The 72089-nt window shown below is 41.3% G+C and overlaps 3 protein-coding genes across 4 annotated transcripts in view; 1 reads left to right on the top strand and 2 right to left on the bottom strand.

Moving 5' to 3' along the window:
* gnrhr4 (gonadotropin releasing hormone receptor 4) overlaps positions 1-4877 on the bottom strand; it is a 10852-nt gene extending 5975 nt beyond the window's left edge. The window contains exon 1 of the mRNA XM_076272595.1: positions 4374-4877. Coding sequence (XP_076128710.1) covers positions 4374-4877 — 504 coding nt within the window. The remainder of the gene's footprint in view (positions 1-4373) is intronic.
* Positions 4878-37406: 32529 nt separating this feature from the next.
* On the top strand, positions 37407-62473 carry plin1 (perilipin 1). 2 transcript variants are annotated; one of them, XM_076299903.1, is made up of 8 exons: positions 37407-37467; positions 37653-37851; positions 41124-41206; positions 41375-41654; positions 45063-45253; positions 47241-47372; positions 50814-51008; positions 60910-62473. In XM_076299903.1, exons 1-8 carry the CDS (start codon positions 37423-37425, stop codon positions 61225-61227), a joined length of 1443 nt encoding a protein of 480 aa, XP_076156018.1. In that variant the 5' UTR covers positions 37407-37422; the 3' UTR covers positions 61228-62473. The 2 variants fall into 2 exon arrangements, with proteins under 2 accessions (XP_076156018.1, XP_076156026.1); XM_076299911.1 differs by lacking the exon at positions 47241-47372.
* A 173-nt stretch (positions 62474-62646) lies between these two features.
* LOC143139288 (ras-related and estrogen-regulated growth inhibitor-like protein) lies at positions 62647-65090 on the bottom strand. The gene is made up of 4 exons (XM_076299896.1): positions 65009-65090; positions 64852-64905; positions 64683-64759; positions 62647-63930 (listed from the first exon to the last, which is right to left on the bottom strand). Exons 1-4 carry the CDS (start codon positions 65079-65081, stop codon positions 63505-63507), a joined length of 630 nt encoding a protein of 209 aa, XP_076156011.1. The 5' UTR covers positions 65082-65090; the 3' UTR covers positions 62647-63504.
* Positions 65091-72089: the final 6999 nt, after the last annotated feature.

Raw genomic sequence — 72089 nt, 5'->3', positions numbered from 1 at the left:
TTTATTTGCATGGCTAGCCCGATGCCGAAGCACCACAATTGAAAAAGCTGTTGGTAGCATCGGCTAACTAGCGCCAGATTTTGGAGTGCAGGGGACAAGCCGAGATGGGCTATGAGACATACGTTCACACTCGGCATCATGTTTCAATACACTTTAGGTCAATATCACACCGGAATTCTCCTTTAACATGTAGAATTAGAAGATGAATGCAAGAATATGTTTGAAAACAATACTAAACATAGTATACTCTATCTCAGTGTTTCTCAAAGTGTGGTCCGGGGACCACTAGTGGTCCGCAAGCTATCCCAAGTGGTCCGCGAGCAGATGTGGTAAAATATAATATCTAGATGAGTTGTTTGCAATATTGAACCAACTTGTATGTAAATTCAAACAGTTCTGCAACATGCCTATGTAAGCTACGCCAGTATAAATCATATGAATCCTCTGACACAATAAGCAAGGTGAGTAGGCCTATTATAATATACTGTTGAAGTACGTCTACTCTTTTTTTTTTTAGCTAGGTGGTCCGTGAGGTTTTTTTTATGGGTAAGGCTATTTGCACCCCTGGTACAATTAGCAGTGTATGCTATTCGTACCCTGGTGCAATTATAAGTGAATTCTATTCGTACCCCGGTGCACACAGCAATGTGTCCTATTAGTACCCCGTCTGATACAAATATCAATGTATGCTATTCGTACCCCGGTGCACACAGTAATGTGTTCTATTAGTACCCCATCTTTTACAAATATCAGTGTATGCTATTCGTACCCCGGTGCACACAGCAATCTAGTAATACCCTGTCTGGTACAAATATCAGTGTATGCTATTTGCACCCCTGTGATTTATTCTGGAATAGAATTCGTAACAGGGTGTGAATAACTCAACTGTGTAATAGACACTCTAAATAAGGTATGCTGTTTGCATCAGTGTATAGATAGAAGGGGATGCTATTCGCACCCTAGTGTATATAGTACTGTATGCTATTTACACCCTGATGCATGAACTAGCTAATCGTTGCAATCAAAACTTCTGTTTGAGAACCGATTTCTTCTTCAAATTGCCGCCTTCTCTCCAGAGACGTTGGTACACATGCACATTTCACTCTGCCAAAACGCATCACACAGGAATCGAACCCGTCTCTCATATGTTATCCCATGTCTGTGACCACTGCACTATCCTCTTCCACAAGTACATGGAATATATTGTAACGATTTGATAGCGACCCACACAGTTGTCCAATCAAAAGGTTTATTTGCTGAGAACGAGAGCAGGTACACAGACACAACACAATGCACACAGGGCAGGTCAAGAAGACACACACACTACACCAACAGGGGAGGTCGCAGCCCCCCACACAAAAAGGATCACACACGAGGGAAAACTAAAAGGGAAACATGTTACAATAAAGACGCTAACATTACACTCAAAACTAAGGAGAAATAACGACATAAACCCCCCAAATGTTCGCTCTTGTATCCCAGGATCCCCTGCGCAGGAGAACGCGAACACTGTCTTTTGCGCCGACGTTACACAGCTCCCCCAACAAGCCATTGCCGTCCTCGGCAATGCCCACGAGGTAGCCACATGCTAACGTCGGCGCGCGTCGCCCGCCACTCAGTTCAGTTCGGGTTCGAGGGGGGTCAGATGAAGCTGCACCAACGCCACTCCGCTCCGTCGAGTCGCCGACCAGGACAGACAGGCACCGACTCCGCAGCAACCGGACTGCGCTGAGCTCTCCTGCTGCAGCTACCGTCTTCGGCGTCCCTCCTCGTGTTGCCATCTCGCAGAGCCGTCCTGCTCTGCTCCCGGCCCGTTCCACTCCTTCGCGGCCTCGGCGAAGGCACGACCCCCGAGATGGCCGTGCTATCGAACTCCACACAAAAACTTTTTTCAAAAGGCGCCGGCCAATAGGCCAACTAGAACGGGCGCCCACACAGCACGGTGCCTCTCACACGCACCCAAAAGTTTTAAAGTTCAGATGGCCTTTCTGTCGAAGCTGCCCCACCGTCGTGAGTTCGCTGCCCTCACTGGCTCCGCCAACTGTCCATCGTCTAGGAACCTCTGCCTCGTCGCACTCCCTCGGCTCTGCTCACGCGTCGCGGCTCGCCGTGGAGTCAGCGCCCAGGCCAGCGTCGTCTTCTCCGCGACCGCTTCTTCCGGCCAGATCTCCTCCCATGGCAGTAGGCAGGTCCTGGCGACAGCTCCTCTCCTCCGGCGGCAGTAACGATAGAAGGCCTCAAGCTCCTTAGCAACCCTTACAAGGGGATCTCTCTGGATCCTCTTGCGTGGGCCTCCACCCAGTGGTGAGGTCTCCCGCTCCCAGCTTCTCTCGCTGAGTGGAGGCCATGTCCGAAAGTCGCTTCTGACACCAATGTAACGATTTGATAGCGACCCACACAGTTGTCCAATCAAAAGGTTTAATTGCTGAGAACGAGAGCAGGTACACAGACACAACACAATGCACACAGGGCAGGTCAAGAAGACACACACACTACACCAACAGGGGAGGTCGCAGCCCCCCACACAAAAAGGATCACACACGAGGGAAAACTAAAAGGGAAACATGTTACAATAAAGACGCTAACATTACACTCAAAACTAAGGAGAAATAACGACATAAACCCCCCAAATGTTCGCTCTCGTATCCCAGGATCCCCTGCGCGGGATAACGCGAACACTGTCTTTTGCGCCGACGTTACAATATGTTATAGTTATAGCCTTATAGTTTATAGGCCTCATCATATTCATGAAATTTCTGTTAACTAACAAACTGACGGTTGTATGTGTTCACTGAACCAAGAGTATGAAAATAAAACACAACTTTTCAATCTAAAACTTAATCTGAACAGATAGTAGTGCCAAAACCTTTCAGAATTCTTCACTTTCTGCTGACGAAAAAACGAATGTCCGCCATGTTTTTTGTGCACGTGAGCAACATCTTTTTGTTGTTATGTCACAGGTGTGAATAGCTCAGCTATGTGGCCAAGGCTATTCGTACCAGGGGTGTAAACAGACACTCCGTTTTTTCAAGTGGTCCTTGGTCTGAAAAAGTTTGAGAAACACTGCTCTATCCTAACAATAAGTGTAAATACATCCACAAACAGCGATAATGCATGGGGTCCAAGCAACTACTGATTTGTGTCAGCTGCAAAGCCCCCTATGGACAGAATTTCATTTGGTGTCCATCCATAGCCATTTACTGCTTCTCATATGTCAATTGAGAGTGAGTCTGTAAAGGTTTCATTGACTTACGACTTCCAGGGCATTACCAGCAGTGAAATTAAACTGCATTAAACTCTTACCAAATCATTTCAGAATTGTAGCAAACATGTCTTTCTTAAATGCAGTTGTTTACACGTACATATCTGATTAACCAGGTCACCATCAGCGCAGCCATTGGTGGTGCACAGCTCTATCTGTCATCGTATAAAACCCTCCCCATGTCGGATAAACAACTGTGATTGGATCCTGGGTTTTGGGCGTCAATGGGATCCTATCCTTTCCAGACGGACTTTCAGAGCCATTTCTAATTTGCTAACAGGTTTGTCTGGGTTCACCCATGCTTGTGCGTCCAAAGACTGTAATTCAGCATGTCAAATTTAAACTTAAAAAATGTATATATCTTTAGTATAGGCTATTTATCAGATGATATTGGAACAAACAAGAGTGAGATGGTGAAATATGTCAGTTGTACATGTAGTGTCCAACAAAGAACAGAATTGGATGTGTGTCTAAATAATGTGCTAGTGATGTAGCAAGTAAAATATAATGAACCTTGTGGAAATTTGTGTGCCACTGGTTTACAACTGACTTACTGGAACTGCTGACCAAAAAATAAAAAGAGAAGGGGAAAAGGACAAAAAACTTTGACAAATCCTATATGACTACGCTGTGCGTATCAGCGGCCATGATAAAAAAACAGTGGTAATGCATAATATCTCCATAAATCTCCATAGCCTTTAACATTCAGATGTGAATATGTGTAATCTCTGCATACATTTCATATCCCTGCTCAATTATCTCCACAGGAATCTTAAAACACCCTTGAGTACACTATACTTATATCAGACATTTATAATCAATTACAGGAAATATCTGCTATGAATTAAAGAGATTTGAGAGTTGAGATTCAAGCAAAAATGTTAGCAAAGAAGTAAATCATCAGTGCCTGTATCAGATAGCTGTTTGATTGACATAAATAAGAAAAAATGCCTTTTTTACAAGTGCCTAATACAGTTCTCTCTGGACATAATTATAGTTTATTCTCCGTGACCCAACTTGAAACAAGGATTGGAGTGTTTTCAATGTGAAATCAAAAGTCCACATGCCCATGGTAGTGAGGAGAAGAACACGAATCTTTATTCTCCCTTACCTGTGGGATAGACAGAATCACACTCATGGTCCACGCAATGATCAACATGATTTTGTTCTTCCTCTTGGCCTCACTGATAGCCAGTGGGTTCAGGATGGCAGATTGTCGGTCGAGGCTGATGACAACAGTGACAAAGGCGCAGGAGTACATCGCGACAAGTTTCATGAACATGAGGAACCGACAGGCCACGTCCCCAGCCAGCCACTGGACAGTGATGTTCCACACTGCGTCGACAGGCATCACGATGAATGTCACCAGCAGATCCGCCACAGTAAGATTTATAATGAGGATTCGGACATGAGACCTCCGCTTGTTGTTGGTACTAGCCTCCCACAGCACGGCGAGATTACAGACTGCCGACACCGCGCACAAAGTAAAGGTAGTTATCACTCTGATTTTGGCTGCAGTGGAAAAAGTAGGCAACCGGAGAAAGTGATCTGCCACTGCGCTTCTGTTGCACAGCGGGGATTCGCAGCTTGTGTTCTGCACAAGCTGGTCAAACATGACTGTGGAGATGTTAGTACAATTGTCATTCATATCTGATGTGAAGGTGACAGAAGTGTTGGAAGATCCGTCTCCATTCGAGCAAGAGCTCGTTTATTCGACTAAAAATGAATGTCACTTTTTGAAGACATATTTTCCGACATCTGTGAGGGGTTATAAACCATCTATAGAAATAGAAAATGAGAATGAGCACAGATATTGAATATTTATATGGAATTTGTATTTGTTTGACTTTTAAGATGAAGCCTTGATAATGTATCAATCGACGTTCACAATACTGACTAGGCTAAAATCACACTAGACGCATACTAAATTATACCCCATACCCCATCATATAATATTTTTGCCTATTACATTGCAACTCCATGAGACATACGATTCAAATAGCATAAGAGCTAGATCTCACGCTGGATATTTCCGAGAACAACACTCTTTCCTGCCAGTCCGGAAAACATTGACTGTAAATGGGCAATTCAATCGACGATACAGCATGATGGCATGTGAAACTGATTGAGATGCGAGACAAGTCCATCACTACACAAAATCTCAACATGCTATAGCTGAATTCATGTAGGCTAAACTGAGATGCTTGTAGGCAACTCATCTCTGAAGTATACTTGTTAAAATAGTTTAGCAAACTATACGGAAAATATAAGATACCTAGTTGAAACTTGCCAAATAGATCAAACAGTCTATAGCCTACCATTGTCGTGTGTCCTGTAGAGTGTAGACAATTTCATGTTTATGTAATAATCCGTGTTAAAGTAGGCTATCCAATCGATCAACAAGAACAACAACAAAAGTAAAAGAAACGAAAATCTTCAAAACGCAGTTGCATATTCGATTCGATCACTGTGCCACTACAGGTAAAGCAAGGTGCAGCAAGGATGTAGCCTAACTCTTTCAGCTCAAATATCCGATCCCTCATCTAAGTAGTCTACCCTTGAACGTCAGAGAACGTCACACGCCCCCCTACACAACCCACGACTGACTGCTCTCTCTTTCTCATCCCTCTTAGCATGATGTGGTCATGATGTGGCCTTAGCCCGTAATGATGAATGAAGGCGTAATGACCCCTTGTCAATTGATAATCAGAGTTAATAGCTAAAATGAGTAGCCTAATGTGGAGTGGGCTTCAACATGATAACGTAGGCTAATTGGCTTAGGCAGAGTGACCTGATGTCTAAGAAGACACTGCAGAGATGAGTTGCAAGCATCTCAGTTTTAGCCTTATGATTATCTTCTCTTTCTTGTTTGCTCTGCTTCATTTACTGTAACTCACTTTATGTTGGTGTTAGCCAGGTCTCTCTCGCTCTTAATAATAATAATAACTAGATGTACCGCAGATCGGTACAAAATATGACCACCGCCCAGTCCAGCACATTTTTTCCACAAAAATAAATCACGCTGAAAGGCCTATATGATTCTAACTGTCTCACTAAATTGCATTATCCACACTCAATTCTCACTGGTATCTGCTAGACAACAAGTACCAAAACATGATTAGTTCATAGATTTCACATGTAAAATTCATTTTATACAACCCCACCTCCATCTTGCCTGTTCATAATTCTGAGAAATTCTTGATTGTTTGTGTTATGTTTATGTTATGTGTGTGGGTGTGTGTGTGTGTGTGTGTGTGTGTGTGTGTGCGTGCTTGTGTGTGTGCCTGCGTATGTGCCTGTGCATTAGGGGTGTAACGGTTCATGTATTCGTATTGAACCAAAACGGTACGGGCGTCACGGTTCGGTGCATGAATTTACACGGAGAATACACGGTATAAAAATACATAAAACTCGTGTGCGGATTAATTAATGTCATGCGCAATTACTGTTACGTAGCGAGAGTTACGGGAGTTCTTTAGCGACACCTAACGCTAATCTGTAGCCTCGCTTTAGCTCTGAAGCTCTGATTGGCGCCTATGTTTTTTTTTGTCAGGTCGTCGGTCGAGTCCGTCAGTCATTAGCAGCACTAAGGTTAGACCTACAAGAGTTAGAGGATCCGCTGGTCTCTTTAAGATCGCAAGTTTGAGAACTTCAGTTACAGTAACGTTAGTACAGGCGAAAGAGTGGTGGATAAGATGAAATTGTGTGTCGGCGTTGTTCAGCATTGGGTATGTGAGTGGAAAAAATGCTACACATATTCGAAGCCATCACCCAGATGATGTAGGCTACCAATCACTGAAACGAGGGGAAAGAAACTTCCCGTGCGCTTCAGCAGCCTTTGGATACACATACAAATAGGGCCAAAACCTATGGCTTAAATTAAATGATTTCGTAATGACAGAAAGCTATGTAAATCGCGTGGTAATTACCTTTATGTTGGGGTAACTTGTAACTTCTCACATGAGGAGCTGGTAGTGTAAGTGCAGACAGTAAAATAAAGTGACAACGCTAACCAGGCTAATAAACAAACCATGCTACGGTGAATTAACGTCAAAGGGCAAAGTCACGTGACTTCTAGTTGTAGTCTGTTTATGAAATGAAAGGAGCAATTTCGTTTTTTAAAAAAAGGCAAAATAGTGTGATATTTTCACAGTTAGTAGGCTAGATTATTACTTTACACACAATGAAAAATATTGAGGCAAATTGTAGACCCTTCCATATACAACTAAACACAGATGTTGAAGGTCTTGCTTAAGTGGATTTTTAAAAATCATTTTCTATGTAATTTGCACTTTCAGAAATAAGAGATGCTGTAGGCCTATTTTCAGTTTTATAGCTGATTGTCTTATTTTGTTTACAAGTTACAGATTGAGTCTGGGCACTTATTGTACTGTTTAGCCTACATCTTACACACTTCAGGCTGTTGCAGATAGCTCAGGGAAGAGACTGTATGACTAGGTGGTACAGCCTGAGACATGTACAAAAAAAAAATGCTTTCTGCATTTTTGTTTTGGTTTTCCCTCCATTGTACCGAACTCGTACCGAACCGTGATGTCCGAACCGAGGTATGAACCGAACCGTGACTTCTGTGTACCGTTACACCCCTACTGTGCATGCAAGCGTACATATGTCTACTGTGTGAGTATGTGTCATACGTATGATTAGGCCTGTCGCGATATTCAATAAATCAATTAATCGCATGATAATTAAAATTAGCTCGATAATTTTTCTGGCCGCGATAAATGCCATTTGCATGCTTGTTTGTTTTCCTCGTCTCTCTCTCTCCCTCTCTCTCTCCGGTCCTTAGAGTAACGATGAGTAAACCCTCATGTCAGTCACTTGTCAGTCGCATGGTGTGTGGGGAGGCGGGACTACTGGCGTAGCCTACCACAGAGTGCAGCTAAAGAGCCGCGTGAGAAGTATACCGGTAGGCACTAGGCAGAGAGAAAGCTAGTTGCGAGTTCGAGTAGGATACGCCTAATAAAGACAAAAAAGATGGAATTGGTTTCTAAGCCAAACGCGACAGCTGCAGTGTGGGAGCATTTCGGATTTAAACCGAATGCCCGTGGTGAACCACTGAACGTGCGCGAGTCGGTGTGTCGCATTTGTTGGAAAACAGTCGCAATTAAAAGCGACAACACAACAAACATGCATATGCATCTAAAACACAATCATCCGCTGCAGTTTTCCCAGTTGGGGAAAAAAACACAACAAGTGGGCCGTCTTCCTCTTCCCGAGGAAAATTCTCAGAACGACAATATTATCGCTTATCGCAATAATTTCTGAGACAATTTATCGTACAGCAAAATTTGTTATCGTGACAGGCCTACGTATGATTACTGTGAATGTATGTGTGTGTGTGTGTGTGTATCTGTTTGTGCACATGTGTGCACATGAAATGGGTTAACATGACCCCTGGAGGCAAACATACGGAAAAAAATGGTCATCCTAGGCCCTACAGTTCTCAAGATATTCACAGAGAACTGTGTCTGCCCTACCCTCCTTTCGGGGGGTCCAGTCCAGCGGGGGGGCTACAGATCAAAACGAAAAATGACGGTTCCATGCTATCCATGTGGGGGTACATGCCCACCAAGTTTTGTGTACCCCGGTCTTTCAGTGTCCAGGGAATCCTTGTTGGTGTACGTCACTAAATGTACACATAAATTATTTTATTGTAAGGCCCCCCATGAACGAAAGTACACAAAACTTGGCATGCATTCGGAGGGTGTCATAATGATCCTACACTTTTAATTTCGTGCAGTTTTGACCTTGTCAGCCAGAGATATTGTGACCTAATTTTTTGCTTTTTAATTTTTAACTAGGTGGCGCAATACATAAAATAAGTGGTAATGGGATGGGTTGACATGCCCCCTTAAGACCAACATACATAAAAAAGGTGGACCTCCTAGGCCCTACGGTTCTCGAGATATTCACAGAAAACTGTCTCCGGCCACCTACAGGCCAGTTGGTGTATAGTAACATAAATTAATTTATTGTGTGGCCCCCCATGAACGGAATTCCACCTAACTTGGCGTGCATACAGAGGGTGTCATAATGATCCTACACTTCCAATTTCGTGCAGTTTTGACTATGTTAGGTCACAGATACCTGCGATTACAACACCTCATTTTTACTTTTTTGTGTTAAACTAGGTGGCGCTATACATGAAATGAGTGGTTTTGGAATGGGTTGACATGGCCCCTTGAGATCAACATACAAAAAAAAAATGGTCCTCCTAAACCCTACGGTTTTCAAGATATTCACAGAAAACTGTGTCTGCCCTACCCTCCTTTCGGGGGGCCAGTCCAGCGAGGGGGCTACAGATCAAACCGAAAAACGATGGTTCCATGCTATCCATGTGGGGTTACATGCCCACCAAGTTTCGTGTACCCCGGTCTTTCAGTGTCCCGGGAATCATTGACGGAAATTTGGGCATGCGAAAAAGAAAAAAAAAAAAAAGAAAAAATCTTCGGCGCGGCGGTCATAATAATAATAATAATAATAATAATAATAATAATATGTTTATTTTATATAGCGCCTTTCTCAAACCCAAGGTCGCTTTACATAGTAGGAAGGCAGGGAAACACAATAACAAACAAACAAAACAATACAACAAAGACAAGTTATCTGTATGGAACTATGTGTTGGGTGCGGAGGAGAAGTGATCATTAAACAGAAAGGTCTTGAGATGTGCTTTGAAGAAAGGAAGAGAAGGACAGGCACGAAGAGGTTGGGGGAGGGAGTTCCAGAGTTTGGGGGCCAAAGCACTGATAGTCCATATGAGCCACAGGCCCAAAAAGGGGCGTGTCACTACCACTTGGGGGGGCAAATTCTCACTATATTTTTCTGAAAGCTACATATCTCTGGAGTATAAAATGGTATGATAGCAAGTTGGATCTTGTAGCTTTGTGGCTGTACAGGCCTTCAAAGTTGACCTCTGATTTGAAAAAAGGAAATTCCGCCTATTGGCTTTTTTTTGTTAAACCACTCATAAGAGCCCAGAAAATATCCAAACCTCATTATTACTGATGCATATGTGGTGTTTGATGTTGGCATACATATTTTGAATCATTATGTGATTTTGCCCTTCATTTTGGTTGATACAATTCAAGATTTATGTGTAATAATGAGCAAATCTACGTTTTCAGAGACACAACGTGTTGCAGCACTAATTGAAATGCCCACTACCTCATTAATCAATGTATTTATACCTTCCTACCTCCCAGCAGAGACTTGAAATACAAATGATTACATAGGTCTGCATTGCTATGCTATTTACTATTTGTAAATGTACTATTCGGAAACACCCCAAAATTCAGTAAATTAGTATTTTATTGAAACTACCCATAAGAGATATTCCAAGAGATCAAAACATCATGATTACCAATCACATATTACCTTTACATTCAAGGAATACCATATGAAAATTGTTCACATCACCACATGTACCCAGCTTAACATAAATATTATAATTTTATAATGTCCAGGGCACATGAAATACATACAGTAATTTCCTGTGTATTAGCCGTATTGTGTATAAGCCACAGGACAGTGTTTTATGCAAGTTAAAAGAAACAAAACCATATACCATATTAACTGCCCCCGTGTATTAACCTCATAGCTGAAGAAATTTTGCAAAATCATTGTATAAGCTGCAGCTAATAGTTGGGAAATTATGGTAATTGCATCACAGGTGCTAAAATGATCTACATTATACATTTCAGTTGTACTTTTGACTAGTAAGAATGTGGGAATGAGATGTAGATGAACTGGTTGGTGAAAATATTCATACTTTACACATTGTTATCATTATGTACAATTATTATTATTATTATTATTATTATTATTATTATATTATATATAATACTTAAATTTGTCTTTCATCTGATGTTAAAATAATTTCCATTGAAAAGAAATAATAACTATTTTCCAAGACTTGATCTACAAGGACATACATTTACAACAGTTTTAAAATTCTACACAGTTAGATCTGATGAGACAGAAACTGAAATTGGATCAATCCATTTTCAGAGGAACATGAGTTCATTTGCATATCTACAGCAGGCAAAGCAACACAAGAGGTTAGGGATGATTCAGGCTCATACTACAGGCAAAGATCATGACATAGAGGCTGGAGTCAGATACACCTAAGCACAAATTCCATGATACATTGACAAAGCAAAAATTAAATACATTTACGAGCATGAGTCAAAAAAGAAAACACAGGCACATGGCAAGAACATCATGTTAAAGACTGGACATGAGAGAAGTCTTTTGTCACCCTCTTGGACCTTAACCATGGTCATTGGCAACACCTGAGGGGACCCCAAGGAAAACCTCTAAAGCAGCACTTGCAAAGCATTTGCAGAAACTTGCATCACCATCAGATAATCTTCCAGATAAATATAATACAGCAACAATCATTGATGTAATGTCTCTGGTCCAGAAGGTCAATAACAATGTCTCAACTTATTCATAGCATGATCCGTAAAGAGGCAAAGCAGAGGCAGATAATTTTTTTAGATTAAATTACATTAGATTTAACTTTATTGTCATTGTGCAGAGAACAAGTACAGAGACAATGAAATGCAGTTTGTGTCTAACCAGAAGTGCAAAAAAGCAGAAAAGTACAATGTGATATACACAGTATTGGCAGGTGGTGCATAGACAGGACAAGAAATATAGTGCAGTGTAGACAGTAGTATACAGTTGTTTTGCAGAAGGTGGTTTAGAGTAGTATAAATTAAATATAAATATGTGCAGTGTATTAGCAGTTACCTTATAAGAGCAGAATAAATATGGCTATGTACTGTAATATAAACAATGTTTGAACAACATGTACAGGTATGTGCAATGTAGTGGCGGTACCATTATAGTAGTTGTAAGAACAATATAGATATATGCAGTGTATTAACAGAATATATTACAGAAAAACTGAATAAATATGGATATTTAGTATGAACCATATAGACAGATAGGTACAGTATGTACAAATATGTGCAGTGTGGTAACAGTACCATTGTAGTGCAGAAACAGTAACATGGAACCACAGTGGAAATGCATGGATTCCAGTTGCTGCTACTGGAAGAAACTGGAATCCATGCATTTCCACTGAATTATTTTAGGAATCTGATCCCTTATCATACCTGTTCATTCTTACTCGTCGCTCGACTTATCGTGACTAAATTCAAGATGGCTGCAAACGCTAAACTTCGTGAAGATACTGTCTGTATAAATCGTCTTGTAAGTAAACTACCAGTGCTTTTTCAAAGTTCTCAATGTCTCGTTTTAAATGTCAGGGCCCTCGGAAGTCTACCAATGAAGTGTGGAGATACATTGAGCCTCGTAAATGGTGTAAAACAGTGATTTATTTGCATGGCTAGCCCGATGCCGAAGCACCACAATTGAAAAAGCTGTTGGTAGCATCGGCTAACTAGCGCCAGATTTTGGAGTGCAGGGGACAAGCCGAGATGGGCTATGAGACATACGTTCACACTCGGTATCATGTTTCAATACACTTTAGGTCAATATCACACCGGAATTCTCCTTTAATGTTGGTGGGGAGATTCCTGAAAAAAAAAAACATTGAATCACTTAATCTTTGAGTTCATACAAACCCTTGTACCAAAAAACCTTGTGCGTCAGGCATTCTTGAGATATCACACTCAAGGTGGGTTTGGCCTTGACATTTGACTTAATCATTCCATACAATCCATACAAATGTTCACACCAAATTTGAAGCATGTGCGTCAAGCCGTTCTGAAGTTGTGACACAAGCATGAAAGCTGGCCTTTGGAAAATGTAATTCAGAGTATGCAATGCAAGACTACTGTACCTGCAAAACGGGGCTTTCAGTTGGTGTTGATGACTGCTCATTCTGCAGCCAGCTAACAATTACTTTGTCAACGTTAAAATAATTGAATCAACGTCGCACTGCCACATTTATTCTATATCACTTTTGCACCCTTCATTAATAATAAAGCAACGTTGAAATTCTAACTACAGATCAATGGGATTTCAATGGTATTTCCACTAAAATGAATATTGAAACAATGTTGAAATTACAACCAAACTAAAGATCAACGTGATTTCAGTGCTATTTCAATTGATATTAAACCTCAGTAAACCACTATTAGCCTAATCTGGCAAAATATTGGGAAATTCATATCCTGCTTTATCTACAGCCAGGATAAATTTGGCTAGGCCTAGGTATGTCTTGTTTAGGCTACACAAGCTTGCATAAATAACCATTGACAACTTGTTATCAGTTAAGCAAGTGCATTTATTCACTCTTCATCTAGAAATTCGTGTGTACTGTTTTCCTGCCATCCATAGCAGTTGCAGTCAGCCTGATCCTTCAGTGGCAGAGTGAAGCGGCACCTAACATAAATAGAAGGGGGGGGGGGGGGACAGCTGTTAGATAAATATGTTCAACTGAGCAACAAACTAACAGCTAAGCCTACAATCAAGTTATTTTACGCCAGTGGTTCTCAAACTTTTTCTTTCATTCCCCACTTAGATCAAGGGGGCATTTTTAAACCCCACCTGTCCCTCATCGCTCTAAATCAGACGTTTCAGCGATTTCACTCAAATTCTCAAAGGCATAATACTGTCGCTATCGAGGCGCCTGTCCCATACCTGAATGCAGTAATCTTAGATCTGCTAGGTGAGGTAGGTGCTTGTCTTAGCCTTGTAACAGGAGATTTAACTCATTGAGCCACTCATACAAACGTAGTTCAAAACGAAGGCCAAGTTTCAGCCAGTGATTGTTTGCCATTTCCCTAGTCAGCTGCCAATTTGAGTGCTTAGCTAGCTGCTACCGCCTCCACTGCACACAACCGCGAACCTAGAAACATGAACTTACTATGTTGCTAAGCTACAAGTTTGAAGCTAACGCCAGCTTGCTTACTTGATTAGCCGAGTCGTTTTAAACAGACTTCACACACTCCATTCAACATGTCTGTACGTTAAGCGGTTAGAGTTGCATTAATTCTTGAAAAGGTAAAAAGAAATAAAGGCTATAATAATAATAATAATAATAAGAAGAAGAAGCCAGGAGATTTCAAGATAGTGGATTCCATCCACTATAATAATAAGTGTATGTGCAGGATGAAAAGCAGTAGAATATAGCTATGTACAGTATAAGTGTAATTACAGTATGTACATTTGTAAATAAATAGATGGATGGGATAGATGGGTGGGATAGGGTAGTGCAGTTGTGGGGGGGGGGGGGGGCTAGGGGATGTCCGCCTCCTTGTTGTCCCTGTCAAGGTTGCCATGGTCGTGGACACCTCAACAGGCACAGGCAAGGAGGCATCAGGCGGGGGCGGGGCAGGGGGTGATGGGGACTTAGTTTGTTGGATGTCACCGGGATGCAGAGCTAGAGTTCAGTAGGGTGACAGCCACAGGAAAGAAGCTTCCTCTGAACCTGCTGGTTCGGATGCGGAGAGACCTAACGCCTCCCGGAGGGGAGTGGGGTGAACAGTCTATGGTTGGGGTGAGAACAGTCTTTGATGATGCGCGCCTTACGCAAGCATCGCTTGCCCTGGATGGCCTCGATGGAGGGGAGTGAGGAACCGGTGATGTGTTGGGCAGTTTTCACCACCCTCTGCAGTGCTTTCCGGTCGTGGGCAGAGCAGTTGCCGTACCAAACTGTGACACAGTTGGTGAGGATGCTCTCGATGTTGCAGCGGTAGACATTCACCAGGATCTGAGGAGACAGATGGACCTCAGAAAGAAGAGACGCTGGTGAGCCTTTTTGATCAGGGTAGAGGTGTTGAGGGTCCAAGAGAGGTCCTCAGAGATGTGGACACCCAGGAACTTGAAGCTGGTGACATGCTCCACCTCAGTCCTGTTGATGAAAATGGGTGTGTGTGTGCTAGCTTTAGACTTCCTGAAGTGAACTTCATGAACTCTTTGGTCTTCTTGGTGTTGAGAGCCAGGTTGTTATCAGTGCACCACGATGTTAGGTGCTGGACCTCCTCCCTGTAGGCCGTCTCATCGTTATTGCTGATGAGCCCAATCACCGTAGTGTCATCTGCAAACTTGACAATGGTGTTAGAGCCATGTACAGGTGTGCAGTCGTAGGTGAAGAGGGAGTAGAGGAGAGGGCTCAGCACACATCCCTGTGGTACACTGGTGTTCGATGGTTGAGGAGGTGCGATTATCTAACCTAACAGACTGAGGTCTGTTGGTTAGGAAGTCCAGAATCCATAAGTTTGGTTTTTCTTTTATCACATACACATATATTGGTAGATGTTTTTTCTTTACCTTGACATGTTTCGACGTATACTTCCGTCTTCATCAGAAGGTCACACGGTGGAGTAGTGTGGCGTGTTTTTATCAGCTGATGTTGTTACGGAGGTTTGATCCACCTGTCAGTTTTTTGACAGGTGGACCACACCTCCTGCATGCCAGAGTCATTAAGCAGGAGAACAACCGATACCACCGCTGGATAAAGGAGGCGATTGAAATAAGAAAGCGGAGCCCAAAGACGATGAACAGAGATGAGGGAGCATATATGCTCTCCCATACCTGGAGTGCCGTCCTGGGGGGCGGCTGACTGACAGCAGGAGGTGTGGTCCACCTGTCAAAAAACTGACAGGTGGATCAAACCTCCGTAACAACATCAGCTGATAAAAACACGTCACACTACTCCACCGTGTGACCTTTGATAGCAATACATTTATGGTTAAAATGGATAATAATTTAACTTCAAGACTACTTTTAGTTAGCCATGTAACCCTTCATGGTTTTAAACAAAGACTCCATCCCCTCCCCCAATGGAATGCTAATGTGCTGGTTAGTTACACAGGACAAAGGATATTACCTTGATATAATGTATCCATGTGTCATGAAATGTAAATGTATTCATGTTTGGTATCATTCTGATAGTCTCATTACAAGGATTTTAATGATGTGATTGTGAGAATGTTTGGAACATTCTATAAGTGATATTTCTGATATATATATGATATCTCTCCTCATGCTAGTTCACAGATAGGTGTGAAGTGGGTGTGAGTAGGTGTGTCTGATGCCAACTGGAGAACCAATCATGTGGGATTGTTCTTGGCGCCATTTTGTTCTTTGTTTAAAGCATTTAAAAGTAACTAAACTGAAATGAGATTTAGATTTCTAGACTTGGACTAAGGATGTAGCGGAAGAGAGGATAAGTTGGCTACAGGCCAACCTAGGCCTTTCAGGCCTGGGCTAGGCCTACATAGACCATAGACCTTTTTTGTACTCTCTCTCAGCTTGTAACAGAATAAACCTGATTCCTGAGTTTTTCCTGAAGTTCGCCAGTCTAAGATCAATATTAAGTAATTATTCACCACAATTACTTTCACCTTCTGATGAAGATGGAAGTATACGTCGAAACATGTCAAGGTAAAGAAAAAACATATACCGATATATGTGTATGTGATTAAAGAAAAACCAAACTTATTTATCTCAAGTGTAGACACAATGAATGCAATACAAGTAGTCCAGAATCCAGTTACAGAGGGAGGTATTGATGCCCAGTTCACTGAGTTTGGTTATCAGTTTGGAGGGGATGATGGTGTTGAAAGCTGAGCTGAAGTCAATGAACAGCATTCTTACATAGGTGTTGCTATTGTCAAGGTGGGACAGGGCAGAGTGAAGTGCCATAGAGATGGCATCCTCTGTGCTCCTGTTCTGACGATGAATTCAATGAATAGATTAAAGATCCTTTGTAATCGTTTCAGCTACAATTTAAAAAACATTTGTACTGCAGACCTATGTATGTCATCATTTAACATTAATTTCAACTCGCAATTGAAAGTAAGGAAGGTAGAATAGTAATGATCAATAAGGTCTGCATTCAGGTATTGCCATAACATGTTGCTCTGAAAACTCAAATTAGCTTTTTTTGCACATAAATCTTGAATTTTATGAACCAAAATGAAGAGCAAAATCACATAATGAGTCAAAATATGTATGCCAACATCAAACACCACATATGCATCAGTAATAATAAGATTTTGATTATTTTCTGGGCTCTTATGAGTGTTTTAACAAAAAAAGCCTATAGGCGGAATTTCCTTTTTTTCAAATCAGAGGTCAACTTTGAAGGCCTGTACAGCCACAAAGCTACAAGATCCAACTTGCTATCATACCATTTTATACTCCAGAGATATGTAGCTTTCAGAAAAATATAGTGAGAATTTGCCCCCCCAAGTGGTAGTGACGACCCCCTGTGGCTCATGGACTATGAAGGACCTGCCACCCAGGGAGGAGAGTCTGGAGCGGGGGATAGCCAAGAGGTTCCAGAGTTTGGGGGCCAAAGCACTGAAGGACATATTTTAGAATGGAACTGTCTCTGCCAGATCTTTCTCTCTCTAGCCATCAGCCATACTACCTGTTAGTCTAGCTAGCCTGTCAGACTGGCCGTCATACCATCATTTCCTTGTCAGTTACCCACATTCAACATTTGTATCCCTTTCTGTTATCAAAACGTTACTCTTTGACAACCTGTAATTCAGCAAGCCAGTAGGTGTACAGCATGAAGGTCTGTCACAATCATGACGTTAGTGCTTCTTGGTTGCCTATAAAATGGCACTCCAACAGGGGTCCAAACTAATAATATTAGGAAGTGATAGACTTCTCAGACTTCTCCCACCCTGATATAATGTCTCTGATGCCCATTGTAACATTGAAACAGGCACAGCACAATAGTATGCATAGTATTTTGTATTTTGCCTTCTTTTCCAGCAGCTCAATGGCCAAGGGATGGCCAGGCCAATATGCATTATTCAAAGCAAATGAAGTGCACACCAAGGACTGTTTGTGAGGTGCTGGCCACTAATACATTAACTATTAGTCAACTAATGCACTCATATCTACCTCCTGAACCAACACCACCAACTCAAACCATCCTAATGCCCATTCTAGACGGCAACCACCGCTAGATAGGCGGTAGATAGGCTAGATAGTCCAGATAGGGACAACACAGTTTGTGTTGTTTCTTTTTTTTATATATTTATGTGTTGAAATAACACAACTCGCGTTGTTTTTTAACACATCTCTGTGTCCAGATAGGGACAACACACTCGAGTGTACAGCAGACATCTCCTCAAAATGTGCTAACTGCCTGTTCCCTGAATATACTGTAAAAAATGCTGTCTGGACCATGATGAAACATAACAAACTTTTCCAGTCATTCACCGACGAGATGTACGTTCAGAAGAGTTTCAGTTGCACGGGAGGGAGCGAGATGGAGGGGGCGGGAGGGGCGAGCTAGCTCTCTGTTTTATCTTAACAAAAGTGACGTTACATAACCGATCAAGAAAAACATGGAGCCATTGTTTACTCAACAATATGCACCCAGGGCACTTACAATGCTTAATCTCCATCTCCTGAAAGAAATATATTTCATATAACATGAATGTCCCCATCCTCTCAGCTCAATAAAAACTCCCAAGGATATACATTCCAGCCCCTGAAAATCCTCTGCAAGCCTCTGTACATATTTGACAAAATATTCAAAGGTTCAAAGCAAGGGCATGATGCCAATGCTGTACTGTTTGTCATATGCACTTTGCAAAAAAAAACATTGAACAAACAAAAGAGATATGGAAGCGCACATTCACCTCGGGGGACATTTATGAGTGAAGAGGAGTCAGAGCATTCAGGAGATGACGGGCTGAATCAGACATCAAACAGAATGAAACGTCACTGTAGCCCTCATCTTTCTCACCTTTCCCTCTTGTCAGATGCTGGGGTGGAATGCACAACTCACTGGGTCCTCTGACTGCCTGCTCCAGTGCTCTCTGCACCGAGGGCAGAAAGGCACAGGGATTGTGAGAAGGATTATCAGGCAGACAAAGTAGTGGGCTGCGCAGAGGTGAACAATTTGTTTGTGCTATTTTTTGTGCTGGCATAGGAGCACAAAAAATAACTGACCTGAAACAAACATGTTGATGGCAAAAAAAGAAAGAAAGAAAGAAAATAAATAATCTACATACATCATACAACATTTTCAGATATTTGGCAAGAATATTTTTGCTGCCTTAACCATCTCACTGAATGTTTATGCATGACTAGTGAGAGTATTGATATCAGAATTATTATTTACTGAATGTTTATGCATGACTAGTGAGAGTATTGATATCAGAATTATTATTTTATGTCATGATGTTTCCTATTCCATACATAATGTCCGCATGTAAGCATCATATCTGAATCACCCGAAGGGTCAGACATCCGTTTGGAAAAGATCTGCATTCATGGGCGACGACGGAGGCTTTTTTTTAAGTGGTGGGACATTTGAGCGGGGGGGGGGGGGGGTATTCTGCATTGATGCATCCCCTGCGTCAGTAGTTATCTGCTCTGGATTGCCAGATTGGCACCAATCAGGGTCTGATTCAGGTCCACATGTTACATCTGATCAATATAATTTTTCAGATATTTGAAAGGATACTTAAACCCTGATTATTTGCTGTCTCTCCCTTGACCAGTATCAGTTCCTGAGTTTTCCAATACCATTGCCTGTCTGGGTCTTCATTAATTTGTGTTTTCAAAATGACACCTCTTTCACCACTCTCGAAAGGACTGGCTCAAGTGAGCTGACATCTTCAGTAATTCACAACTGACGGAATCAGGGGAAATGTGTGTGCAGCCTGTAATGACTAACTTACTGAGAGCAGCTGTGCCAATGAGTGAACTAAAGACTGGCTTCAAAAGAGATAATTGCAATGATATTTAAAAAAGAAATGTTTTCACTCATTTCCCAACATGCAATAGTTTTTATACAATTCACAAATACTTTGTAGAGAATTTTTAATTCTATCTTTTTCACTCACAGGACTCACAGGAGGGTCTATAGCATATACAAATAATTATATAAAACCATCTCAAAGCAAAAGTAAATATGAATCATACATAATAAGAGCATGGCAGATCATCAAAATCAATTAATCAATCAATAAATTAATCAATCAATCAATCAATCAATCCATCATCAACGCTATATTTTCTCTCTCTAGTGTTTTCTTAGCCTGGATGAACACTGTACACAGCTCTTTCTAGGGCTGTTTAAAGCCTCTATGACGCTGTTCTCTGATTCGTCCATAAGATTTATGAGGATTACCTCACACATAGGCACACCAGAGAACACAAACAGATGATTGGCACTCCATGTAGGCACCTGAAGCAGCAACCTCACAGTATAATATAAGCCTCCTTTTCTTGTAACTACACTAAAGATGGGCTCTATACATGGGCGTACAGAGGTAATAAATAAAGAACATTTCACACTGACAGAGAACATAATGAACTTGCGAAGAAGCATTGTCCTGAGCATACTACTCACAACATATAGCATATCTCTGTCATCATAGAATATAACCAAGGTACTTTACTTCCTTACATGTCATAAGTAGGATGTTACATAGATAAACCCAGGGGAAATTAGTTTCTTATCCTCTTTGCTTCTGACTATCATGATATTAGTCTTTTTAGCATTAAACTAAATGTTGTGGTCCATGCCATATTGTGAACAGACTTTCAATAATTGTTGGAGACCAGCACCAGATGGGCTATGGATGACCAGATCATCTGCATACATGAGATGATTACTGTAATGATAGAGGTGCCAACCAGACAGCCAGTGCTTCATCCATTCTGTTGATTTGACAAATCATCCATACATTAAATAATAAAGATACCAGAGTAGGGGCATTCCTCTCTATCTTCAAGAAGCTCTTAAAGACCCAACTCTTCCTAGGATACCTCCTCTCCTAACACCTCTAACTACCTAACACACCCAACATGCACTAACCATTAATTTTCCTCTTTTCCCTCCTCTACCTCATTCTACCCCTTCCTCCACTATCGCAGTTTGACTAGTTCTTATAATGTCTGCACTCTTATTCTCTAGTATTGACTGATGCAGTAGTAATTCCTTGCTAAGTGTTAATTCTTCTGCACTGTAACTTAATTGTTATTCCTCTTTCTGCTTTGTTTGATAAAAGCGTCAGCTAAATTAATAGATGTAAATGTAATTGTGAACACCATTATTTACATGAAAAAGGGTGGATGAAGCACTCCACCATATAACATGCATTGTCTGATGGGCATACCAGAAAACTAGTGTTCTAATTATGTACTTTGGAACCCTTCTACCAAGTGGTTTTAAAAACTAGATGCAGAGCGGTACAAAATATGACTGCCGCCCAGTCCTGCACATTCTGTCCGCAAAAATAAATGTGTGTATATGTGTGCTTCTGTGTGTGTGTGTGTGTGTGTGTTTCCATGTGCCTGCTTTCCTGCAAGTGTGTGTGGTTTTATGTGTTTGTGCGTGCGTTTATGTGTGTGTGTGTGTGTGTGTGTGGGTGCGTGCGTGAGTGTGTGTGTGTGTTTATGTGTGTGTTTGTGTGTGCATGTGCATGCATGTCTGTGTGTGTTTGTGTATGTGTGTGTGTGTGTGTGCATGTGTGTGTTTTGTGTGTGTGTGTGTGCCTACTGTGTGCGTGTGTGTAGCTGATATAGCCCCCTATGTGAATGGAATTCCATGAAACTTGATATGCATTCAGAGGATGTCATAATGTAGCCAGGCTAACGCCAGACCTCATCTCATTGACGAAAATGTCTATAAAATGCGTCTGTATGTAGCTCATAGCCTCTTCGGTGTGTCTCATAGACATTGTCATCGTCTTGCTGTCCCCCCTCCATTCTGTGATTGGTTCCTTCGTTGAGGTGAAAATCAGGTCCATGAAATCCAGGCTGCCTAGCAGCGCGAATAAAATCGCGTGCAAGGCAGCATGGGGAAACCCAGACTAGTCATAATGAACCTCAAAAGAGTGGGTATGGGATGTGTTGACATGACCCCTGGAGATCAACATACAAAAATTATTTGGTCATCTTAGGCCCTACGGTTCTCGAGATATTCACAGAAAACTGTGTCCGGCCATCTACAGGCCGATTGGTATAGTCACTAAATGTACACATATTCATTATATGGCCCCCATGAACGGAATTCCATAAAACAGGAAGGAAGGAAGAAGAGACACTGGTGAGCCTTCTTGATCAGGGTAGGGGTGTTGAGGGTCCAAGAGAGGTCCTCAGAGATGTGGACACCCAGAAACTTGAAGCTCGTGACACGCTCCACCTCAGTCCCGTTGATGAGGATGAGAGTGTGTGTGCCAGCTTTTGACTTCCTATAGTCCACAATGAGTTCTTTGGTCTTCTTGGTGTTGAGAGACAGGTTGTTGTTGGTGCACCACATTGTTAGGTGCTGGACCTCCTCCCTGTAGGCCGTCACATCGCTGTTGCTGATGAGACCAATCACTGTTGTATCGTCTGCAAACTTGGCAATGGAGTAAGAGCCATGTAGTCCAACCTGGTCTCATTACTGAAACGTTTCCCTGGGAACGTTTTCGCTAAGGGACTGTACGATATTTAGCGGGGGGGGGAGGGCCGGTCGCCAGACGATCGGGTTAAAAATGTTCTGCCTGGCCCTCCCCCCTGGTCAAATTTTTTTTCCAGAGGCCTCCCCCCGGCTCAAAAAAATTCTCCTAGGCCCTCCCCCCTGAATCAAATAAAACTGGTCGAACAATTACGTTTACAAAGGGCCAGCAAATGTCATAAGCACACATACACACACACGGGGCTATACAAACCAGTGTTGCGCGGGTTTGGTCACAATCGGCCCGCGGTCGCCCGATATTTTAATCAACCCGACCGCAACTTGGACCGCGAATATTAATTAGGACAAAATTATACCCGACCTGCGATCCGACCCGCTTATTTACAAATAATGCAGTAGTCCATTTCTGTAAAACAAACTAATTTATTTGCAAAACTTTATGCAGTAGAACTACACGCAGGCATGCAGGACATAATGTTTGCGCAGGAGAGAGAATGAGAATAAGAGCGCAAGCACGCACGCAACCACCAAGGATTAGAACACTAGGATAAGATTTGGCCATGGACATACTTCTTTCGAAAATAGAAATGGGGAGGCAAGGTAGGCAAGAGAGATACATTGCTGGTCAAAACGTTAGCGTAAGAACTGGTTTAAAATGCTGAATGAAGCACAAAGCTTTACTAAAGCACATCCACAGTTTAAAGTCACAAACACAACGAACTAAGGTAACTTTTATGCATGCGCGAACCTATACATACCGGTAGATATGGCTGTGTAGTCTGTGCCATAAGATTTATTCCTGCAGGCTGCCCGTTTCGGCTGTCATACTTTTAAATGGCTTCGCAAGAAGTAGGCCTACATAGACCATAACTTGTACTACTGTCATCTTCTTTAAGAACTTTTCCCAATATTTCCCATAGCCTATATCGCTTTTCCTGAAGGTGTCTTTATTATTTTAACTCGCGTCTTCAGCTTCTTTACTGTTGACTTACTGTATTGATGCTTTACTGTATTGATGCTAGCCTTCTCGTGATATTTTAAGTAGGCCTATTTGTAGAAAATATATAGCCTATTTAATTAATTTTAACTGACCTGACCGCAAATGACCCGAATATCATTAAAATATTTGGTTTATGACTCATAACCGCGGGTGACCTGCAAGCTTACGAGGGGAGTTGTGGGAGATTCAGGTTGCGACTTTTTGGACTCGCCCACTCTGTCAAAGAGACGTGAATCATGTTTTGGCCTACAAACCTTTTAAAATATCGAAAACGGATCATGGATCAGGGGAAAAAAAATATCATGGATCAGGAAAAAATAATTTTCCTCGGCCCTCCCCCTAGGCCAAAAAAATTCTCCTGGGCCTTCCCCTAAGGCTTAAAAAATTATCTTAGGCCCTCCCCCCCCTGACGACCGGCCCTCCCCCTCCCGGTAAATATCGTACAGTCCCTAACCCAGCCAAACGTACCACCAGGTATGTTTCTGAGGTGCAAACTAGCCAGCGGGGGTGCTAAAGAGAGACGTTTACACGTTGTTTACTACAGTTAGGTCTGGTCAAATTAAATTGTAGCTTACACAAGCTCAGTAGTATTCTTTGGTTACCAAACCAAAGTTTTGGATTAATAGTGCCTATATCTCGCTACGTTTTACAAAATATAATAGCACAAACCCTGAACTGCCGTCTATGAGTTACAGTAGCTGCCACATCTTGTTTTTTTTTTTTTTTTTGCGAGCAACCCGGAGTCCTGTGGGCAAATGACTCCTAACTGACAGCAGAGTGTGATTGGAGCTCCGCCCGTTAAAGGGGTACTTGGTAACTATTTCAACTTTATAAAACCGTTTAGAAATCATTTGGATGGTTAAATAACCTGTTCTGGTGAAAATGGTGACTTTCCCCGCTCCCCCTAGCATCCTCAGACCGATAACAAACCTTGCAACATTGGGACTGACGTCCAGGTAAGAGAAGTGAGAAACAACAAACTCATTTTAAATCGTGTTTCTTACCTTGTAACGTCCACATTGTTCTGCCGAACTTATGCTATCCGTTTCGCTAGATTGTAAACAAATCCACATGTGCTTTATCGTTAGTTTTTTTCCCCCAGTTTGAAATAGTGTAATGCACAACTTCTCCAGAAGAGGGGGAAATATAGCTAATCCTACCAGGGGGGGCTTAGAAAGGGCCTTGCTACGTCACGCAGGGGGGAACACGCTCTTTCTGACTTTTGGGTTTGCCACTGCCACGCTATGCCCTGTTGCTGAGTGCAAGCCACGTGCTCCCACAATATCGTCACCGTCGCTCCTGGCCAAGTCTGAGAAAAGGCTGGGGATTTCCTGGGCCTGCTTTCGATGCCTTTTGTTGGGACTTTTGTTTGTATTTTGTTTTGCAACCTTAGTTCTGATTATTTCTTATTTTTTTATATTATATTATCTTATTATATTATCTCCAACACTTTTTTTCATGTTCCACAAACCACTCGACTGGGACATGACACACACACACACACACACACACGTATGTTCATGCTTACTTCATTAGTTAAAGGAAGTTACACTAAGTTATACCCAAAAGTACCGGATTCCCCTGAAAAATCACTAGGAGAAGGTTAGAGCTATACATTTTTTGTGCAGAATGTATGTTGTTGCAATGTTCATCATATCATCTACCATTCCAGGCTCCCTGGAATGCATTAGCCTCCATGGAGATAGACATTCACTATACATTCACTGAAAGATGCGCAGTTCATAGTTCTCAGACATACTTCCTACCTGTGTCTGTTTGCATGTGTGTGTAACCTGCGTTGTGTTGAACCTGCGCGATTCAGCCCTGCACACGCCCGGACTCAAACCCGCGAACAGCAGCACCTAGGATCGGGAGGCGAGCGTGCTAACAATTGAGCCAATAGCCCAGGCTACTGGCTCGCATGCCAGCAGCACTCTTGAGGTGTCGGGGAGTGAGGTTTACCAACGTTCCACAAGCACAGCTAAGCTAGCTGGCATCCGTTACATGTGCCTCCACTTACATGTATTTATCAACAGTAAAGCTATTCATATAAAGCAACAGGCACTTTGCCTAGTCACAAGAGCACTCCAGCATGTCCTTTTCCAGTGTTTTATTAACCCCTACTTACCTGTGCATCATTGCTCTGCATCATTCACATGGTTTCTCCTCAAGGCTAAAGGTTGGATGTGGCACACAGTTATGGTCCATGTTGCTATATGTACTGTAAAACGATTTCCCTCACACAAGAGTGGATGTGCCAGTGCACAATGTGCAAATAATGCTTGCTATTATGCAAACGTAGGACTTTCTTAAGTCCTTCAGTGTGTCCAAGAGTATTCCTCCTTGATCTCAGAACCTGTGGATGTAGCGCAGGTTATTAGATATATTTTTAAGTAATTAAGATACAGTTTATATTGTAATATAGTGACTGCATGTGTGAACCCATATGATTGTGTGAACCCCTGATATTTCAGCTCAACTGTGCATGTCTAAATCAGTAAATTCGATACAACAAGAAGAAAATGACTTTAAACTCTAAAGTTTAGAGATTAGTTAATAACTAGATGTACCGCATAGCGGTACAAAATATGACCGCCGCTCAGTCCTGTACATCCGTTCCGCGAAAATAAATCACACTTCAATTTGTCTCCATCTTTTACTCCATCCCCCACTCTTGAAACTTTTGTGTATGCTTGTTTGGCATGCCTGAGTGTGTGTGTGCGGCTGCACAGAAAGTAGCCTACTGGTGCTGAAAAGGTGAATAGATTGTAGAATAGCCAAAGAAGATGTAGCATTGTTATAAAACCTTTAAAATCTCTAAACAATCACAAGTAGGGCAGTTCATCACAGTTCGTCCATTGCAACTGGAATGATGAAAGGTCACTTACACCTGTAGGCTACATTGTATTTGGGAAAAGCAAAAGGTATCAGCATAATGTTATTTATTTATTTATTTATTTATTTATTTATAAACAAAAACATCTCTGTCAGTTCCATGCCGTTTTCAACAGCTATGAAAAACAAAGGTAATTTTTGGATGGATGGATTTTTTGTGAATGTTTCTTCTTCTACATAAGATTTTAGTCGTCTTTAGTTCATGTGATACTTTTTTGTCAATGCACAAATTAAGTAACAGTAGTCTGAAACGTTATTGTTCATGCACAAATTAAGTAACAGTAGTCTGAAACGAAATGCTGTTTTACATCTAACCAGTGGTGCAAATAACTGACATGTCCAAATGGGCCTTGATGAAATGCGTCGCTAGACTGTTCATACACATTTTAACGGGCCAAAGTTGAAGAGTTGTCCGTTATTGTTTGTGCAAATATAGGCTGATTCATGTTCCCTTGCATTGTGTAACTGAGGTCCATGGCTAGTCTGGCTTTCACCAGACCAAGCTCAATCTTTTAAGAAATCAAAAAATAAATAGCGGGCAGATCAGGCTGGGTTCACCCAGCTTAGTCCATAGGCACCCGATATTGTTTAATTTTCCGATTGAGATATCCACGCTCTGGCTATTCTAAATGCAAAAATGCATCAGGGAGTTATGACAAAACTGTAACTAACAAACTAGATCCTAATAGAAAGCTGTTAGCTTCCCTAAGCTACAGGTAGGCTTATAAGGTAGGCCTATGCTATTTACAACATAAATTGTCAATAGGCTATGCTGTCGACACAAATAAAATCTCCTTTGGAAACCAATGGCTCACGCCTTACAGTATCAAGCGGACTTAAACTGCCATGTCGTGGCGAAAAGTTGTAATAAAATTCACGCAGCTCCATGATTCAAGGAAAACGCGAATGAAGTAGCCACTTCTAAATGGGACCCACTACACAGTAGCTTAAGGTGTGTTGCTAAAGCAGCCATAATGAAATGAAGGTGTCATTGTTTGGATACTTCACACACACGTGCTTTTTAATTTCACAGACTACAACTACCAAGCTGGAATCAAAGCACATCGATTCCCCTCTCACACCCTGCACGCACTTAAAACAAAATAAACAGGCGTCTCAGTCTCACGCATGTATAGGCAAAACTGTATCAGACCGATGTAACGTTGGTAAATCTTCCATTGCACAGAATGATTTTTGTAGCACGTGCAACAAATGACAGTCGAAAGATACAATTACAGTGCTGCTATCAATTTGCTTGGTATAACCGCATTTATAGTTTTCTACAAATGCAATCAATCAAATTGGCCTCCATCACTCAACCAACGCTAACGGTAACATTACCTAGGTCCTTATTGATATTATAAGATTAACGTACCTGCAGTAAAAACCAAGCATGTCCGATAAACATCCTCAGATTTATTTCGGCTTCAAGAAGAAATGGGAATTACATTTCATGTGAACATCGTCCTATCCTTATTAGACGTTCTCTGCGGTAAACTAGTCCTTGTAGGAAGCGTCCATTGTTTTTCCAACCCACTTTTAACTTCCAACAAAATTATGTCTCACTGCAACGATGCATCTAGTGGACAAACGACTACTTATCAGAATACTGGAAATGCAGCCATGATGATGATGATGATGAATATTTATTTTGGCTTTCTTTTAATCCTACTGAATTTGTAATTATGTATCGGCCGTTCTAATACCGATAGTATGTGTGCCTGTGTGTGTGTGCATGTGTATATGTGTGCACCGCCATGAGTGTACAGTCACTAAATGTACACATAACCTCATTTTTTTTAGACCCCCCCCCCCCATGGATGAATTCGATACCCCCAGAGAATGCCAGGTCAATCATACACATAACATTTGGTGCAGTTCTGAACATCTTAACTGAAGATAGGGGCGATTAAAGCAGAATAATTTTGCATTTTCATTTTTTACCGGGGGGGTGCAAATCACAAATGAGTGATTATGGGCCAGGTTGATGTGTGCCCTTGAGACCAACATACCATAAAAGATTCTTCATTCTCAGGTAGTTCAGGTAGTTATTTAGGAAAAACTGCTTTTTTTGCTGTTCGGGGGGCCCAGCACGGGGGGGAGTGGCCCCCGGGGACGAAACTAAATTTTTCCACCAAATTTCATGTGCCCTGGTGGTTCGGTGTCCCCGGTATCGTTGACCAAAAATTCAGGAAGTAGATGACTGAAAAAAAAAAAAAAAAAACTTTGACAATCCCTATATGACCGCTTCGCTAGCGGCGGTCATAATTAGCACACATGTTTCCCCGACCTTCATTGTCCATATCTGATACAGACATGCAGTATCACAAGCCTGTCTCTGCTCAGCTCACTCAATACTGCATGAATTGCCTCACTTCCTTGCCTGCTTAGTAACCCACTTAGGCGAAAGACGTGGGCCAAATTAGACTAATGTTAAAACAAACTGCAGGCAATGTTGTCCTCTAAGACCACAACAAAGAGTTCTCCTGTCAAATGAATTGTTCACTGTGCTTTGGATATTTCAAATTGCATAACAGCTGGCCAGAGGTAACTTATTTTACCCATTATCACTTTTGTTTTCAGGAAAGAGGGGGTTCAGATAGAGAGACAGCAAAAGCAAGCCATCTCTATGGGCAATATTGTTTTTGTTTTATCATTAAAGGATACAAGTTGCATGCAAGTTCAAGACCCCCTGCCATTTTCTCTGCCACTTCACTCTGTGTTCTCATGACAGGAAATCCTGTTATAAGGCTGAGAGTAATCCATCCTCCTGCAGGCAGTGCTTAAGACAACCAGCCTTATTGGGGGATAGCAAAGCTCTGGGCTACTGCTGAGAAAACACTTCTCCAAATTCATGCAGGTGGCCACCAAAGGCTCTGTAACCAGCTCCTGTCATTTCTCTGTCACACGTATTTGGGTTGGAACACTTTGATCATTGAAGTTACCGGTAATTGTCTTATTATCGGGTTTCCAATTTGGTGCTTCTTTGCTTTTCCAGAAATCTGAGGAAATTATTCTTCCTGAAATAGGGTTCAATAAACCCGAGCTTCAATCACACATTTATTGAGCTTGTTATTAAATAAAATTGCTTTATAATAGTTTCTGCAAATGTTTAGTATGTTTAAATTGATAAGTGAAATTAATGAGGCTTACCATAACTTTCAGACTCTTTTTTTTAATTCCTTGAAATTTAACTTGCCATTGCAAGAGAAAATGTCCTCCTCTTCACTCCATCAACATTTGTATGAAAATATAAATGTACAACAATCTGTCCAGCTGAGATAATTGGTTTGCAGTTGTCCTCATACATGGAGATTCTTTTCATCAGATTTTATTTTTCCACTCCTCACTAATTGCCTCTACTTCATTTTAATCATATAATTATGTACCTGTACATCAGCAGGTAAAAATTGAACTAATGGGGCTATTGTGCCTTATAGCTAAAATCATTCATGAAATAATCTGTTCAAAAAAAGCAATGCCCTGTTTGCTCAGTTATTTGCATTCAATAAAAGGAAAACTTACTTCCCTGCTGAAAAACAAAACAGCCTGACCAGATTAAGGTGGTTGGCTGGTTGAACAGCTTGTTAACCAGCTTGTTTGACCACCGTATGATGGTTGACCACCAGCAAAACTCTTGCGAAAACATACTTTCAGCTGGTTTACCCAGTTTACTATGGTAATTCAGTTGGTTTTGCCTGTCGAACCACCTCAAGCTGGTCATTTTAGCTTGTGTTGCTGGTCTTACATTGCTGGTTTGACTGGCCATGCCAGCTTATGTAGGTAATTCTAGCAAACAAGCATGACAATCCATTCTACAGCAAAATTAGCGGGCTTCAGACCGTCGAGCCAAAGCGAGCTACAGTAGGCCAGGCCGTGCTGGGGCTAATTGCTTTCACACCTTCAGGTGAGGGTGCTAACTGGTGCCACTTGGGGGCTATATTGGTGCTACTGGCCCCTGATTTCTGGCCCACCCTTGGGCCACTTGGTGCTAGAGCGGGGCTAGGGGTGGGGTCGAGGTGAAGGCGGGGTCAACTCGTTGTGTGTGAAGTCGAGAAACATGATAGAATGGAATGGCTATGAAAGCACAGCAGTATTTGCTAGTACACCGAGTTTAGAGATAGCGGTTGCATCCGTAGCCTATTAGTGACATACACGTAAAAGGACAGAAATAGGCGACTGACTTCGATAGCATAGGCTACAGTATAGGACAGAGATACGCAACTTTCTGCTTATCCTGTTTGAAAATGGGTGGTATTGGTGACGTTTTCACAAGCGAGGGCGTTTTGAGGTGTAGGCCTAATGCAGGTGGCCCCTCAAATTGTCTCATAATGAAATGACATGAGAAGATACAGCATTGGTCCTAATACCCTCCTAAATCATATACTAAAAGTCTACCGCCATAGATGGAGTGGAACATATTTTTCGAGGCTAAAGGCCAAAGTTGTGCCCAACACTAAAAGTAAATTGAGTAGAATAGGGGAACATTTTCAATTAATAGCTATCACTATGAAACTTCTCCAGTTGATTAGTGACATCATACAAAAGAAAAAATGTATTACAAGTTTTTGAGATTTAATGTTTATATATGCAAATTAGGCATTCATTCATAAAATGGACGATAATTTGCATATTGCAAATCACACAATCGGAAAATTGAATGAAGCCAGAATAAAAATGTATTGTTTCATTATGTTGAGACAATACAGAAAGATAAAATTAAAGAAGGGACTGTGGCTATGTTTCTTTATCATCCCATACATTAGAAAATACTATTTAGAGTCAGATGCTTTGGTATAAAATGTAGAAAATATCAGGCTATTGAAACATAACTCCTCCCTAATCAGACACAAAATATAGATAGGAAGAAATTTGTAATGAATAGTTTATGTACTGTAGGTGTTACTAAAGTGGATATTTCTCATCCACAGTGTACGGAAACCTTATTTTGAGAAAACACCCTTTAAAGATTATAAGAGAAATCTGTAAATAGACAGTACCCAAAACCACAACTCAAGAAACAGATGTAGAAGAGAAAGCCCAGTAGGCACTTTAATATACAACATATTTTTTTTTCTTCCAGGCTTACAGTATTAGAAACAAACAAAACCATCAACTGTGTTTATTATCAAAAGAGAAAATAACCGTTGTTATCCACTGCGACACGGCTGTAAAATCCACGCATAGATTTGACTCTGTGGCAACAACAAAACAAGTTGTTGTAACAAGAGTGTGTGAGAGAGGGAGTGTGTGTGTGTGTGTGTGTGTGTGTGTGTGTATGTGTGTGTGTGAGGGCATGGAGCATACTGTTATAAGAGCTGATGAGAACTGCACAGTGTCCTTGATCCCTGCTGCACCATATTCAGGTACGTCAGTGAGAGAGAAAAGGATTGCACACAAGGCTTTGTGACTCACCTGCTGTGCTTCTCCACCGGGATCTCGGCTGGGGTGAACACCACCCCAGAGGCAGAAGCAGCTCTGGAACCTAAAGAGGGCCCATTAACACATTACAGCATATCCCCTGGCATGAGTCATGCATGCTCCTCTGAGCATACTTCAGGACAGTAACTAAAAGACCTTGCACAAGAATATAGGCTACTGACGAACTGCCGTGCTTTGATGCCGGGCTCTCTCGTGTTTGCTGATAGGGAAACATTACATTTGCATTTTAGCATTTGCCTGTGCATTACAAGAGAAAACTGAGCATGCTCATGTGGGTAGTGTTTCCCTTCCACAATGTTCAGCAACTGGTCCCTGATAACCATTATGAGTGACAGCCAGTCCATTTTGCTTTTCTTTTCATGTTCTATTCCGCTCATGATGTGCCTGAAAATAGATGGTTTGAAAGGCAACACTATATTGCCTCCCTCTGAAGCGTTTGCATATAACGACTCTAATACATCTGGCCCTTTAGAAGATATTGATTAGAAATCCATAACACCTGTGAAGGCACTGGTCTAAATAGAAACATCTGTCAAAACCTGTGCTTTGCCTTGCACATGAGGTCAAAATCTAAGCCATGACTGTCAACGCAATTCATGTAAAAAGTCCTTATGTACTGAAATACCTCAATCTAAGTCTTATTGAACTGTCATTTATTTGATCATCAAAAAATGCCTTTTGTGGTCTTGTTTTCTGCTTTGACAGTATTTCAGCACCGCTATTTTTATGAGGCGTTTCGACTTCCATTATTCAACTCTGTGAATTTTTATACGTTCTTGATTTGATTTGGGAACCCCACACCAGTGCAGATCATAGACATTATATGACATAGACTCCTCCCAACACACTCAGTGAAAAGGTAGCTTCATATGTTTGTATTTATACAGTTTGAAATTCATATTAAGTTTATATTATTTATGACCTGTGTAATTACCAGCTAAAATACATAGTAAGTTGACTATTTCATATACATTTTTATTTTGACTTACATTTTACACGATTGTCATATTGACTCACATTTATCATTTGTCATTACACTGTAGGCTATTAGTGTGTCAAATGTAGTGAGTGCCTGTCACTTTAGGAATGTGAGAGTAATTAGGCTTCAGTCATGGTTTTAGGCTAGTGGAAAATAGGCGTAATTCATACGAATATGTGGATGCAATTCATTATATTTTCTATGTAATTAGTTTAAATATATGTTCAAAAACCAAACAAGTGGAAGAACACAATATTTAAGCAGTTAATTTTTTTGGGCTTCTATTACATTAGAATTACAGTCCGAAGTTGGAGACCAAGTAGAAATGTGCTGCAATTTAAAAACTGGATTACTCGGGAATGGTTTATTGTACAAATGAATGCTTGATATCTTTGTATTCGGTCAGGTCTGCTGTTTAGTTTGATATATGGTTTGCCATGTGTTGAGTGAAGAGCTCATGAAATATTCCACCGAGAGTAATGGGCGTGGAGATAGAATGTAAATATGATTACATTTCATGTAAATTTGCGTATATTTTCTCGCGAAGCGTTTATCACAGCAACTAGTAGGCCTATCTAATACCATCGGAAAGCTAAGATCGTGCTCTGTCAGGTGATATGCATGAGATAGTGTGATTAGAACTTTGGGAGCAATCCAACAGAAACGAATGGGTGTGCATTTTGCATTTTTCGCTCGTCGCAGATAATTTCTCAGAGGGGGCAGGGTTCATCTCTGGGGAGGCACTGCCTCCCCCAGCCTCCCCCTAGACATGCCCCTGGTGGTGAGTAGATAATAACTTAATTGTCATGTCAATCTGACTCCTCACTCTTGTCGACACCGCTCTACCCTTCTTAGCATACTAAAATAAGAACATTACAAATATATTAGTATACTAAAACCAGAACAGTAAATACTGGTTTTGGTTTCAGTGCTAAGTAGCCAAAATAAACTGCCACTAATGTCAAAAACACAGCTGGCCTATGATGCTCAACAATTGGCTCATGATGTATGCAGTATGGTAGATGGAACACAATGTAACCAATGGCAACAAAACTGCTCCTTTGGGAATACTATGAATTAAGCAAGCGTGTTCAAAGTGGACAAAAGAAGGTGAACATTCTTGCAGACTTTTTTCTTTGATCTTTTTATATACCTTTGGCTTTAGGCTCAACATAATGTTTCAACATCTCGTTTCATAGTAAACCCCTCTGGCTACCTCCCTAGAGTGCTGATATTTGTTTTGTTCCAATGGCTTCCAGAAGCTACCTTCAACCTTACCATTGGAATGCAGCCTGTCAAGTTAACCTGTCTGATCTGGCTGCTTGTATCAGAGATGGCAGCATTTCATAACACAGAAAGAAAACTGGTGTGCAAAGGTTTGCAAATATTATATTTATTCCCATATTGAGACAAAGAAAAAGAAAAATGCACAGTTCATACATACAGTAGGAGTCAACAACATATATTACTTTTTTCAACTCAGAAGGGAATGCTTTCATTTTATATAAATTCAGTGTAAATTCCTCTATTCCAATCTGATAGGGGAGCTGAAATAGTTAAAGTGTATGTGTTTTTTACAGCTTGACTTGTCTTCATCTTCATGTCAACTCTGGTCAAGAATGAACTCACATTATAAACATTGTTCATACAATGACGGAGCATTTGCCAGTATTTCTGCAACACCATTTTGGCTCGAGATGATTGCTCGAGTAAGGACAGTTAGAATGCAATACATGGTGGAGAGCTCACCCTGATATTGCACTTTGATAGGCTGCACATTGTCATTCTGGCTTCATGGCTTGATAAAATCTAGACTCAGAAAGAAATGTTTGCCTAAAGCAAGGGCTGAGAAGTTTGTGATCCCTGCTGTTCCTCCAGGACATCCAAATGGGGGTAAGTATTCAGAGATACAAGGATGTATGAAATAGGTACAGCCTAGTGAATCTGAGGAGTGAAAACATTAATTCAATAGACTGCCCGCCTATAGCAATATTGCTTTTATAGTAGTTTTATAGGAGTATACTTGGGACATTTTACCAGAAATGTACATTTCTTGTCCTGGGATTGTTTCAATGAATGAAACTTGTATAATCCAAAAATGTCGCAAACTGACTAAATGATTGATTTCTGAGTTCTGTAAAAGTATGTAACCTTTAGGCTCTTAAATGTTTTTTTCTTCATTAAAAAAACTTTCGAACATTAGAAATCCTGAAAAAAGGGCTTCCCTTAGCCAAATCTGAGCTACGTCTTTCACAGTTTTGTTGTGATAAAGACTAATGTTTAAACAAAACTTTAAATGCAGCTTGAACATTGGAACGTATAGTGTGAGCACATAAATTGTGAGCTTTTTCTTAACATCGCATGCAATTTACTCATACCGTACAAGTTGGTGTTGAACAAGAACATTGCTAAAATCACAGTGTATGCCCGGCTTAACTCAATTAAACCAACGAGAAGCCAAATAGAAACAATGGTGAGTATTTTCTTTTCCTGGTCCACTTCATGGTGAAACATGAGGTCAAGGAAGGTATTTTAAAAACAGAAGGCAATAAATCTTCTGGTTCTCATTTAGTTTGATGACATCAGTTTCCACATGGATCTATCAGCATATGAAGACAAGAGCATGCAAGACCATTATAACATTATGTTGGGAAACTCATTGAAACTCAAACTCTTTCATTTTGATTGTGCAATGTTGGTTGATTCATTTGCCAGCTCAGGTATGTCTGTCAGTAAATTGGGTGGTAAAATATTTATTTTTCATGTCAGTTAGCAGAGAGTCGCAGTGGTTCTGCGATTATCTGTAGGGAAGATGTGGGATGTGGCATAAATTGAAACACATATGGCATTTCTATGATAATGTTGGGTTTGTTCTTCTTCTTTGTGTCATAGCAGAAATGGTAAGGCTCTTCTTTAGATGTGTTCTCTCACTCACTTCTAAATTTTTAAATTTCACAAAACATCTTCAGTGTGTTTTCGCTTCGTTGCAAATACTGTACATAACAACAAGCAAGCATACAGAACCGGTAGACTTGTATCAGTCACAAAAAGCTCAACCAACCATGAAAATAAAATGTATCTCTATTAAATATGCATACATGTTAAATGAGCATCCACCATGCAGAAGATAGTTGCATTTGAACATGAAAAGGATTCATTGCTGTCAAAATCACGGCAACATGCAACAGCCAATAACCCCTCTCAACACGCGCACACACACACACGCATAACGCTTGACATCCAGATGATAGGTTAAAGTGTACATTTCTGCAAGCAGCCTAATCTCCATATATATTGCTACTTACACAATGATGAGTACACAAGAGCCTGCATGGAGACCCCGGTCAAGTCCGTTGTCTCGTAGCTCAGATGATGCCATTCCACACCACTGGTGATTCCCTCCTGGAGGCCAGTACACTGACGCTTTTTCATGGAACATGAGCAAGCTGGCCTGAAAGATTTTAATCATTTATTACTCACAAGGCACAGTGTTAGATTTTCTTATACCCACAATTACACGCTGGATGTTAGGGTGTATCATGAGTAATGTGTGTGTGTGTGTGTGTGTCAAGGTTAATGTTAGGTTGATGCACCAATGCAGTCATAGACCCATTGACATTCCACAACTGTAGGCGTCAAGCATTGATTTGAGCTGTCGTGTCAGACACACTGTTTCTCTAAATCAATACCAAGGAAAAGGTTTAAAACCTGTTTCTCAGTGGAAGTGGAGTCAAGCGTTTTACGTATTATAATTAAACCCAAACTTCTCATTTTGTGCTCCTTGTAAAGGAACAAACATAGCAATCCATAAAAGGACTAAAATTAGGAACAACATTTTACACAAACTGGAACAAGAGTGAATATTAAGGCTTGATTTGTGTGTGTGTGTGTGTGTGTGTGTGTGTGGAGGGTTTAGACTGCACATGCCCTGCCGATCTGATGGAGGCATCAATAATATGGTCCAAACAGCGTCTGTTTTCTCGGAATGTTCACTTTTGGAGTTATCAATAGAAATAGCATATTTAGATTAAATTGGTAGAGTTTCAAGCGAAACAGTGAAAAATCCGTAAAAAAGCCTACGGAAATATTGAATACTTGTCATCAGCCAATGGACATCTGCCGCCTTGTGGAACTGAATGGAAATGCAACATTTTTGGGGCAGACCCTCATAGGCATTTCCCTGTAGCAATTAGTGACATATTTGTGTTGGTGAAGCAAGCATTTCATTCTCAAACATGCCCTTGAGAGTATGTCAGGGCGTGGATCTAGGGTAGCCTGACTGAGAGTATTTCAGAAATGCCTTAGTGCATCAAATCTCAGTTGCAGTGCTTCTAGTTGATGGTAAGCACATGGAGATACGAATTGTAACTTTTTATTGATTATTTTTTAAAAACGTGAATTAACTATGTGTTACTCACCATTTACTTATATCAACACAGTCTTATAACAACACAGTCAAGATGGCACCGGAAAAAACACCTGTACGTGATGAACAGCAGAAACAGGTAGGCTAAATTTGACTTTAAGTGTTGCTGATTATGGCATCTTTATACTGCACCTGTCTAAATTCCTATTACACAAATGTCGCACTGAATTAAGCAATTAATTGTCAATGCTTTCCGTGAAATTTATGTCGACCTATCAGGGGAATGTCCCAAAATGATGTTGTTATGATTCCCCTTCCTATCAGGTGAATGTGTTTGTCCGTCTCTTTAACCTCCCCGTCGTCAGCTGCACCTGTGAGATGATGGAAAGGACTTACAGTGGCACCAAGCAGGTGCATCCACTGGTCAGCTCCGTGTGTGAAGTTTACGAGCGCGGAGTGAGGACTGCTGGTAACTTGGCCGTGAGGGGTATACGGCCTGCCATTGATAAACTCGAACCGCAACGTAAGTTGTCTATGCTAAAAGGCATACTATGCATGCACTAGGCCTATAACTCACTTGACATTGTAGGCTAATAAACAGTGTGTCACTGAGAACAAAAAAAAAAGATTCTGAGCGCTACAGTGAAAGCTAGGTCTCGCAGAAATAATGGTGTTCGTAAACTTATGTAAATGGGAGTTTTGTCAATATTTAGGCTAGCCTACCTGTGTTTTTCTTTCCAAGCAAAATCTACCTTTGTGAATAATCTATTAATCCGCTTTACATTCGGCCGACATCCAATCCAAATACTGTAGTTCAGGTCTGTTCCGTTGCCTTCTGAAGTCATAAATTATGCACAAACAGACTTGGCCATGTGCCACTATGAACCAAAGGTCAGAGGCTACAGAAAGATGTGCCATAGCTACATATTTACCCACTTCTAATACAACCCCAAATCAGAAAAAGTTGGGACTTTCTGTAAAATGCTAATAAAAACAGAATGTAATAATCTGCAAAACTGTTAAACTAATATTTAGTTGCAAAAAGGACACAGACAACATATCAAATGTTGAAAATGACAAATTTGACTATTTCATGGAAAATATATGTTCATTTTGAATTTGATACCAGCAACATGTTTTAAAAAAAAAGTTGGGACTGGGGTAACAAAATGCTGGAAAAGTTGTGTAATGATAAAAAAAAACTAAAGCAGGAATGTTTCATAACTAATTGGGGTAACTGGCAACATGATTGGGTATGAAAAAAGCATCCCAGAGAGGCAGGGTCTCTTAGAAGTAAAGATGGGGGTATTCATCACTATGTGTAAACCTGTGTGGACAAATGATGAAAGAATGTAATCGTAATGCTTAACTTGCAAACAAGGCATAGAGCTGAAAAACAATATTGGACAGCCATGGTCTTTTGGACCTCAGATGGCACTGCATCAAAACCGGACCTGTTTCTTTAAAGAAAATCATTGTATGGGCTCAGGAAAGTCTCTGATAACCATTGTCTATATGCACAGTTTGATACTCAATTCAGAAATGGTAGTGTAAACTTTATCATGCAACAGCCAAATTGTATTAAGACATGATATAGAAAATACCACTGTCTTTTCTGGGCCTGCGCTTGTTTAAAATTGACTGAGGTAACATGGAAAAAGGTCCTGTGGTTAGACCAATCAAAATGCGCAATTCTTTTTGGAAATCATGGACTCATCTGGGCTAAAGAGGAGAGGGCCTAGTATCCAACCTATCCAACTTGTTTTAGTGCTCAGTTTGAAACCCAACATATTTGACAGTGTGGAGGTGCATAAGTGCCTACAGCATGGGCATCTTGCAGGCAAGGCACAATCAATTCTGAGTGATGTATACAGGTTTTGAGCAACATATACTGCCATACAGTTAATGTCTTTTCCAGGGAAGACCTTGAATATTTCAGGAAAACAATGGCAAAACTGCACATATTTAAACAGTATTTCTCCATAGAGGAAGAGTCCAGGTGCTAAAATGTCCTGTCTGCAGTCCAGACCTGTCAAATTAGGTGCATCATGGAATGAAAAACATGATTAAGAATACCCCATACTGTTGAGCAACTGCAATCCTATATCGGGCAGGAATGGGTCTGGTCTGGTCTCCTCACTTCCTAAACATTTACAGAATGTTGTTAAATGAAGGGGTGAAGCAACACAGTGGTAAACATTCCCTGTCCCATTTGTTTTAAACATGTTGCTGGCTTCAAATTCAAAATGAACATATTTTCCATAAAATAGTCCACATTTTTATTTTCAACATCTGATATGTTGTCTATGTCCTTGTTTGCTGCTAAATATGGGTTTACGAGACTTGTATATCACCACATTCTGTTTTCATTTGCATTTTACACAACATCCCAACGTTTTCTGATTTGGAGTTGAAAAAAGAATGACATTTGTGAACTTAATAATAATATAATAATGATGATAATAAGCTTTATTTTTCTAACACCTTTCATACACAGAATGCAGCTCAAAGTGCTTTATATTTGGAACATTTAACACAATAATAGAGAAGAAAATAATAATAATGATAATAATACAATTTGAGGCGCAAGTTGTTGCGGTACTATAGCTTTACTAACAAATAAGGCCCCATTGATGTGGACTCTAAGCAGTTAGCCGTAGTATGTTCTTAGTATTTGTTGTAGTGATATAAATTTATATAGACGTTTAAGGAACACTACGACCAGAAAACTGGCAGCCTTAACCCTTAACCCCCTACAAGCACACCATATGGCAACAGTGGCAAGGAAAAACGAAAAACTCCCATATTCCTGGAAGACCGCTTGAGCAGAACCCAACTTAATAGGGGGAGTCCATCTGCTTCTTCACATTTGTTAACTTGAAATAATCCAAACAGTCCATTTTAGTGTCTGTTATGCAACATCTAGTTTTGAGAATATTGCCACTCATAGAAATGTTTCAAATAGGTATATTTTACTGTACATCCTGCTTTCTTGTGGAGTGTGGAAACGTGTCCTTCCTGATCTTGTTATTTGTTGAACTTTTCTCTTTCCCTGCTCTCAGGGTACCTGTGATCTTGCACTTGTGAAATCGCTAATGCCTAGCTGAATGCTTTTCCCTCTGTGGTCTCATGCCAACCCATATCAGTTTGAAGTGCTTTCAGACATGGCTAGACTCTGTTCCTTTGTTTTTTCGTTTTCCTCTCGTGGGTGGCAGGTTATCCCTTAGAGGCAAAGGCAGACAGACCTCAGTGTGCCACGTTGTTGTGCAAGTGGCACAAAACTAGGGGAGAGTGGGAGTAAAATAAAACTTTGTTCAGAGGTTCAGATTTGTTCAGTGATTGCATGATTAATTGGGCAATAACTTTAAATATTGGTATTCCCTGTATGTCCTCTTGGGGATTACTCAATATTCTCTGTCTGGAAGAGCGGCAGCAAAGGTCATTTTCATTTTGAGTTAGCTAACGTAACGGAAGCAAACGTAAATGCATGTATGAACTCTATTTAATATAAATATTCTATACAAATTCTGTGTGACATTCTAAATGACACACATTTATAACATAACATAAATACGTCCATTTTACAGTATGGCAAACAACATGTTAGTTGCTGCTGTGTTCTACATAGAAACTGTGTACTTTCTAACTGAGGGAATAGAAAATGCAGAGGCATACCAGTCTGAAACAGTGATCATGACAGTTACCCTGAATGGCACCGACATGTCCTGGGAGTGTGTGGCAAGGGTGTCAGTGTGTGCAGCCAAGTAAGACACTGCCCTGTTCTGACATCCGCAGTCATTGCTGCTAACAGCTTGGTCTGTCGCGGCCTGGACCATCTGGAGGAGAGGATCCCAGCTCTGCAGTACTCCCCTGAGAAGGTAGCCAGCAACACTCACCAACCTTTAAACACCAATAGCCTCCCCTGGGTGTCCTCATCTGACTCGCCATATGTGCTCTCTCTCTCTCTCTCTCTCTCTCTCTCTCTCTCTCTCTCTCTCTCTCTCTCTCTCTCTCTCTTTCTCTGTCTGTCTCTGTCTCTCACCCAGCTCGCCACAGGGATCTCAGAGGTGGTGTCATCCACTGTGCAGACGGCAAAGGATGGCGTCACCACTCCCATCATCACGGCGTCTGACGCAGTTGTCAGCCTGGCGTCTGGAGGCATCCAGCTGACCCGGAGTGTCCTGAGTGATGGGGCACTATATGTGCTGAACAGCAGGCCTGTCCGTCTGGCCGAGGAGGGGGCCGGCGGTGCCCTGGCCATTGCCGAGCAGCTGGTCGACTACATTCTGCCCCCCTCCGCCGACGAGACAGGTGTGGAGAAGAAAGGTGAGGTTACAGTGGATGTGTTTAGACCAACAAAGACCTGGTTATTGGATCCATTTAGAATTCTTTGAACCTTGGTGCTTTCTAGTGAAACAGCGTGCATTTCCACCAGTTCTGAGCTGTACCAAGGATGTGTCACCAGCAGAGCCTGTAGCACGCATAACATGAATGACACACCCACTGTGGTTCACAGGTAAACACAACTATGTTTTGGTGTCAGGTCCGAATCAACTTTTCAGGTTTTGATCTTTGGATAACAGTTCAACATCTAGAGCGAGAACCAGAACAGAGCCAGTTCTCTGGCCAACAGGTGACTGTCTGAAACAAAGTGCACATCTCTGAATCACTCTGTAATTTTGAGCCTGATGAATCCCGGCATTGCTGTACCATCAGGGAAGAAAAATCCGTCAGCCTGGTCATTCAGTAAATTTATTTTACTGTCACATAATGTTGCTGACCTAATACTACATCCAGAGGCTTATACAGTGGGCACTATAGGCATGGTCAGTGCATCACTCCTGATGCCATTCAAAGTGGCTTTTTCATCAGGCAATGTACTGTATGTTTAGACCATCATTTATTCCAAAATCAATGGCTAATAGTGTCTCATGAAGTGTACTGAACACCTCCACTCTGCTGTTCAGCACTAGTGTGCTCAATGGTGATCAATAAGCTGCTACCTTAGCAAAGACACTAACACCTTCTTAATCTAGCACACTTCTCTTTTAAAGGTTAAACTGTGGTTTAGGATTCGACTTTTCATTACTTTTAATGTTGTGGGGTGGGGTAGGTGAGGGACTAAAAGGCTATTATTAAAGAGGGCATGTCAACTGGAGGAAATTGCACTCTTGCTACACCATTTTATATTAGTTGTCATGACCACTAGATGTCCTCATAACCCAGGATTCTGTAGGTAGGTGAAGGGGCTTGTTCGCCTGTTAGATGGACGGATCTCTTTGATTGATTGGTATAGAACATTATGAACTGTACTGATGGTGGATGCTTATGGTATGCGTTTGGTACCAAATGCTAGATTACCAGAGATTAAACTTGATGAGGATGAGGAACAGCAGAATAGTAGAACAGTAGAATAATTATGATTAATTTTTTGTGTCTGCAGAGTAGACATTACAGTTGTTGAAAAGCAAAGAGAAATGACGAAAACAACTTAATCTCTGTTTGTGAGACAAATGGTTGTGATGAGAAGATACTGGCTGAAGTGAACACTAGAATAGCATGAGTGTGAGGTCAAGGAATAAGCTGTGTTCTGGATGTACCCATAAAGGGGTGCTGTAGATACCCATGTGAACAATCCATGTGAGCATTTTTGTTAAAATCATGCACAGATCTTTGGTCAAGATTTTTTTTTTAAAGTGGTGTCTTGAGTAGAAGAGCCAAAGAATAAACAAAAGTTGCTCTGTTTGTCTGTCTGACTGGCCCTATGTGAAAAAATGTAATTATAGAGTACAGCCCTTTTCATATACAGTGATATACCTATACCGCTATAGCTAGCGATTTCTATAAATTATGCATATCAATTTCTATATATGAAGGCATGTATTCAGCTCTCATGCAAGTCAAAAGTGTACCCTTCAGTTAATCTTATTTGGCTAAGGATATGAAGGATTATGTGGATTTCATTTTATTGATCCTCTAGCAAGTTAATTTAAACTAACCATTACACTATAATTTATTTAATGATTTTCACTGCATATTTTCACGCTAATATACAAATGCGCAGGAAATGCAACCCCTTTCTTTAACCCGGGGAACAGGAAGAGCTCTTGGCCTCTGGTGCTGGAGGTTAAATCCCGCTGTGCCCCCCCACCTCACTTCAATGTGAAGCTCCAGGCCCTCACTCCACTCCCCACAGAACAGAACATGCTGTACTAGAGCTGATGATTAGGGCCGGCTGCAGGCCACAGCAGACCGCTAGTGTCTCACGGTCCCTCTATCAAGTGTGCCCACCAGACTGCTGTCTGCACCCCTACCCCCACCCCCACCACTCCCCACACATACAAAACAAGAGTCCCACAGAGTCCCACAGAGGGCCTTATGGTTACGACAACATATGGGCCTCTGGACTGTTTAAAGAGACCCAGATTTCCAGTCTTTTTGAAGGCCATGCCACATGAGCTAGTGTCATGATTTGCGTTTGGGAAGTGTGGTTGGTTGGTGGAGGTTGGAAGTTTGTGGGGGTTGCCTGGTCACTAAGCACACACGCACGCACACATACACACACACACACACACACACACACACACACACACACACACACTCCTCTACATCCTATAGTCAGTGAGGCCCCTTAGAAACAACAGCATATAAAGTTCCCTCTGCCCCAAGGACACTGCGTCTGTCCCCTGTGCCTCTATCTTCTTCTCTCTCCACCTGGTCTATGGAGCTCTTTTTGCGGAGCGTGTCAAATTGTGTCAGTGGAAGTGATGCCAGCGTCACGTGGCCCAGCAGCAGTCCCACGTTAGCCTTGTGGCCCTGTAATGGCGCCTCCACAGCCTTTTATTTCACCGTCCTGCCTGCTTGCCGCCTCCCTTAATGGAACATGCTCCTCAGACAATCCGTTTAGCGAGCTTTTCATCTGCCATCCCTAATTGAATTTCATCAGTGCCACGGCTAACATATCGAGCCGGAGGATGAGCTGTATGGGAGTCTGGCCTCTGTTCAGACTCTGTCTCCCTCCAACCACCACCCACCCCCACTGTCGCCCAACAGGCAGAACATCATTATCTGTCATTGTAATGCAGACATCGTTATCTGTCATTGTAATGCATGTTGCTTTTTACATACATTGCTAGCGACAAGGTGCTAACTCTGGTCCGGAAGTTCGATGTTTTGCATTGGTCTGGTTGAAGGTCAATGAGCTCATGATCCACTCCGAACTGTTTGAGGAGGATACATTACTGGCCAGTCGACTCCAGAGTTACCCCCAATCTCTCGTCAACCGATTGGCTAAAGTCTGTGAATGAGCCTGAGGCTGGCATGTAGGTCAGGCAGAGGATACGGATGTTTCTTGATTCCATTAGTGGTGTCGGGAGACTGCGGGAGAGAAGTGGTGGGCACATTCACGTGTTTGGGCCCTGCTGGAACTGTAAACACAATGGATGCATCTCGGTTGGCATTATCTTCAGCAATAAATACAGACTATTTTTAGATTTGATGGGAATAGGGTGTGAAAGCTCTGTGTTTACTTTAGCAGAAGTTAAAAGCCCCCCAAAACTGCACATTTTATATGCAAAGGGGGGGGGGGGGGGGGTCAAGAGTTAGAGAGCTACCGAGAGATAAGAAAAGAACAGATGGGAGTGAGAACCAAAACAGAAACACAAAGACTGACAAAGTCAACAATGTGTCTTTCTCTTTGTAAACTTTTCACTGAGAGGGTCATTTTTGTTTCAGAAGGGGATGTGTCGAAGGAGCAGCAGTCGAATGATGTCAGCTCCCCTGGCCCCAAGCCCAGCCTGAGTCGACTCAGTGCCCTGGTCAACACTGCGTGCAGTCGTGCCTACAGTCAGACGGCCACGCAGATCCAGCGCACGAGCAGTCAAGGCCAGGACCTGGTGGCACGCATCCCTGGTGTGGTGTCCATGGTAAGCCACCGTCATGAGTCAGTACAGACCTGTGGACTCCCGCTACTTCACTCACTGCCCTGGGTTTAGTTTTGGGCTGCAACTGTGTTTGTAATAGATACTGTAGATAACAGGTAGGCTGGGTGAACCCAGTCTGATCTGACAGCGGTTTCTATTGAGATTGAGCTTGGTCTGGTGAAAGCCAGACTAGATAACAGGGGTATTTTCTACTACTGTATATGTCTGTACTGTATATGTGTTTACTCACAGAAAACAGAATTCTCTTTGACCAAACTGGCCTCATACGATAACACAAACAAAAGACACAAAAGATTTCATAATGGGTGACTAGTGAACACTCAGTGCTTGAGGTTCATGCTTCTGATCCAAAACACTTTTTGTCATGGCCCTCTATCTGTCTGTTCAATTCAATTCAATTGGCAAACATAAACATGCTCTCTTCAGAACCACGGTTATGGTGTTATTACATGATAATTCAAGCACAGAAAAGTCCATGGCAGTGTTGTTATGTTTAGGTCAATACAATTACAAAACAAGAACAAAGTTGACCTGTTTATGTAAACATTGAATTACATTGGGCTAACATCTTGGTTAGTTGGTCACTTACATCAGGTCAGTGTGTGCTTGTTTTTTTTATTTTATTAAGGTTTGTTTTTGTGTTAGTGTGTTAGTGCTTCATCCATTTAAAAGGGAACAGAAGTGAGCTACGTGTGGTTATGAGAACGAAAGTAATTTCAGTTCATGGTCCAATCCGGACCAATGCTGCCAGTAAACAGTCTATTTGTTTTAACTGATAGTTTTGCCAAGACAGATCCATTGTATTATTTTGGCATGGCAACAGGGCTTAGTAGTTATAAGCAGGCATTTTTGTCTAATCTCGTTTCTGACTTAAATAGCCAATTCCAAGGACAGACATCATACCACAGCGTAAAGTTCACAGGTAATTTTTCCCTGTGCTATTTTGCTCGGTTATTTTTAACTCTATAATGTACAAAGTTCTGGAGTAGAGAGCATTATTAAAATAGTTGTAATAGTAGTGCAAAACTATTAATTAACACAGTGTTTAAAAAAAGTACAATGACAAATTCCCCTCTGCTTTTAAAGCTGAATAGCTGCATTTAAACCTGTCAGATGTCATAGTTAGAACGTATTTCCACATCATTCCAAAAGAGGCATTGTTGCACATTATTAAATTGTGTACACCTATATTGGAGTTGTCAATTTATTTTCAATAGAAAAACAGAATTATACAGAAGCAAGCAAAGGAGGAAGCAGTCTAGGATAGCAAGCTCTGTCTCGGGCTCTATTTGTGAGAGCCCCGTATCTTTTATATTTCTCCCACCACTGTAGCACTGACACAGTAGCCTTTCACTTCTCTCCCTTTTTGAGAAGCAAAACCTGAAGGTCATGGATGGTGGGGATCTGGAAGTCCATGATACATTCAGCAGTTTGACGTCAGCTGATCAAGGCCGATGTCTTTGTAAACTGCAAGTGCTTTTGGTGAAAGGGTTCTGGGTCGGCTTTGCCTTTGCTAGAGCCTTCTGCTCCGCACTCTATCCACACTAAATGTGTAACTTTGGAATGGACTAGTTTTCCACAGACAGCTGCACTCCGGGATTGTCCTCCATTCATGGTTGTAGACATGGTAGAGAGACAGGTATTAAAAATACTACCTCAAATATCTTTGGCCAGAAGAAAGAACAGACGTCACACATTCATAGTGAATCTTCTAGCAGGTGTAGAGGCGCAATGTTAAGTAAGTGGAATTTACCTGAATATATATTCCTTGCGTAATATCTGGCTACAAGGCTATTCATTATTTTCCTTTTCTCCAACATCTGTGTCAACCAGGGCATGCGTAGACACAATTTGTTCTCATGTGAAAAGCATCCACTCTTATCATTTGCTCACTGTAAAAGAAGTAGGCCACAGACACGTTGTATAATGCATAACCGAAGCGACATTGTGTTGCTGTGTCGTCGTGCAGGCCAGGTATGCGAAGCAGAACCTGGACGCTGTGAGTTCTACTGTTCTGGGCCTCCCTGGCGTCTTAGCTGGACTTTTTGAAGAACCACAGCAGAGCAGACAGGGTCTGGAGGGGACTGGAGAACCACAGCAGGTTGGAGCACTGACAGAGCATCATTCATACTGTGCATAGAGAATGTGTTCACCGTCTTGGTAAGGTATTGTCTTTGTGTATAGTTTGCCTCCGTTACACATGTATAGCAAAGAGCACGTTCTAGGTTTAGTCCAGCCTGTGCTTTATACTGTATCTATTGAAGAACTTATTTGGTGTATTGTGGCACACACAGAAAACAGATAGTAATTGCTAAAATTAGTATGATCATCTACATCTAGTCACATTTGATGATCTGATCACGTTAGATATGAAATCATTCATTTGCATTCTTTTAAATTATTGTATTCGCCTTAGATCAGATTTGGGGAACTAAATAATTTTGGTCCACTTTGTCCAAAATAGACAAGGCACTCTATCCAAATAGGGGTTTGCATTTGCCAACATAGACAAGGCACTTACGCTTAAATTATGATCACACACTCATCTGCAAAGACCATCAAACTAATTCTGCAGATGGCCATCAGATATTTCCTAACCTACTCTTCTTAGCTGACCTTCCCTTCTCTGGTGGAGCCTATTGAAATCGCCTCTGTTTGGATCTGCAACCCTCAAGTGTGTCTTTCACAGCGTTGTTGAGTTAAAACCACTGGGGCCATATAAAGAGTTAAGCTTTAGTAACACAGTTACTAAAGCTTAAAAGTTTAACTAAGCTCTGTCAGTTAATGCTGCAGTGACAGGTACATATAAATAGCCCAAAAGGTCATAGATTGTGAAGATGAATACAGTGTTATCACCTTGCAGCCTTGTATGAATGATCTAATTTTACTGCATGCCTCCCTTCCTTAAAGACACATTTTATTTATGAAATAAATAAATATTCTCCAAAAATGTTTGTTATTAATACCATCATTTGTAATTCTGTTTTTTGATGATTACAAATTTGGGGAATAAATGTCTTTTTGGAGTGGGAATATGTGGCTAGGTGGATTTGTAGGTGATAATACTGTAATCATCATCACAATCTCTAAACCATTTTTTTATTTTAAACTTTTATTTAGGCCATATGACTTTACTATACACTATTAATTCCATGTTAATGTAATGTTTATTGATGTCATTTTAAGTGATATTATTAGCTTTGGACAGAAGCATCCAAGAACCGTAGACATAAACGTAAACATTTTATGAACAAATAGTAGTTCAGCACATGTGGATCCTTGGCTTACACCCACACTCAGCCTTCCAGGTGTGTTGACCTATGTTGTTTACGCTAAAAGGTATTTTAAAACATTTCAATGTGCTGTATTGTACTTGGATAGTAACTAGTCGTATACTAGTCTGATCCAGCTTAAACCAGTGTTTACCCCTACATCAAACGCCAGCTGAAATCTGTTTGGTCTTTCCCTGTGAAGGATGGACCTGAGGATCTCCCAATCTGACCCCAACTGTTGCTTTTTAGGGGGGCGTTGTCAGAAATCTTTATTAAAGACATTCTTAGCATTCAACACACATTCCCCTTGCCTCCCCCCTCTGAACTGTAATTCAGGGGGGGTGTCGCTTAAAGAGATTTTAAGTACTGTTACATAACATTCCCTGCTGACACTTTCACTTGGCTGGCTAGAAGCCAAGGCTCCTTCGAAGGAGACTGATGAGCTGGCGACCAAGCATACGCCATGAAGTATGCGTGTTTGCGTAGTTTACGTAACAGTGCTGAAGCTCACCACCAGTTGAGGATGGGAACTAGGCACAGCATGCATATGGGCAACTGACATGTGTTACTGTTTACCAGATTCTGGACGGTGTGTGTGTGTGTGTGTGTGTGTGTGTGTGAGTGTGTGTGTGTGTGTGTGTGTGTGTGTGTGTGTATGCTGGGGTTAAAGTGGGCCAGAACGGCACATGGCATATACTGTACACTCTTAAAATTAATGTGTTGTCCCTATCTGGATGTATAGACAGAGATGTGTTAAAAAAACAATGCAAGTTATGTTGTTTTCAACACATATTGTGAAACAAATAAAAAAGGAAACAACACAAACTGTATATGTTATATACAGTATAAGTATAAGTATAAGTATATATACTCTTTTGATCCCGTGAGGGAAATTTGGTCTCTGCATTTATCCCAATCCGTGAATTAGTGAAACACACTCAGCACACAGTGAACACACAGTGAGGTGAAGCACACACTAATCCCGGCGCAGTGAGCTGCCTGCAACAACAGCGGCGCTCGGGGAGCAAAAATGAAATAGCAAGTCTAACCTCTGAATTTCTCTTCAATGTGCACCAAATTGATATCCTGACTCCTGTCTACGTTCTTCTGCTCATTTACATTTCCCTACAGTACTCCGTCTGGAATAGCTCTCGTTCACTTTGTTTACTTCGCCAACTTATCTCCGAACCAACCAGCGAACAGAGGGCGTTCCTGAGAGCGATTACGTTTAAGTTGCAAACCTATCGTTATCGTTGTGTCCCCCATGGTTAACATACATGTACGTCATTACCAAACGTTAGTGATTGAACTCCAATGATTTCAAACTTCAGACAAGCGTCCACCAACCAGGAAATAAACGTTTGCCAATGGATCTAGGCCAGACTCTCTGCAAAGTCAGAGAGTCTGGTATCCAGGCTACCAAATTAATGCATTTAAAGATTAAAATATACAAAGTTGTCTTACGGGGGAGCAAAGGGGGGCTTGTGCCCTAGTGCAGTTCTAGGTCTAGTGACACCCCTGGTTAGCCTAGAAATCTAGACGCGCCCCTGCTGCCAGGGCTAGTCTCTCCGTTGGCTTGTGAGCTCCAGAAATCGAAACTCAATCAGGCCAATGAAATCGTGTATAGAGTCGTTAGGTGGGCTTAACATAATGATTAATGGCAGAGTTGCAACGGTTTGGCTTGAATTCCCTGCTACTTGAAAACAAATAAGATGGATGTTGCTGTTGGCGAACAGTGTGACACGAGTTAAGCTTTTATTAAGTTGGCAAACGTTTGAACTAGCCAACTAGCTCCGCTGGTGGGAAACACATGGGACTCATAGCGCTGCCGCTGTCCTATTGCGTGCAGAGGGAATTTGAAAGACAACTGATTATCCCGCCCCTCGGACTGAGCACTGCGAACGGTGAGTGCCCAGACCCTACATTTTAATGTGGGTCTGGCTCGTCAGGCTAACCCCTTGTACAAATCAACATGGGACCTATTTTGACTGGATGTGAGAACAGCCACAGAGGTGACAAAGATACTAATTCTTGTCTCAAAAAGTATTGCTACACCACAATACTCAATACTGTATGTTGTCCCCCTGTGAGTCATTTTTCCCTGTTGCACCGACACTGGGTTTGAGGGTTCCCCAACCTTCCAAATCTCACTTTAACCTGTGTGTGTGTGTGTGTGTGTGTGTGTGTGTGTGTGTGTGTGTGTGTGTGTGTAAGAGAGAGAGAAAGAGAGAGAGAGAGAGACTGAGGTCTTTCCCTGTGTTGTGTTTCAGAGTGGCAGCCGGGTGAAGGAACTGTTGAGTGGCGCGGGACAGCAGCTTCAGAGCGCCTATGTGTCAGTCATCTCGGGGGTGAAGCAAGCCCCCAAGACCTCCGTGGGCCTGGCGAAGGACGGTGCCGACTTGGTCCTAGGGTCTTTGAGTTCAGCCAAGGAGCTTCTCCTCACCAACATCTCTTATTATGGCCGGGTGAGTCAGTCCCCCCCCCCCCCCCGTGATTTGATTTGTCTGCTCACGTGCATTGATCCATCTGGCATCTCAAGCACGTGCATGTCTCACGTGCTCATGTTTTTCCGCACCCTTAGATTCATCCATCCGTCTCCCCAACCCCACTTGCCCCCAATACCCCTCTCCCGCCCCAGCACACACACACCCTCCTAGCCCCCCTCCCCAATCCAATCACCCATTATCTTCACCAGTAATGTGCTCTTCCAGCGAATGACATGGCGGATATTTTGTTTTGTTTCAGATGAACAGTAGAGTCATTACTTAATGAAGATGCATTGCTGGCCCCACAGACAGCGCACATGGTCTCTGTACTTTAGATTGATAAGCTCTGCCATGAACTCCACATGCATATTTTTTCTGATCTTTACCAAAACATTGGGTGGAAATGACTTTTTGACTAGATGTATCTCTCTTACTCTCTTGGAGAATTTGAACAAAGTAACCCTAGAACTTCAAGTAAACATGTCTTAAGCAAATAAATGTCTCTACTCAGAGGTAATATGGGTTGGAATGGATGTTATTAATACAAATCCATGGCACCCACAAGCACACAGAAAGGAACAGTATGTCTGGAGTCTTCTCATATAGAATATACAATATCTGCTCTGCAAAATGAACAGGAGGATCGCTCAAGGCCTTGCAGAGAGTTTACTGAGTAGGGACCATTTGTACCACCATGTATTTAAAAAAGTATTACTTTAAGCATCCTGTAGGCTACTGAGGTTCATTCAACCATCAGTAGAGGATTCTGTATAGGAGCAGTTGTTCTATTTCTCATCCAAAGCCAAATACCTCTGTTTATTGCAATTCAAGCTGTAAGATTTGTCTCTGTATGTACAGTATACCTTAAGTTTGACGAAAATACAAAACAAAATCCCTCCTCTATCATCCAACAATTTCATTGCTCTATAGCTCAGTGATATGCTCAGTGAGAGGATTACTGTATGCTTTTGTGCTTAACTGAAATCTTGCCTTCGTTACCAGCAATTACTGTAGGAGTCCAGGCTGTTCTTGACTGATCCGCCCAGTAATGATTATGGCGAATATTACTCAGAATGAAGCAGCCAAAAAATGTCTCCCACCATCATCACGTCCCTCTTCATAGTCCTTAGCAGTCAGCACTCAGTCGGGAATGTAAACAGAACAAAATGTCCTGAAAATATTTCCACTGGCCTGTCACTCCATTCTCAGACTTGGGCATTAATCCTGCCCGCCAGCCTGCAACTGCCCATGCTGTGGAGCTATGGGCCACTCAGACACAGTCGTAGTTACAGTAGTAGGTGTGTGTGTGTGTGTGTGTGTGTGTGTGTGTGTGTGTGTGTGTGTGTGTGTGTGTGTGTGTGTGTGTGTGTGTGTGTGTGTGTGATTATCCCCATTTACTTTCCACATCTTTCATGTTTAGATACCTCTACTGAACCACAAGTTTGGTGTGAGCACACAAGACGAAATATTTCAAGATGGAACATATTTTTGATCCACAGTACAGGAGTTTGCATCACTAAGACATTTTTTTTTATTTGACTCATTTAAGTAATAACTTGTCCATTCAAACTGTGTGTTATTCCTTAGCCTCATGGCTACAAATATATCCAGTGCTCAGTAATCTCTGGCCACATGTGTGGCCTAGAAACATGACAGACAAGTCTCGTTCGGGAAGTGGTCTGCTGACCTGATGTACAATAACCAATGACATCACAGTTTTGCAAAAACGTGGAAGGGAAATCAGTGTATGTTTGTCTGAAGTGAAGCAGCACAGAAGCTGCAGTCTGAGCCCACAGGAAGGGAAAGGGACATGCTTCAGCAGAACACTCGTTAAGCCTCCTTCAGCAGGTGTTGTAGGGATGCTGAGAGAATTTCTCTCTCAAGTTGATGTAAGTGAGACCTTCTTTACCCTTCTCTCTGCCTCCCTCTCTCTCTTTCTCTCTCTCTCTCTATCTCTCTCTTACTCTCCATCTCTCTCTGTTTGCTTTGCCTCAGAGCTGAATGAATCATACAGTTCTCTTTGTGTAAACAGCAGCTGGGATAGGTTTCATCAGTAACACCTACTTGTCTGACAGACAAGTAAAATAATAACCAGTGGTATGAGAAGGCTATGGATGGCTTTAGGCACGTTCAGTTGAGTACTCCAGCTAAGTCCACAGCTGGGGAAGAGAGAGGGGGAGGGAGAGAGAGAAAGGGAGAGAGAGAGGGGGGGGGAGGGAGAGAGAGAAAGGGAGAGAGAAAGAGAGAGATAGAAGAGAGAGAGAAAGAGGGAGAGAGAGAGAGAGAGAGAGAGAGATTAGAATGCAGGTAGTAGGAGCAGCCAGACCAAAGGCACGTGCACAGCCATGTTTTCGGATCCTGTGAAAGGTGTTGTTTTTTCAAGGACACGCCCAAATTTGGCTTTAATCAGAGACAGACGAAATCCTTTACATCTGTGTGCCAGTGAGAAAACGTATTGCTCTTCTGTCAAAATGGAAACAGTAAATGTGAGCACATAATACCTTGATATGTACTCGGCACACAGGCATTCATTTCCCCATCATGTGAGTTTCAGAAGGAACTGTCATTTGATTGTGAAGTGCACAAAACTCCTCTGTGAAGTAAATTACTGAAAATGATACACATTCTTCCAGTACACTGTTAGCATTGTGTTTAAAATAAGCCTTTTCATTGCTGTGATTTTTATATTATTGTAGAACTTTGTTAGTGCTGTAAATCACAATTGTATTATAGGAAATTGGTCTTAAATGAAACCTAATTTTACTGTAGAACTGCCGATTTGTATGATATTGTGTATTTTACAATTGGTTTGTGGAACAATAGGACATATTACTATGAAAAGCCTTATCTTGGGGTCCAGGCCTCTGAACATTTTATATCCGTATCGGTGCAATTGTCTGCTCATGCTCCTTTGGGGAGGGTTTTTGGGGTTTTTTGTTGGTGTGAGTACAATGGCAATGCAATAGAAAGGAACTACACCATATTACTGGCAAAGACTAAAGTATTACTATTAGTGCCATTTTAATCCATCCCAAAAGAGGGAAGGAGGAAGGGGGAGGTTTGTGGGTACAAATTCGCTCAAAGTCAAGTTGTGAGTGCACAGGAAGTGGAGTGTGTGTGGAAGCCAGCTGTGCAGGGGGGACCTTCAACACAGCTGAGAATCCCAGGTGCTCCAGAGGGATTCTGGATGACTAGCATATTTTAACAGTGAACAATTCTTCTATGGTAATTTGTATAAAAAGACTTCATTTTAGCACCTTTGGTTTTACAGTTTGTACATTCCAGACCCCCTGTTAACCATGATAAATACTTAATTCTATGAGGTACAAAGTAGTGGTAATAAAACAGGGGTGACAGGGTTTTAGTGATAGACTGGAGGGGCTCATTCTGTACATTCTCCGCAGTATGATATAATGCAAACTGTTGGTTTCCACTGCATCCATTGTAAACCACAATGTCCTGGAAATAACACCATTTCAGACTCGTTATCTTTACAGAATCATTTTACTTTTTTGTCTTCAGAGTAGCCCTAGAAAAAAATGTGTTGCCATGTGTCATATTTGTCTCCTGTCCATACAGTCTAAATTTAAAGTAGGGAGCTGGTAAAGGAATTCACAACAACAATTTCTGAAATGCACCTTAATCTAGACATTTTAACATGTTTTGAGTGATTGCTTAGCAACTTGTCACAGGAAGTGGGGGTTGTTTTGACCACAGGGGCCCAAACAAAAACATCCTAGGAACATTGTTGTGTATTTGTTGGCAGTGCAGAATGCTCATTTTTTTATCCACTAGTATTCACTGAGTGGCTAATGCAATTGTACCATTCTCTCCAGCAATGTTAGAGAAAGGACGGAGTGTTCTCGTCTCCGGGGAGTAATTTTGTACTTAGCTGAAAAACAGGACATATATTTATTGAATCTATTAGCCACTGTGAAGATCTTCAAAGTGGTATAATAAGAATGGGAATGGAGCACAATGGATGGCTTCTGTAAGGTAGCATCTGAATGTGCAATGGATGGCTTCTGTAGAGGAAACCATAGGTAACAGTTAAAGGTACAGTCAGCGATTGCGCTTATACGGTTATGTTTGTATTTGAATTTCTTAGCAGACACTTTTGTCCAAAACAACATTATATTTTAACCAAGGTCTAAACAAAACATACCAGAGAAGTAGCTCACCACTCCCTTCAGTATTCCCAGAGAAACTCAACACAGGGTTTTGATTTTGTTTAGGGGACCGCCCCCACTTTTCCAGTTTTCAGAGCCTGGGCTGCCTACAGAGACCAGGTTTTTTACAGTGCACTCATGATATGGGCAGCTAGTGGATCATGAGGAGATGTTCGATGAAGGTGACAAAAAAAAATGTATGGGCTTGAAATCCCATACAGTATGATCACTGACTGCATGTTTAATACCACAACAATAAATGCTTTTACCAGAGGATGGGAGTGCAGAAGTTTAAGTACTGTACCTGTTGAAGTGTAGTTGAGATAGTGGTAGAAGTTGAAGCAGGGAAGAAGGGACATGCAGTTGAGTTGTAAGGAGTGTTTGGAGAGGAGGTACTCTCAGAAGAGTTGGGTCTTTAAGAGCCTCTTGAAGATAGAGAGGGACGCCCCTACTCTTGTAGCACTTGGTAAGTCGATCCACCATCGGGGAAACTACAAATGAAAGTAGTCAGGATTACTGTGTGTGTAGGGGCGGCTGTACCAGATGACGTTCCTTGGAGGAAAGTAGCGACCAAGGGGTTACATAAGCCATTATGAGAGCATTTAAATAAGTGGGAGCAGAGCCAGTCATCACTTTGTAAGCCAGCATTTGTGATTTTAATATGATGCGGGTGGCTAAGGTTAGCCAGTGGCACTCAATGAACAGCCAGGTAACGTTTGGCCTTCTCGGTTGATCAAAGCTAGAAGGCCTCTTAGGAGGCATCGCAGTAGTCGAGGCGAGGGATATCCATGGTTTGTTCCAAGACCTTGGTGGCGTGTTAGCCTGATTTTTGTTATTGAATAGTGTGAAGAGGCATGGCCGTGCAACAGAGGCAACATGGTCAGAGAAGGTTAGGTGGTCATCAGTCATGACCAAAGATTCTAGAGCGCTACGCTCCGCTCTAGAATCTTTGGTCATGACACGCAAGTCTCTTGCAGCCTTGGTAGGAGCAGGAGAAAAGGAGTCAATTTTATGTTGATAAAATTGTACAGCAGTTCGCTCTTAGAGAGACAGTATATGCTGTATGGATATGGTTAGTTATAGTCATTTTTTTAAGAGATGGGAGATGATCTTTTTCTAAGGAGTGTAATAAGCAGAGTTGCCAGAGCTAAAAGGTGAGTGAGGCAAGATGAAGAACTCTGGGCCCTATTTTTGCGGTCTAAAAAAGATGGTCACTGGTGAAAAGCATTTAAATTTAGTGGGATGTCCAGTCCACATTGGGAGTGTTTTCGTTATCAAACGTTGGGCAGATGGTGCGACAGGGCGTTCCTATGTTTCAGTCATGGGTGTGTTTTGGGCGTAACATCCTTTAAGCCAATGACAGTGACATCTGTCATTCCCTTTAATAGCAAGCAGCGCAACTCCAAACAGCGCATCAGTATTTTGATGGTCAGCGGCACATTTGAAAGAATCTGCATGCACGCGACACTGTATGGAACAGGTAGTCCACTAAACCATGCTTTATACTAAAACCTAGCAGAGTATATAGCTTACACGCATCTGCACTCGTCTATTATTTGAACTCATTGGCAAAGTAAACTAACTTCACCTTAGTCAACGACAAAACAGTTACAGTATATGCAGTTACTTTTTTACTATTGTCTGACAATAGGTTACCATCGAAAACATAGCCTGAAAAAAGCAACACTTACTCCAATAATGTTCGAATGACTGAATAAAAAACCTAAGGACATTTATCCTGCAGAAGAGTTGATGCTTAGCCTACATCTCTTGACAGTATGTCTTCAGCTGTGCCCCATATGTGCCTCTCGCCTAATCACTTTTAACTGTCATTACCAATTTGCAAATGATGTGAATAACTACTCATTGTGAGATATTTTGTAATCTTTATTATAATTATGTTTCCCATTGTAATCGTGTAATTTGTCATTTTTGCATGGATGTGCCCTGGTGCGCGTTCCTGTGGATGACAGAAGCAGGGTATAGTTGTGCACCCGCCCATATCACTGTTGATAATGCGCTCTTAAAATAACATATAAACAACTCGCCATGGATTTCTGACCAGGTTTCTCTTGATCAGTGGCGTAATGCGTTTTAGGTAGTGTACGATAGCAATTTTTAGATAATGCGCTAGACCCTTCCTTAGGTTGTTAATTGCCACACCCCTTGGCTTTGTTCAATAAAAGAGACGCGCATAGCGCAAAACTCGAGTGTATAAATAGGAATATGTGTTGCGTCGTGATGATTATATGGGGGTATATAATGATTATACGCTTTCTGCCAGGTTTGCGTCACGATAATAGGGCCCTCTGTGGCTAAGGCTATGATGTGCTAATGAAATGTGAGCGCACAGACTAGCAGATGATCAGATTATACTATGTGATATAGTATTGTAATATTGTTTCATGTCATTGTAGGAAGTTGAGAATTGAATGCATTTGGATTTGGTACGGGAAGCCAGTGAAAGTCAGGGAGGATAGAGGAGATTCTAAGTAGATGAGCAGGACTGTGTGAATGTAGGCAGTATGGAAGATGAACCCGATGTGGGGGTCTATAGATAGTGACAGGAGGTACATAGAATGACTCCAAGACTGACCACAAAAACCTATTTGTCAATGGCAACACACATACTCCATATGAATCATGTTTGGCTGACCAATGCACCAATACATTCAGCTTTATATACTTTTCATAAACCCATGCGTAATTCAGTTTCTTGTGCAGTAATGCAGTTATTGCCACTGTGCTGAATTCAGTGTGCACAAGGTGGACTAATTGCTGGCATTAGCATTGATCAGTGGGGACAGGAGAATTTGTATCAATCAGACAAGCAAAAACAGAAAAAAGCACATATTGATTGCTCTTGTATCCACTCTTTGATCTGACATGCTCCAACTATAAATGCATAGTTGCCCTTGTGATGGAATGTTCTCCGGGTGCACAAGGCCGGCAGAAGTAAAAAGGACGACTGAAGACTGAACTGCAGTGGCTTTCTCTTTTGCCTCTTTTTGAAACTGATACTACAGTACCACTGATGTTATGATTTGGTTCCAGCTTCAAACTCCAGATGCAGATGTAACATTATGAACATATGTTGTTGTCATACAGTATGTCATATCTTTTTCTTTATAGAACCTGTTTTATTAGAAATGACCATTTGACCTTAATGTGGATATCTTACTGGCTGTTATTTGGCTTCCTCTACAAATGTGAGACAAACAAATTCAGATATTGCCTAATGGACTGTGTTCAAATAGCTGGATATAAATGTTCCAAACATGGTTGATCTTTTCTTATTTTCTTAAAGCAACACCAAAGAGTTTTTTGTACCTTAAAATAATGTTTCCAAAATCGTTTCAGTAGTTCATCAACTTTTAACAGGGTGAACGGCACTTCTGCATTCGCTTCGCAGCCCTCTATCGGCTATAACCGCACTATGTAAGTTTGCCAGATTGGGTAGAGGATCTATAGTTTGATGGAATGAGACATAAGAAACTACAAATTTGACTTGCGTTTGATGTCGCAATACATTGTACTTTCATAAATCATGCAACATATTCTACCTTTACTGTGGACATTGTTATTTGCAAAGCCGGTGCTGTATAAACAAATAGCGTGCGTGCGACAGAGGGAAAGTTCTTTGGTGTTGCTTTAATGAAGTATGTCAGCATTAGCTGTAGTGACGAAATCAGAATGCATCCTCTGCGTCGTCATCATCTGAAAGAAATGAATGAATCAGGGCCTCATCTAATAGATCACACACGGCTCATTTCCATGAAAAAAAAATGAATAAAACAGCAGGAAAGGTCTCTTAGGAGCCGATCCACCAAGGAGCAAACCCGCTGGCTTTCTTCTGGGAAAACACCGTCTGATATTCTAATCAGACGCCCACGTCTTGCTGCACGTGGTTCTCACATTGAGTGCCTGCGTTGCCCTCGATGGCAGAGCCGACCAGCAGACACTTACATCAGAGAGCAGCGCTGCGGTGAATAAGGTGACGCCTCTCAGATGCCCCACATCCTCTCAAATCAGTGAATAAATTCATCATGCTCTTTGTCCGATGCCATTCATTACCATCACTTTTATGAGGAGCTCCTGCTGCTTTGGTAAATGCAAGGAGTGTTGCGCATTCGTGTTCTGGACTTGCAAATACATGCATGTAACAGCTTGTGGTATCAGTGGGTGCAGCCAGAGGGTCTGGACCCTGGGCACGTTTTTTTTGGCTGATCTCATCATCAGATGGATGGGTGTCCTGCCGGGTTGTTTAGTCTTTCCAGCGTCTTTGTTTTCTGAATATAGAGTGTATCTCACCTCTGCAAAGCTGACTGGGGCTTGTTTGTTGGTCTAAGGCCTGCATGCTGTGGTGCTCTCCAGCTCAGAGGGTTCCAGCTTGCTAGTCATGCGTACCGGTAGATCACAGATATCCACAAAACTGCAAGTCAATTGCCTAGTGTCAAATGAGAGGTTCATGGTCTTTTACACGTGACTTAAGATACACTATTTATTGTTGTTGTCTGAAGATAAGAACATGCTGACCCCCCAGAGAAGCTTGTACTGTGTGTGTCTTACAAATCCATTTGACATCCAGCTTTACCAACAATTTAAATTATTTCTATGGTAGATTTCTTTAATTATTTACATTGGACCTTAAAAATGGTCACCTCATGTATTGAGTCACAAATTAGCATGCAAATGTACATTAATTATGCATCAGAAAGATTATACAGTAACTTCCTGTGTATTAGCCGCATTGTGTATAAACTGCAGGATAGTGTTTTATGCAAGGTAAAAAAGCAAAACCATATTAATTCCATATTAACTGTTCCCGTGTATTAACGTCATACTGTAGCTGAAAATTGTTTGCAAAATCAATGTATAAACCCCGGCTAATAGTAGGGATATTAGGCCTACGGTATTGGCTTAGAGACTACTGTCCTGCCGAGAGATGGTTTGAAGAAATAGATCAGGAAATTTGTCAGATGCTTTCACCACCACCAGGCACATCTGAACTGTCCTTCTACTACGTTGTTATGAATGTGTCTGATTTTGGATGCTCAGAAGAGTCTGGCTCCAAAGGGGCTGGCACCAGCATTACCTATCTGCTTCACTGCTCATGGTTTCTTTACATTCTTTTGTCGGCCATGTTGAGAGAGGGCCCCTGGAAGGTGTGAGGGAAGAGTCCAAGAGGCTCACCTTTGACCCCTTAGGGAGGGTCATCTCAAGTTCACTCAAAATCATGGATGCCTATTGCTGTCGTCGTCCCCCCCGTCCCCCCCACACACCCCTCCACATACAGTACACACACACACACACACACACACACACACACACGTGAAAAAATACACGAGTAACCTCAAAATTACTATATGGAAACAAAGGTTTATGGTGTTCTAGTGTAAGAATTTCACTTGGATTACAGCTGTGGTTCTCTAGCCAATAACAAAACATCTGGTGGGAATGTTAATGGCTAGTTCCAAAACCATAATGAAGCAAGCTCAAGCTTTAATACTGGATGCTTATTCGATTTCTTAAATATGTTTTCTGTCGACTGATTTCCTTTTCATTATAATAACACTGCAAGTTTATTCATTATAATAACACTTGCATTCTAATGGCAATAAAACTCACCAGAGTAGGATGACATTGACAGGTAATTTTGTTAAATTTTCAGGTTAATGTCATTCTTATCTGCTTGTCCATATCTCCCCAAGTTTTCCACCCGAGAGGACAAAGAGGCTTCCCCCACTGATACAAAGGAAGAGCAAGGTGGCAGAAACACACCCTGTGATCCCTTTCAGCCAGGCCAGAATGGAGCAGATACTCAGGGCTCATCCGAGCCCATGGAGCCCCAGGTGTCAGAAGAGGCAAGGCTGCTTCAGAAGAAGGTTCTGCAGGACATCCCTACCCAGCAGAGAGTGGTCCTCAGTGGGTCGCACAGGTCTCTCGCTCACTCAGGCTCCAAAGAGAGGAGCCAGGGGCAGACACACCTGACCATGACAACACGCTCCACCCATGTTATCAGGGAGTGATGCAGTGTGCGTCAACTTCTTTAAGCTCAATGTAGTTACTGTCTGGCAAATACAGACACAGCAATATCTGCAATTTTGGCAAAAGTAAGCTTTTATGACATGCAACAGCCAAACTTATACTTTTAAGTGTTCAATTGTTCCGAAGCATGTCCCAACTAATCCATGCATGTGCACCAACTTGGCTAAGACAGAAGATCGAATAACAGAGATACTGCAATGATCGCATTGGGTAGATCATATGTTTGGAATCTATTTGAATATCTAGACATTAGAGTATCGATTTATTTTACTCAGAATCTGGGCCAATAACAGAGGCACAATTTTCCCCTTGAGCAAATAATAAAATTTGGTGCAAAACAAATATTATTCATATCATTAACATGTAATATTATTTTTATTATATCTATAAACCTAATATTACAAATCAACATAGAATAGTGTTTTTTTCTGAAATGTTCGCTTGGATCTGGTTAATTCTCAGCTGATGAGGTCTTGAAATATGTGATGTGCCGATTTGGAACTGCTGTGATAAGTTGTCACTTAAAGCAGCCCTAAACTCGACTATTCCTCCCTACCAGGAGGTGTTTAAAGTCTTAAGTTTGCTCCACTTATATTTTCCTTAACTCTCTATTCCATGAAGGCTCACTTGCTGTGTCATTTCTAATATTGTCTTACAGCCTTTGCACTAAGTTCACTGTTTGAATGTAAGCTTCAGCCTGGCCGCAAGGTTTCAAATAATCAAAAATAAAAAATTGGCTTGCTCTTTATTTACAGTACCTACCTTTGTGCAGTTTTCACAACTGTCCTGTAGAAAAACTGGTATGAAGGTGTATAATGATGACTAAAGACTGAAGCAATAATTCCTAAGGCTCCATAAAATCTATAACGGCTTTGTGTTGTGGCTTCTCAAGGCTGAATGGTGCAAGTTGTAAAGGAAAGTTGGTATCTGTTCTGTTTTGAGGTTGACTTTATGGGAGGAATTTGGATGTGCCACCAAGCATATTTATATATGAAAATCAATGTGTTTTTCTTCCTTGAGACTCTTGCAATGACGTAGATTCAGTGATTCAGAAGGATCTGCATATTGTACTTTATGGACAAGACTTCTGCAAATGTCTAGGTTATGTGTCAATACACTATGCAGATGTTGATATTGTATGAGACTTACTTGTTTAATGTGCTTCCTCTGTATTTGCTACAGTGTTAATCCTTAGGACTCCTTTTCCCAATAAACAAATTTGCATGATGTTTTTTTCTTGTGTGTGTATATATATTTTAGTAGTCCCTTGTCTGCACAAAGACATTATGGATGAAACAAGCAACTTCAGCTTGGGCAAAACAAATGAATCACCTTCAGCCTTTCAACATCAACCCAAACAATCATTTATGTATGTCAGAACCAGAGCCACTTTATTCATTTCAAACTTCACAACAGGAACATTATCTTTTTACAGTTTTGTATGTACAGACTAATCATCAGTTCATTTCATAATATGTACACTGGCCAATGAGTATAATTGATTTGCATTTTCAGTTGATCATCTCCTCAATACCAGCTAAAATGTAAAAGTGCTTTTGCAAGTGAAATAAAAATCAATGCATATGGAATTTGATATTACAGAAAGAAGTGCTAACACTAGCCAAGCACCAAAGTTGCTTGAAATGCTGTTCCTGAAGGTAGTTTTATGGAATAGATTGAATTCTTCACACATCCTTGGAAAATTGATAACTTGTCTTTTTTCCATATTTGTATCAAAATCACAGAACAATGTTATCTCTGAACAATGTTATCTCTGAACTCCTTGACAATTCAAACAACACTGCTTCAACATAACTTTGGTTTTCAAAATGTTAGTGTAGAATTCAAACATGTCATGATGGCAACATTTGTAATGGACATTGGACATTAGGACACTGAATCAGATAGTATATTGAATCCATGCAAATCCTCACATCTCAGTAAAGTCTAATGAAGAAATCAAGAGGTATTGTGTGTGGATTTGATTCCCTATGGCTACCCCAGATTCTCCTTTATCCCAATGGCTTACATATGCCCTCATCCTCCTCACAGCTTCCTTTGTGACTGACAGCATGAGAGTAATTCTCATCCTCCTAGACTACCCTACAGCCAGCCACCCTCCACTAAACAGCTTAAGCACAGGGAGACATGGCCTGGGACCTCAGCCAGCATCCCAGAGCTTCTCTCTGTAAAACGGGGGCAGTGTCAAACACCCCCTCCTAAACGGTGCAGTCTCCTCCACTGAGAACCCCCTGTCGTCACAGTGAGTCGGTGCGTCTCCTGGCGAACACGGCCGACATGCTCTTCACGATGCCCTTGATCCCGGCCGCTTTCTTGATGACCGAGCGCGATTCCCTGACGCGTTCCACCAGGCCGTGGAACACCATGAGCACGCTGTGGTAGTTCTCGGCGGCGGACACCTCATAGAACTGGCAGTCCGAGGCCAAGGCCAACATCCGGCCCTCCTCGCTGAGGACTGTTCGGCGGTGGTGGAGGTCCCGTTTGTTGCCCACGATTGCGATGGGCACCTTCTCCAGCCCCAGGTAGTCCTTGGTGGTCTTGATGGTCTGAATGAGCCGAGTCACCATGTTGAAACTGGCCCGGTCACAGATGCTGTACACCAGCACAAAGCCATCAGCCCACTGCAGTCTCTTCTCACACATGGAAGAACTTGTGGACAGATCCTGCTGAGGTGAGAGGGGGTTAGGTAAGATACATTCAGAGGCCTCTTCATTCCTCTCAATCTTTGATCTGTACGACTATGGAAGTCAGGGGATTTTCCTGGTATTCTCCAATATTATAAATGGCAATATGGTTGTCTTTATTAAAAGGTTTAAGTTAACATCAATGTGAGACACGGATAAATCAACAACAATGGCAATAAACATGACATTATGAAGAAGCTTTTGGAATTAAAATACAAATGATCTGAGGAAGATGTCATACGAATGACTGTAAGTTTGACTTCATTATTTAACATCAGAAAATATAACATTTACACTTTCACTCATTGTATTGTTAAGCTTATTTTCACTCGTTTGTATTTTTTATAGTACATCTTATGTATAAAGTGTTGTTTTATCTTTTAGGTCTGCAATGATGTGTGTAGTTTCTTATAGGCACATCTGGCCTGTTAACAGCCCATGGACAACAGATGCAAAATAGCCCTTTTGGCTAATTCTGGCGCATTTACATTTTTATGTTCATTAATGTGCACTGTCCATGTCTAAATAAACATTAAATAACATTGAGGTGAACTAAACTCCATGCCCTCATGTGCAATACTTTATAGACACGTTCTCACTTCCCTTCAATTATTAATTTGAAAAAACAATGTGTTACAAAAATAAGACATGGATAATTAATTTTAAACGCTAATAAGCAATACAGAAACATTATTTTCAGACTCATACTCATTCAAAGTTATTTAGCCTACCTGAGAATAAGGTGTATCCCAGATGCAGAGAGTCAATTCTCTTCCATCCAAGCTGAAATGATGACTATATATAGTTTCTACAAACAGAAAATATGGAAGTGTGAGTAGCCTATAAGATATGAAAGGTCAAAATCCAGCCAAAATGTAAGGTGAGTCAAGCCTAACCCACCAATGTCCCCGTATTCTCCGATGAATCTCCGTGTTAGGAAGCGGACTGTCAGTGCTGCATGCAATGAAATTGACAGAACAACGTGAGTTCAAATACATTTCAATCCATTTTCATTTGTTTAACGTTAAAAACCTTACAAAAACAGGCATGTTCTTACCAGATTTGCCAACGCTGTCCGTCCCCAAAACTACAATGTTTGCATCCATCTTCAAAGCGTTTAGTCCGGTCATGTCTTGGAGTATGGCAATAAGTGTGGTTTACAGGAGAGTGGAGGCGGGGTTTCATAAAAAGTGCTACACACAAAGTCGCAACTACAGTCTCGTGAGTCTCAGGGGGTGTGTATCTAAACTGAAAAAGTTGGGCTGTACCAAATGAAGGGAAGATACTAGGACACATAACATAACAACATCAAAAAATGACCTCATTCGGTAAATAGTGTATGTTGTCTAGTTCTGTCGGGCTTTGATTGAAGTTTATATTTTTACGTAGCCTACATCTTCTGTGTCTGCACCTGTTACAATCTTCTGCACGTTAATGAACAGTAGCCTAAACTAGGTCTACATAGGCTACTGGCTACGTTACAATTCATGCGTTCACATGGATGACGCCAACGATATTTAAAATAAATGAAATATTCCTGCCTGCATATGACACATTTCACAGAGCACAACTGACCATCGCTTGACTATGTACGGAGGTTTCATTGCAAGATTATTTTGTTTATCTAGAAAATGAGCTCACAATTTGGTCAAATGAGCACACACTGGACTCTCGTGACACCTCCTGGGCTCCGTACTGGGGTTCCTACATGTAGGTATGTTTTACGTAATGCTTTTGTAGCCTACCTTATTCAGGAAATAGTCTAGGTTCATACTTAAATATTGATATTGTTATATTTTGTCAGTATGAACACCTATTCTATGAGGATGGAGATGGTACAGAATGGTCTCCTGGGCACTTTTACTAGTAAAAATGAAGAAGGACAATTTTAAGAGGAACATTAGTGATTGTTGTGTTTAGACTTACACTTTAGAAAACGTTTAAAGTCCTCGAAAGGCCATTTCTGTAGTGTTTGCGGTTGTGGCTTGTGTGGTTGTGGCTCCTAGGAACTATAAAAAAACTGGAGCCAACCTCAGGTGCTATTTCTTCCACTTTCCTACAACTCTGTCTCTCCATCTGCCTCTTTGGTCCTTATCGGCACTTACCTGGCAAGGCAAGCCTCCTCACCTTTCTATCTTACCCATCTCCTTCAGAATGTTGACATCATTTAGACACTAAATAAACCAGTTAATTAGTCAAATTTGACCATTCCTTGTTGCTACTCCTGATTGTTAATGCTTATATGCTCCTGGTATATGATATGATAGGATAGGATAGGATAGTATATGATATGATATGATATGATATGATATGATATGATATGATATGATATGATATGATATGATATGATATTGTATTGTATTGTATTGTATTGTATTGTATTGTATCATATTATATCATCTTTTATTATAGGATATTATTTACTTTATTTGTTAATCTTGGAGAATAAAATAATCAGATTAAAGGGACACCAGGCAACGTTTTTGTGTAATTAATCATCTTTTTAAGTCGGTATATGGTTAAATGACTCATTACAGGGCAAATGAAGACTCTCTCGCCCGCCTCTACTGCCTGTAGGAAGAATATCCCGCTTGCAAGTTCGGTGTATCGTACCCGCCGACCCTCAGTCTCACCAAGTCTCAGACATTGTGAGAAGCACAGAGGCAGGCTAACGAAACGCTAGCGATTGTTGCAAACCTGTGTATAATGGCAGAGCCGGCAAAGAAGCAGCGAAAACCCTTGATGGAAGATGCAAATAAAAGAAAAGAGCTTCAGACCGAGCGAGGGCTTGCACACGTATCGACACGTACGGACGCTAGGGGGAGCTTCATAGAGAAAAAGCATCAGGCTTGCCTGGTGTCCCTTTACAGTAAATGCTTTGAACAGTACAAATCCCTATTTGGAATTGTGAAATATTACCCTCTAGTGTTGAAAAATAGTTAAATATTTAAGAGAGTAAGGCCCCTTGTATCAATCTTTGTGTAGGCCTACAAATTGCCGTAGATCTGTGTGTGCACAATTCTACGTTTTATGTAGAGGCTTTTCATCAGGAGTTATCAAACACAACATACACATACAGTAGGCCTAAACCATTCACTTCATAAATCTGAAAGTGTGTCAAATCTTGACAGCATACCACATTACAACATTGCTACAAATTGTCTTTTTTTTGAGTGTATGCTTATTGAAGACAGAAACTAAAGCTAGAGCCATGCATTCACTCTGATCCCAGACTGTTGACTTTGGACTGAATACTGTATGTAAAATCTACTGTATGTAGATTTTTTTGCACAAGTAAAACCAAAATATTAGAGCATGTCAGACCACCACAAAAGTGCTTGACAGGCCTTTGTCATCAGCGGGTTGAATTGACACATGCTGTGCTCATTCAGAAATATCAAACATACCTACTATCTTTTATTTCACATGGCTACCTGTCACTATCCAAACTTGCATGTACAGTAAAACAAACTTTCTAAGGGTGAGTCTTTTCATTGTCTTTCCCTGTCAAAAGAAACAAATTATAACCTTATCACTGAACATCAATGAGCCATTAACAATTGTGAGTGTAAAGCCAGCCTGACAACATTGGCTCTGTATGATGGCAGTGTATTATGCATGCATGCATGTATGTATGGTTACAAAACAACCAATCACTTAGAGCAAACAAGTGATATACAATATTTAAGAGGCTGTTCTCTTAGTATGCCAGCAGTGGTTTTTATTAAAGCTGGGCATATGTACAAACAAACACACTCATGCTGTACATGGCATGCACATTTCCTACTATCCTCTTGTGACACAATCCATGCAGAAGATAGGCCTCTGGGAATCCATTGTGTAATGACAGTGGGGAGCTCTTGGCATTTCTGTTATCCCCTCTTTTAAATTAGAAAGTCATGTAGTCTGTGTCCTCTGGGATGAGCCCAGTCTCTCACTCAAGCAGATAATGAGATGAAAGATGACAGTCTGCTCCAGTCCACGACAGTGCCATGGGAGGCTACACTTAGTTTATGTTTTTACAGTAGGAGTGTAACATTATAATATTTAGTAATGTTTAGTTTCCCACTCTGCCCCTGCAGTTGGACAAGTCTGATTGACTTGATGGGTTAAACCGACTGATACCTCTTCTCTCCGGTTCATGTTAAGAAATTATACACTGTATGATTATTTGATGTAAATATGTCATAAGATTATGCATTCTCCTTTGGGGCTGTTCAGATACATCTATTATGGTGACCAGCTATTGGTCGATATACAACCCAGAGCTACTAACTTAAATGCTGCCACATATACAGTATATCAAACTTTAAAATATGAATTTGTGTTTATGTGTGTGCCCTCTGACAGATATATCTACAAGGACCACATTGCACTAGAATTTTTGTGTGTGTGTGTGTGTGTGTGTGTGTGTGTGTGTGTGTGTGTGTGTGTGTGTGTGTGTGTGTGTGTGTACACTACGTAACACATTAAAGTTACACATAACAGATGGAGAGATCTCTCTTCATGAGGCTTCATGTTGATTTAAGTGGAAGTGCTGTGCATATGTAACTTATTAGATATTTCCATGATGACTGGGGTGGGTGCTTTAACAGGCAGTATAACTTTTTTATTGGATTTATTCAAACCAAGAAATGCTATGCAGCAGTCATCCACAAGAGGTCCTCTCTCACTCAGAAACAGAGCCTCAAATGGTGATATAAAAATGGAATTGATCAGTGTTTATACTTTCCTTACATACAGTATGTCTGATATGCAAAAATCTATACAGTCAGACATTTACAAAAATGCTAGTGGCATACATTTTAATATCACACATGTCACACAGTCATTTGATGTTTTACAGTACATGACTATAAAGTGCAGAGTCATGGAGAGCGCCATATTGGTTTAGAATAATGTGATTTAACCATCCATTTGGAACACTGTCACTTAAACATTAACAGAATGAATGTGTGGACACACTAAAGGAACCTGATACAATTGTCGTCCCATCCAGGGCACAGATAGCTTGGACTGGCATACTGCATATAATTTCCATGATCACAGAAGAGAGCTGTGGGCTGTGAGATGGAGATAAGGTCATTCCTTACCGCTTGGCAAATACTCTATGTCCCACTGCTGTGAAATCATTTGCTTGCTCACTTATTCCTCGTATGTCTTTGTTTGGATTTGAAGCCACGTTATAAGACTATAAGCCATTTTGTAAGATTAATTTGGACAAATGCTCACATATACAGTACAGACCACAGTTCCCACCCTGTGACCTGTTGCCTTGTTGAATGCTTGAATGTCTACTGAAAGGGTATAAGTGAAGTGTGTGTGTGTGTGTGTGTGTGTGTGTGTGTGTGTGCGTGTGCGTCCCGTCCACGTGCATATATGCATGCATGTATGTGTAAACATAAGCAAATCTGAATGTGTGTGTGTGTATGTATGTTTGTGTATGTGTGTGTGTCTGTGTGTGTGTGTGTGCGTGTGTATGTGGTTGCACCATGTAAAATCCACAATTTTAGTACTTCACTGACATTGTTAGTCATAATCTTTGACTGCAACCAGCACCTATTTAACATAAAGTAGCCACACATCAGGAGGACAATCATTGTCTGACCTTGATGGAGGCCTCTTGATGTTTCCACCTTGTTTAACATCTTATGGAGCCTGTCACAATTAAACACACTGATCTCTCTGGGCAAGCTTTAGCCATGGTCACAAAGGGAAGTAGGCCAACAGATGGAGTCAATGAAAATATAGCATGCAATTTGTGAATAATTAATTTAGGTAATTAGAAATAACATGTGGTGCTTTAGCATCGATGTGACAATGTTTTCCATGTCCAAGTCTTTTGAATCAGAGATGATACTTCCAAGATCAGGACAGTCTACAGGAAGAATACTAAACTTTTAGAATAATTGCTACATTACTGTAACATACTGTACAGTGCCTGCATATTTTTTTTCTGACATAGTTGCACTGGTCTCATTCAATCAAATTCTTTGAATGTCTTCCCCCTCTGATTATGGATATTTGATTGACCTTTGGTGTCTTTTGTGGTAGTAAATCATGATCATTACCATTTACAAGAACACAGATATCACTGCTGATGTACCGAACATGGCTCCTTGATTCACAACCCATCTGGTCTCATAATTTCATGTGTATCATATGCTGCTATGTTGCCACACATGTAGCAGGCAAGTTTGTCTCTCTTTAAAATAAAAAAGAGACATCTTATGGTTTACACTTGCATCTCAAGTATCAGGAACTTTTGTCTTAGAAAGGGGCTTGATTCTCTATGTGGACATGGCACCATGTGTTTCCTCATTTTATGGTTCTTAGAAAACAGTTGTCTTTCCACCGCTCATTGTTTCCAAAGGATCCTTTGCCTGCCACAGGGAGGTAGTTATTGAATAAGGTAATTGTTTCCACGTTTCGTCTGTTCTCCATCTTTAAAACTAGAGGTTATAGTATCTGCATTTGGTAAACCGTTGCTAGCAGGGATGTAGTGGAGGCTAAACGCAAGTAAATGCAGTTTATCCACCTCTGAAATTTCAGAAATAGAGTTTATCCACCTCTTATTAGAGTTTATCCACCTCTCAAGTTTATTCAACAACTGTAACTTTTAACATTCAAAAGTCACACTGTATTGTCCACATTCAAAATACGTACACCCACTCCAGGAACCATTTAATACCACTGGTATTGTTATACACATTGGACAATAACCTCCACTATCAACAAACATATTCTAAATGCCTTTTTTTAAAATCCGAAACCACATGGTGCAGTCCACCTCACCGTGATCACTGAATTCATAGTTTACCCACCTCTTATTTTACCACTACATCCCTGGTTGCTAGCATCATAGTCTGATCACCATTGTGACTACAAACCCAAAACCACACATACACCATCAAACTGTATGTGATGCTAACAAAGTCTTTACAAAGCATGTGAAGTTAAGAATGAGTCAGCTATTTATTTTGTCTAAATTGCTTGTAATTAAGGCCCAATGTTTACTCTATGATGATAGTGTCCATGGTGTTATGAAATTACAGCAACAGCCAGTTGTATTTTGCATAAATCGAAGATACATGTATATGAAGTCATGTGTTAAATCCCATTGAGCATGCTCACTTCCAGCAAAGCCAATTCTCACTCTGAGCATCCTGCCCTGCATGTGCTCATGCAAATAAATCTTCTTACAGCATTAGCCCGCTGTCACTTCATACGTTTGGTAATTCCACTTCACGCCTGATGAAGGGTGGGCACAGAGATGGCACTAAGAGCTGCTGACTTGGCCTGATCAACCCAACCCCCCACCCCCAAAGGCCGGATTTGTGGAGTGTTACTCAACCAGCACTGCATCCAATCCAGGGTCAGCCACTATCTTTGAGGTAGAGGAGAAGGAGGAAAAGATGAGGAAGAAGAAATACATTTCCAGGATTAAGAATTGACTGAGTCAGGCCTCTGAAATTTCCATTGGGTTTGCATTGCCCAGTTCAGTAGTCTATACTGCTGTTACAAGCTTACAAATATGCTTCTTTATCCTCTCAGATCAACAAAACCCATGCTGTTTTGCCAGGGGTACCTAACATGAGCACATGGCAGTAGATTTTGGCAAACCTTTTGCCTGTAAGTTATAAGTTGCATGTGCATTTGGTGAACTGTGTAGAATTTTTTGGGATGTAGATCATATAATCTATAAACTGTAAAAACCACAAAGCATGAAATTACACATACTCATGTTTTTCTTTCAGACACAATGTTATTACGTTGAACTGACATATGTCGGCGCAGCAATGATTTTATCCAACAGTGAAGTACTGAAGCAGGAAGGGCAATGATCACGTGGGATGCCTTGGTGCCATCATTTCATTATGGTCCCATGAGCCTTTGCAAGAACACTGAGATAATCATCCAGCTATCAGTGTTGCCAAAAGTTTTCACATCACTTTTCTTAAAGAGAGTTATGCTTGGCAACCAGTAGAATTTGGAGCTGAGTTGTATCTTACTGTATGTCATGCTTTGAGATGAAACATGCTTTGTTCCCACCATGAGTGCATTAGGTATTGAGAATGCACAAAGTATCAGTGGTTACATTGTAGCTATTGCAATGCATGCTTCTGAATATTTCAGAA

Source organism: Alosa pseudoharengus, unplaced genomic scaffold (assembly GCF_046254945.1).
Source record: "Alosa pseudoharengus isolate Yale_2024_CS ecotype anadromous, Long Island Sound unplaced genomic scaffold, YU_APseudo_1.1 YU_APseudo_1.1_scf_10, whole genome shotgun sequence".
Classification (NCBI taxonomy): domain Eukaryota; kingdom Metazoa; phylum Chordata; class Actinopteri; order Clupeiformes; family Clupeidae; genus Alosa; species Alosa pseudoharengus.
Note: the sequence above shows the minus strand (reverse complement) of the source record. Positions and strands in the feature narration are given on the sequence as shown.

Excerpts from the sequence above, each read along its gene's own strand:
- plin1 (XM_076299903.1), top strand. The coding sequence starts at position 37,423 with ATGGCACCGGAAAAAACACCTGTACGTGATGAACAGCAGAAACAG. Across the intron at positions 37,852-41,123 it reads TGATAAACTCGAACCGCAAC|TCATTGCTGCTAACAGCTTG; the intron begins GTAAGTTGTCTA and ends TGACATCCGCAG. Across the intron at positions 47,373-50,813 it reads GGACTGGAGAACCACAGCAG|AGTGGCAGCCGGGTGAAGGA; the intron begins GTTGGAGCACTG and ends GTTGTGTTTCAG.
- LOC143139288 (XM_076299896.1), bottom strand. The coding sequence starts at position 65,081 with ATGACCGGACTAAACGCTTTGAAGATGGATGCAAACATTGTAGTTTTG. Across the intron at positions 64,760-64,851 it reads CGGAGAATACGGGGACATTG|AAACTATATATAGTCATCAT; the intron begins GTGGGTTAGGCT and ends TTCTGTTTGTAG. Across the intron at positions 63,931-64,682 it reads GGGATACACCTTATTCTCAG|GATCTGTCCACAAGTTCTTC; the intron begins GTAGGCTAAATA and ends TCACCTCAGCAG.